The sequence below is a fragment of the Dermacentor andersoni genome, chromosome 1 (genome assembly GCF_023375885.2).
Source record: "Dermacentor andersoni chromosome 1, qqDerAnde1_hic_scaffold, whole genome shotgun sequence".
NCBI lineage: Eukaryota > Metazoa > Arthropoda > Arachnida > Ixodida > Ixodidae > Dermacentor > Dermacentor andersoni.
In genome coordinates this window covers 73,851,073-73,923,161 of record NC_092814.1, presented here as the reverse complement: position 1 = coordinate 73,923,161, position 72,089 = coordinate 73,851,073, and the positions used below count along the sequence as shown (strand labels likewise).

The window sequence follows — 72,089 nt, the reverse complement described above, 5'->3', positions numbered from 1 at the left end:
AATAGCTTATTCAGTGGCGATACCTCGTTTAAATCGACACTTAAGAAGGTAGCGAATTAGTCTGTTAATCATTCCATTAGGGTCATCGCAATGATACACCTTGTTGCTAAAAAGAACACTGTACAATATTGAGCCTGCTGCATTTCCGTACTGCGCCCGGGATGTTTTAAAGGCTTGGCAAAAATTATCTTAAACACGTCGCGCACGATCTTTATCCACTGCGCTTCCAATAGCGCTTAATTCATCAGACTGGATCGCGTATGAGCAATGCTGTAGCGCGTTACCGCACCAGTGTTTCGCATAGATGGCAGCGATGTACTCCACGATTTTATCTTAAAACTCCGAAAACACAGCTAGACAAGAAACCGTGTGCCAGAAACAACTGACACGGATATTTTTGTATGTGTCCCAAAACACTGAACTCAAGTATCTACCATAAATAAAAGAATAAAGAAATACTTACTACGAACGGTTTTGTTTTTGTTTAAAAGCGATAAACAATGAAGGCTTTTTGCTGAGAACAGCATGCAATTAGTCTCCGTCCGCATAGGGCCCGCATCGAAAAATTGAGTCATTGATGGGGGACTCCCTGTGCCTATATCCTACGCACACACACGCGCGCATATATGTATTTATATAAAACAAAGACTTCAGCTTGTCAGCCAGAGTCACACACGACCATGGTCCTCGTGGATAATGTCATCATCATCATCATCATCATCATCATCATCATCATCATCCTGGCTACACCCACTGCAGGGCAAAGGCCTCTCCCGTACTTCTCCAACTACCCCGGTTATGTACTAATTGTGGCCATGTTGCCCCTGCAAACTTCTTAATCTCATCCGCCCACCTAACTTTCTGCCGCCCCCTGCTACGCTTCCCTTCCCTTGGAATCCAATCCGTAACTCTTGATGACCGTCGGTTACCTTCCCTCCTCATTAGATGTCCTGCCCATGCCCATTTCTTTTTCTCGATTTCAACTAAGATGTCATTAACTCGCGTTTGTTCCCTCACCCAATCTGATTTTTTTCTTATCCCTTAACGTTGCACCCATCATTCTTTCCATAGCTCGTTGCGTCGTCCTCAATTTAAGTAGAACCCTTTTCGTAAGCCTCCACGTTTCTGCCCCCTACGTGAGTACTGGTAAGACACAGCTGTTATACACTTTTCTCTTGAGGGATAATGGTAACCTGCTGTTCATGGTCTGAGAAGCCAAATGCACCCCAGCCCATTCTTATTCTTCTGATTATTTCAACCTCATGATCCGGATCCGCGGTCACTACCTGTCCTAAGTAGATGTATTCCCTTACCACTTCCAGTGCCTCGCTACCTATCGTAAACTGCTGTTCTCTTCCGAGACTGTTAAACATCACTTTAGTTTTCTGCAGATTAATTTTTAGACCCACTCTTCTGCTTTGCCTCTCCAGGTCAGTGAGCATGCATTGCAATCGGTCCCCTGAGTTACTAAGCAAGGCAATATCATCAGCGAATCGCAAGTTGCTAAGGTATCCTCCATTAACTCTTATCCCCAATTCTTCCCAATCCAGGTCTCTGAATACCTCCTGTAAATACGATAAGGTGCATTGTTATAATTAAACCGCAGGCGCCACGTAGCACGCGTCCTATAGGCGTTGGCAACTGGTCAATAAAAATTCGTGGGCAATACCTCAAGGCATCAAGGCTGCTAAATTCAAGACCCTTGCTGAGCGAAAACAACTAGTAGAAGCGAGCGGCTCGATTTTTTTTTTTTTTTGGCCACAATTGTACGAAGCCAACAAACCACAGCCATAGTGCGTCGCTTCGTGTGACATTTCTTTCTTTCATTTGGCTTCAATTGCCTGTTTGAAGACGGCAGCGAAATATAAGTATATGTTAGCTTCGAACAGCGCTGGTAAAGTTTCGGATAAAAGTTTCACTTGATGGTAAATTCATGTCCTTCTGTCTTTCATGAAGCCATTATATTCGCGTTTTCATATTAGTAAACCTTCTCCAACTCGCTTAGTTCGCGCTTTTGTTCAAGCGTTTGTAGGACGGGAGCTACGCGTACAAGGTAGACAGACAGACAGACAACGAACTTTATTGAATCCTGAGGAGCTACTTTCGGGACCTCCTAACGGGAGGCCATTGTAGCCGCTGGCCGCGCCCACGTAAAGGACAGAACGCCGTGACGCTCGGCTCTTTCCTGGGCCCTCTGGATAGCCTGGGCTTGCTTTCGGAGTACCGTGCTTCTGATGGCCTCCTCCCATTCGGCTTCGCTGGAGAGGAAGTCGTTAGGCAACGCGGGACATCGCCAGAGGTAGAGAGAATAGTTTATCGCAACTAAATCCGCTACAGTAGCCTATACAGTGTAAGAAAAGAAGAAGACCGAACAATTTCATAACTACTGAATGCGTTTTCGTTTCCAGGTTCGCCCACATTTCTAATGGCGGCATAATTCAGACTGTAGGACGCACACTTGGGAACATAAACTCCGTGCTTAGAAGTTGGCTACAGAGCGATTACAGGTCGCACTTCCATGTAATTACGCGTAAAAGCCGTGCGTTGCTGTTCGCGTTTGAATTTTTGACCACTGTTATTCTGTGCGTCATTATAACAGTGCACTTCCCAAGATGCTAAAGGAGGGTGCGAGGAGAATAAACTTCTTCACGACTGGCCGTATTCCGCAAAACTTCTCAGGTCGTTGCACGTAAGGATGCTGAACAAGAGAGTATTCGTTGGCATATATATATATAAGAAAGACTTATTGAACCCCAATTGGAAGCAAGGTTGTGCACCGGATGCGGTGGGGCTCTGCTAAGCAGCCACTAGCCACGTATAGGGCTGCATGTGAGTCATTGCAGAATGCTATGGTAAAGGATGGGAAGTCAATTTCTTTCTTATTTATTCAAGGACGGCCCCGCATCGCCCTTGGGCGTTACAGCAGGGAAACCTTGACCGAGCGTTCTATTGAAGCTCTGATTTCTACATGGTACGGAAAGACAGGCGAACAGAAAACACCTACGAGAAAAAATAAAAAATAAAATAAAAGGAAAACGTGAAGGACGATAAAAACACAGAACAGCAGACACAGAACTTATGTGCACATGCTCAAGCGATGGCAGCGCCGACCCGCCATCATTGACACGCGTGGGCAGTCGCGCAGGGTAAGTGTTTAGGTATGAGCGATTTCTCTTTATACGAGATTACTGAAGTCTGGCTTACTCACGTGCTACCGCTATTAAAGACACGCCACGCCTCGACAATAAGGCGAGCTTCGTTCTTGTATCTTAAATAACTATACTGTCTGCTAATTTCGAAGTACAGCATGCAATCGCGACAGTGCATCGAAAGGTTAGATGGCGTTCCACCGGTCAAACGATCGTTTATACCCAGTCTCCGACTTATTCAATGGCCTCTCGGCACTACATAATATCGACCGCAGCTGAAAAGGAACTTTCTAAACTATTTACATACGGCATTCTACAGACTTCGTAATACGCTTTGCATATAACACCTGCCAGATATCTTTCGCCTTTCAAGTGCTCCTTCTATCTCTGCAGAGCGGCGCATGTATTTCCTAACATTCCTATCTGTAAACAAAACGTCGACTCCGTATATCGACCACCTACCTTTTTGAGTCTATATCACAGAGTAAGTTAACGTAACGCATACCTATGGCTCTCTTCTTACTTTTTATGCTTTTGCAACCATGTGCGAACTGGAACACGTGATATAACTTCTCTTATTTTTTGTTGTATCCGAGTTTTGTACGGCTGGGTCTTTCCGTGCCGTGAATCCCTACAAACTTGCTCAGCTTCCAGTTGTTCGAAGCTGAATGCTTGTCTCTTTTGCTTGGAAAGATGAACGCGTTCTTGAAGAAACTGCGCCGACGATGAACAGACTGCCATTAAGAGGCGTATTCATTTTTTTATGGCCTGCTTAAATGTCCGTGAATGTTTTTATAAAAACTAGAAGGAGGAGGAATAAACCTCATATAACAAAAAAGAAAAGAACGCTAGCAAGGGTGCGACGTCTGTTCATCTGCGTATGCACAATCCGCTGCCACTATGTACTAAAACGCTTAACTTCTGTTGGCTCTTTCGTTGGTCAATATTCATTTTATGAAATTCATGTACTAAAGGCACGTAAAATAGGATGGTAATAATTTTCTCTCAATTTAAGAAACAACGGAAAGTTTAGGTGGACCCCAGGTGACGAGGACAGCATCGAACATTGTAAGCGCTGCCAGAGATGGGTGGTAAAATTGAGAACAGCGACCGAAGGCTCGTTGTAGGGGCCATCGCATCCTAAATTGATTCACGGTCGAATAAGAAAACGCTTTCTCTCGGCATAGCGCAAACCGCGGTGCGAAGGCAATCTAGACACAGCGAGTACAGCGCATATGACACCTTGAAGCTGTTGTGACTTGCAAGCGCTCCGCAGGCGTGACTTGCCTATTAGTTTTGCTCGTTGATCCTGCAGAAGACAAAAGGCTTCTTCGAGTGGGATATATCCACGGGCCACGGCTTACTTGTGCGCTATAAAAGCGAGTGTTTAGGAGGGGATCTTAACGGTCGCTGCCTCCTTCACGGCTATTGCCGCTCGTGTTTCTGCAGTTTCCAGGGGCCAGAAATGTGTCCTGGCGCCGCCAGCCAAAGCAGTAATGTGGCCTGCTTAGCTGGCACTTATAGGGTGCCAGCGGTCCCCAACTCGAGATCGGTTGGGCTGCCGGGCCGTTTCCGTGGCCAGCGCGCGGAGATGAACGCAATCCCACAAAGTCATAAAGAGTTATGCGCCTCGTATAGACCTAGCGTAAAAGCGGCGAGAGCTAAGTATAAGGTAAAGGGACACGAGGAGGAATATCGGGACAGCGGAAGGCTGTTTCCGCTAGCTACCTCTGGACAACTTTGATAATGCTCGCTGCACACGCTGTCTCACGCGCACTTGGTTGTGTGAAGACTTGAGCGATAATCGGCGTCTTTGCTCTCTTGGGGGGCATTCACGATGCACGGCAGACAAAGATACCTTGAACTCACTTGACAGCATGCTCAGCACCAGCTGCGCAGTTTGGAGCTCGGAGCTGTGGTTTCTGCTATGATTGGTGTGGCGGCGCCTAGTGTGGTGCAATTCTGTTCATGTATAGGCGGTATGCACTGAGCTCGACCCGCGAGGCGGCGACAGTGTCGCTGGGGCAGCCGCGCCATGTTGACGGTGGGGGAGCATCCAAAAAAATGGCAGCGGTCTTACTCGCGCGAACATCTGATCCCCATCTTTTGGCCCGCCGTTCACCTTGTTTTCTTATCCAGTCACTGATATATAAGCAGGACGTTTCAGTATCTCGTGCGCAGTGCTGTTCTACGTCTACGAAAAGGTCTACGTACAATGTTTACGTATCCGGACAGACTACGCTCCGGCGTGGCGGTGCGTCAACTGAGCTTCGGTGTCGCGGTGAACTGTGCTATGTTCAGATGCAGCAGTCACACAAAAAAGAAACTCGGTGGTAGGAATATGTTGTCCAGATTGGGTTCCTCTCGACACGTGGTTACTTCTCAACTGCAACCTCAATGTAAACGAGCACAACAGCTATGTGCGAGCACGCCTCTGCCAGGCCTCCCTTGCAGGCGCAGTGTGCCGCCAGCACCTCGCCGTTTTATTTTGCGAGAAGCCATGGTACGAGTGGCTTTTCATCGAACGACTGTGATTGACAAACCTGGGAGGGCAAAAAAAAAAAAAAAGACTGTTTTCGCAACACCAGAATAATTGACGTAACATAAAAATTACGAAGGCTGTGTAAAATCAGTGTTTAGTTCTCGGGGGGACCGGGGGGAGGGTCTTTTTTTTTTTTTCATTGAAGCAAGTTTAACGCTATCCTTTGAAGACGCAAGTGGACAATGCGGAGTAAATTCCGTAATGAAGGCGATCATGTTACGCGAGCACTTTGACGCGCGGCTGCTGCACCCAGCCGCTCGCCAGATCATTGCGGCCATCGCGGGTTGCGGAGCTCGTTGCATTCGCAGTGTAATCCTTGATGTCTGCGACGTCCACGCGAGCCAGTAGCCCGACATCGCGTCGAAGCTGATGATCTTTGAGTTCGAGCTGGTCGACACAGTCGCACGAGCGCACTTCGTTTTCATAACGCGATTTTTTCTGGTTCACTCAACCCACGCACGTACGTGCGTATTATTAACGATTAGAATTCATCTAATATCTCATTTTCAGTGAAAAAAAAGAAAACGAATCCTATTTAGGTATTTATTCTTTTTGGGCCCACTGCCGCCCGATTCATGGCCAATCCTCCGTAGTGGGTTGTGCTGTAACTACAGGCTCCAAACCAAACCAAACGTGCTTAGGCCCATCGTTGACCTAAGACGTATTACTCGATAGCCAAGTCAGAAAGGCACATTGAAAAGGTCGTTTGACGGCGAATCAGTTATAAGGAATCAGTTCTGCTGCTGTCGGGTGGACGGGAACATTCCCGTTCATTAAGCTTTTTCCATATTGAGGATTTCCGCTCAACTGATCTTACATCGCTGAAATTGACCGATTTTATCACGTGTTTTCTTTTTCTTTCTTTTTAAATTCCGTTGCGCGATGCGAAAGTTCTGAGCGCTTGTTACGCATACGGCCCAGGACCCGTAATTCTAGGAGCAAAGATCACTGGTTATTGACGGACGAAGGATCCAGAGGCAATAGTATCGTCAAGGGCATCTCTCGAAGGTTTGGCGTTTACTTCTGTAATTTATCAAAGCCGACAATTAACCATAGGAAACGCCTGACGAAGTTCCACGGCAGCATAATGGATACAGGGCAGAATACACAGCGCAATAATATTTTATCGAATCCTGCAGCTAGATAGCCCTCGTAAATCCCTGGGCGTCGTAGAAAAACATAAAACGTAGAAATAATTCGTGCCTAGCACCGCGTACAGATATATATAATTGGCCCTCGTACCTTTGTTTCCAAGTTACTTTTTACGGCAGCTAACAAAGTAATCTTTTCTTAGTGCAACTTTTAGGAACATCAAACCGCGATAAGCAACAATTATTTTATTATTGAAAAGCACAGCGGTGAACTTTGGTGCACCAGTGCGGCGGTTTAAGAAAATGGAGGGGGAATGCATCGATTACTTTTGCTCACGGGGCATGCACCGCATTCTTGACACGCGCGAGACCACATAGTTGGTGCATGCATTGGCAGGGCAGCTGCATGCATATCTTTAGTGCTACCTCGCTACCAGGGCGTTCCAGACAGAACGATTTATGAGCGAATACAACATCGCGTGGGCGTTCGATTCTCGTGGAGAAAATAACAGCCGGCAAACGAATGCGACATGGCCAAAAATACGCTGACTCGGTCGACTGCTGCTCCCACAATTGGCTCAGTTGCGACTACGGCAGAAGCGCGAAAATTCAAGATGCGGGACTTACCGCTTCGTGCCGTTTTTCTCCCGTATGCAGACGCACCGACTCATTCTAATGTTTGTGCTCTTGCAGCGCGCGTATACCACAGCGTGCCGCATTGTTCCTGTGGCATTTTTCTGTAACTAGTTTCTGAAATGGAAAAAAATATTTCTCATCCACCCGAGTTTTTCCATTTCATGAACTCTCTTCTACCTTGCGGGCTTCCTCAGAACTCATTTGCCCTAAGTGTAGTTTACTTTGAAATTAAATTGACTCTCTGCACAACATATAATTTAATTTCATTTAAGAAATATATTTTTTCTAAAGACACGTAGGCATTACAAAATATCAGACTTGAATACGTGTCTGTCTTTGCTCACAAGAAAACGCAATAAAAACGACAGAAGCAGTAAAAAAAGCAGAAGGTTATTAACAACAATAGAAGAGAAAAGCACTAGCGTGGTTAGAGCTAATAAAAAATTTCAATATATACAAACGTTGGGTAGCTTTCAAAACACGGGCACGAGTATCATGGGCCGTTCAACAGCAACAATAGCGACTAAAATATACAGTGACTCGCCTGCGATATAAATAACACAGCTATGCTGTTTAAGATAATATTTTAGTTATCACACAATGACTCGGTTCTTGCGTGTGCGAAGGTTATCTTAAGACTATTGCGTGTGAGAAGAAGGAACTGGACATTGCTAATGTTCGACCGCAGATTACGCCATGGCTGAATTCTAAAAGGGGGCTCTAACAAGGCATGCGTTGAGAGTGAGTGGTAATAGTAGGAGTGAAAGGGCATACGCTAGATACCGGGCATGCACGAGATACGGGGCGACGCGATGCAAGTAACGGAAGGCCGAGCGTGTCCTTCATAGTAGCGCAACGCTATAGGTTAAGTCTTGAGTAGTCTGATGCCATAACGGGTGCCACGGTTCTGCATCACTCCGAGGTGGTGGGAGAGGTGCAGTGATGGGTGCTAGATCTATGACGCCTGTTTGAGATGTACTTGAGGTAAGCAAGTTTTGTCATCGCTGAAGAGGTTTTCGTTAGGTTACGTTGCAGCTCCTCCAGCGTTCGCGAAGCTTCCGAGCAGATGGTTTCGATGCGCCTTACTCGCGATAGTGAAAAGGTCATGGGAACTCCACGATATTTGCATGAAGGCGTGCGCTCAACGGGAACTGAGTTGAGGTAATGGATACGGTGTGTTACGGTGTGTAAGCGGGAAAACGTCATGCTTTTAAATTTATCAAGGTTTAACGGCGGGAACGACATATTGCTTGTAATTGTCATCTTCGTTGGTGACGGGACGGTTATTGACGCATTCGAATATAAAAAATGAATTTTTTAAAAACTGAGCAAGATGTGAATAATTTTCTTTTTCAGGGACTTGCCCTTCTCGCCGCACTCCTTGTGCCGCATCTGTTCGGCTCGTTTTTCTCCTTCAGTGTACGCATAAAACCCCGTGCGCACATGCGCAGTGGCTGCCCGATGCCGAGCCGAAGGCGACCGCGGGCCGGAGCACATGTCTCCCGCGTCAGGCGCGCAGGGCCCCGTTACACGTGTTTCGATCGGCATCCCCATTTGTCGTCGCGGTGAGCACCCGACTAACGGGCATTGATAAAGGATCGCCTAAATTTAGCCGTGCCCAGAATGCTCATTAGGCGATGAACTGCGCCAGCAACCCCGCCGGCGTTGAGGCCCAAAATAGACGATCCACCCGAGAGGCCCGAAGCTCGCCCCGTTCAAGATCGGTTTTCTCTCGTGGAGTCAACCGGGAACACAGTACCTTTAGGAGAAAGGAGAGGGCGCGCGATCCACTCTCACGGGACGGCCGCGATAGAGGCTTTGTTAGAGCCAAACGTTGATGACATGTACTCTGAATGCGAACAGATGCGGGTCTTCTTCCTACATCCGTCTATCAATAAACAGACGGAGCGATTTATGATCGGACCGAGGTGGCTTGTCGAAGCAACTAGAAGTCGAGAGCAGACAGTGACGTAGTGCACTTGGAGCTTTCGTGCTAGGCCTATATATAGATGACAAAGATTACCAGAGGTAACAACCGCGGATGGTCACAATTCAAGTGCGTTTTGTGCAGTTAAGAATGGACATAAAACGAAGAGCTAGAGCCCGCGTTAGCCTATCGATCATATATAACATTCTTCAAAATGAGCGTGTTTTTACTGGTTAAGAGACATTGGAAGCTAATCGCTAGTATCACAATGACCGGTCACTCAGGAAGGTGCTTAAAGGTATCGAGAGCAGCGGAGGACTAAATGTTTTCGTTCAAATGCCGTCATAAGGTATCAGGGGCCGAATTCACAAAGCTTTCTGTTCGTAAGAGCTGTTTTTCATTGGCTAATCGCCTTCGTTAAAAATATATCCTGCATCACTATTGCTGGCACGAACGCTTTTTGCGTAAGAACGTTTTGTGAATAGGCCGGAAGTCTACGGTTGCAATTGTACTCTTTTACTCGGTGACGTAGGCGTGTGCTTAACTGCATATGCAGCCTTGAAGTTCAAGTGTTATTTTTAGCGACAGTAGAGTAAAGTACTCTCGGTATGACCATTGTCTAATATCGCTAGAAATGACACGCCATAGCTGTGTCTCTTTCCCTAGGATACTGAAATTCACGACTTGAGCTATAGGATGAGCAATACGGGCAACTGTGTTGCTTTTGTAGTGCAGCATATCAACATTAATTTTATGTAAATACGTTTCTCTTTCACGCCACAAACGTAAAAGGGTAAATGAGCTTGTCTTCAGGGATAATAATACAAAAAGGGGAATAAGTTGCCTCAGCTAAAGTCATAGGAAACCCATTAGCGCTCGAAGCTGTGCAAAAGTGGATCAAAAGAATGTCTATCAGAAATTAAATAATTAAGTAGCGTCGCTATACAAGGTGTCCCACGTAACGTTAGCCAAACTACAAATTTCCAAATGCCACGTAGCTGGACAGAACCAAGGTAACCTTCGCTTGGAGGTACTCATATTATTTGTTTCTCATTCAGCCTAATTGCATAATTAGTCTTAATTAATTAATCAACTTCTCAAATATTGTAAGTTGATCAAAAGTATCAATGAGAAAATTGTAGAGCGACATGAAAAACTCCCGATACAGCCTTCCGTTGCTCATTACGTGCTACATAAGAGTCTTTTTCAGAGCGTGAAAGAAGCCCGCGAATACACGCAAAATTGCCGCGTGACTGGCCGCTCGAGGCACTTTGCTTGTTATCGTGCGCTGCTTTCACGCTCGGAAAAACACTTTTATGTAGCCCGTATCGAGCAACAGACAGCTGCATCGGGAGTTTTTCATGTTACTCTACTATTTTCTCATCGGCACTGTTCATCTATCAAATTAGAGAAGGCGATTAATTAATAAGGACAAATTATGCAATTAGGCAGAATGAAAAAAAAAAAAGACAGTCTGAGTATCTCGAGGTATCTCCACCTTCGTTTTGTCCAGCTACGTGGCATTTGCATATTTTTAAAGTTTGCCCTGAAGTTACGCGGGACACCCTGTATATATATATATATATATATATATATATATATATATATATATATATATATGTATGTATGTATGTTGCTGAAACGTGTGCTTGTTGCGTTGTATCTCGCACTCATAACAAACACGCAGAAGTAGGACAAAGTCAGTGTTTAGAGCCACATCCTTTAGCAGCGCGGACTTAAAAAAAATAATTGGAACTACCACTACATCGATTGGGGGGAGTATTAGCTACTAAGTCACAAACATTAAGCTTTATAGTGACACGGCTAAGGGGGCAGAAAGCAATCGACTGCGAAGTATACTTCACGCTCAGAAATTATGAATTCCAGTTCACGAATTTCAGTGACCTCGCAAATAAAAGCGTGAACATATACGTATGAAACGCACTTGATTAGCGTATTACCTTTCCTTGTTGCGACGGAGGCGGGTCATGCAGCACATTTGCCTACCCATTCGTTGAAGTGGTTGTACCATTGGTGATGCCGATATCGCTTCATGCATGGTGAATATCCCCCTTCATCACTATAACAAGCACGCACCACAAAGGTGTTGACAAAAACTTGACAGCGCCGCCTCCGTTGTGTGCTCTGGCGATATCTACAACCTCTTTGTAGTTATATTTACCTGGCCATGTCCGCGAAAACTGAACTCGACTATGGCTGTTCTAAACTGCGGCTCCTTCTTTTTCATTCGAATAATAATAATAATAATAATAATAATAATAATAATAATAATAATAATAATAATAATAATAATAATAATAATAATAATAATAATAATAATAGTAATAATAATAATAATAATAATAATACGTGTGTTCGGTATGCAGCAATGTAAAGAAAGCTTGTCAGTAAGACACCATCAGATTGAGGCGGAGCATCACAGTGAAAAGCATCAAGGAAGGTTGAATGAACGTGTGCCGAAGGTTCTGGCGGTACAGACGTGAACGTGATCGCGGATAAAGACATAAGTGAGAAGTGAAAAACAGGGTGCAGAGGCAATGGTCACAGAAAAAAAAAAGAAAAGAGCAAGCGAAAGCAACTTGCCAACTTCAATTTACCTGCGAAACGTTACACGCCTAGAGAAGATATATGATGCAGTATACATCAGTAGCAGGGTGTTCAAGGTTAGAATAAAGATTCGCGCTTCACGAGGCACTCAAAGCCTAGAAAAAATAGCAAAAAAATGCAACTGTTGAAAACTATATGGTTAGGGAAAAAGTTTTCCGCAAAGGCACATACAGGCCGCGAGAGTTTAAGCGTTTTTTTTTTTTTTTTTTTTTTTTTTTTTTACAGCTGGCAAAGTTGTATTTCGCGCATGAAATGTACTGGAGGCTGGAAGTCACTGTGCGTGTTCAACAGCAGGTGCTACAAAACTGTCTGTATGTTAATTCACCCACGCAACCAATCTAAACACATTTCTGCCCATTCTCTCAGTGTGTGCGGTGCGTTCTACCTTGTACCTCCAGTTTTCATTGACGTTAGCCGGCCTGCCACTGCGGATTTGGACACATTCTTTCATGTTGACAACCTCATTGAAATGATTGCGTAATAAAACAAGGAGCGTATGTACGTTTTCGAGAAATGAATACTGCGAACGATTGCGCGATGTCGAGCTGAAAGAATTGTTAGTTGTCCAGGTAGCCACGGAATGTCCGTACGCTTTGGTATGGTCTTATTATCAGTGCTTACGTTCGTGTTACAGTGTTGCTCAAAGGTTAGCACCATTCATTTAAAATAGGGAGTTATTACGCTTTCTGCAATAAAGTAATATTTTTATATTGTTTCCTCGGTTAAACCTTTCCTTTTTTTTAATGAAATAGCTGTGAAGGGTTTTTCCAACTACCAAGGTTATGTAAGCATAAAGGTCGATGTAATTCAAGAAATACACATTTATAACTACATATTGCTTCATAAAACTCCGCCAACCGCGTATGTTGTAATGCCAAAGCCTTGACAACTATATTGTGAAATCAACTTTCTTCCTCCCAAAGAGCGTGTACTTAAGTTCTGGTGACACTGTCCGCGACCCGTTCACTTTTTCTCAGATGGTGCGAGCGCTAGCCCTGCTTTTCTGTTGTACTCAGCTAGCAAACTGTTGTAGTACTCAACCGTACTTCTGTTGTACTCAGCTAGCCTCTCAATATTGTGGCTGCTCTGCCTCGTGTTTGTATGAATTCAACCGTACTTGAGTTACAGCAATATCCTCCCATTCTATGGTGCGCTGTCGCTCGTAAAGGGATCAGTGCGCATGAGGAATGGTAATCGATGATAAATAAATTAATTTCGTGGCTATCTTAAGTGCTTTTATTTCCTTTAATTTGTGAAAGTAACTTGACCCACTTCAGCTCCCCGATTGGAGACTATGGGAAGCGTACAAAACTGTATTTCTACCAGAAGATACTTGCTTGCTCGGATTCACTCGTCTCTTTCCGTGCAGCCAGGCTATACATGCTTGTAAACCGCAGCTCTTTGACAAAGTAAAGTGACAGCAGATAATAAGAATAATAATACCTTGATTTAACCTTTAGAAGATTACGGAGATGGCATGACTGGGGCTTCACGTTTATGTGTGTATATGGCAGTTTCAATTTCATTTCAACTGTCACGAGAACCTCCATTTCTGAATGCATATGCGTACATCTCTACTGGTGACGTGGATGGGTTTCCCATACTGGCTGTGTTAGTAAGACAGCAAGACTCAAAGAACGCGAATAGCAAAAAAAAAAAGCAATTTTTTTTCTTAGCAGCTCTTTCTATCACTGTCACTGCTGCGCTTCTTGAGGTACGTTGTGCAACAGTGAGAAAAAATAGAGCAGCAGAAGTTATGAATATAGAAAGGCACCGTACAGCGCCCTACATATTCTCATCACCAACGAACGGCAGCTGTTGCGATACAACCGTATAAGGAAGCTGAAACTCCAAGGTCGTTCTTCGTCTTAGGCATAACGGAAGTTGACCGCTGCAGAACAAACGATTCGGGGGGGAAGTGAAGTATCAATCGCCGCATCTAGAGCGTGCTTTGTTCTCGCTTTGGTGCGTGCTATCGCCTAATGCTTGACACGTGAAAGATCGGGAAATGCGCCGAACATTGCCACGCTCGGGTTCCGGCATACGGGTAAACGCGTCGCCGTTCTTTCTCGCAGGCGTGCAGCGGCCTGCGCCCGTGCCAAAGGGCGCCAAGAGGAAGAAGGAACCGGGAGGCCGGGAGTCCGAGCAGCCGTCGGCGGCGGCGTCACCGACGCCCGCCGTGACCAACCCGGGCGGCAGCCCCGGCATCCCGTCCGGCGCCAGCCCCGGAGCCCAGCAGCCGAACCCGGGGAGCCGGGCCCGGCTCTCGGAGAGCCCCGTCAACGGCGGAGAAAGTGGCGACAAAGCTGCCCGCAAGAAGAAGGCGCGCACCACGTTCACGGGACGACAGATCTTCGAACTCGAGAGGCAATTCGAGATAAAGAAGTACCTGTCGTCCAGCGAGCGCGCGGAGATGGCTAAACTACTAAACGTCACCGAGACGCAGGTGAGTGCAGCTGCAGACTAATGAGTGCCAACACGGAAGTGCGTGACCGGCATTGCCTGCCGCCTCGAGAGTAGTGCACTGCAGTGAAGGTATCGCAAGTGCGGAAGCGTGCCAGAAACCAGTTAAACTGCGATGCATGCACTGAGCTCTGAGGCATTTAGCTCCGCGCGATGAATGTGCGCGCGCAGACTATCCAGGCTAGTCAGCGAGCGTCGCCTAATGGAGGTTTCCCTCTGGTCACGAGATTCCCTAAGTGCGACTCTCTTGATGGCGCGTGCAGATTTGTGGCGTCGAGGCATAGAGCTTTTCTACGTTATCACACTTCGGTGGTTCTGGGGTGGCGCGTTGTATAGGAAGATGAGACCGCGCTGATACGGCCGCCACAGCTAGAGCATGCGTAGCTTCGTTGAAGACGGCTGGCTGAAACGGCGTTCAGCATGGTCGAGACACGTAGGGCGCGTGTTGTAACAACCATAGCATGCAGGAGCGTGCTGTGGTTGCACCAAAATGCCAAGTGCACCGAAATGCCAGGTGCATTCTTCTGCAGCAGTTGATGATAAAAATTCCTTGACGCATGAGCATAGCCGACTTTGAGGGGCGAGGCGCTCCTTTTTATTTCTTCTTAAGAGTACTGCCATGATATTTTCTACTTTTCTCTGGTTAGCGTTAAATGAAGGTCCTAGACCTCTATAGGCAACCAGCGCTGAAGCTTCGCATGCCAACAGTAGCGCCGTAACACACAGCCTAGCGGGCGTCTTTACAATTTTTGGTAGGATATGATTTTGGTAGGATATGCATATTTCGCTGACTAAGTCGCCTGAGCATAGTGGATAGCCCATAGGCAGCACGCTGGTCGAACCATGAGCCGACTACGTCGGCGAGACATACACGCATATACACAAGAGATGTGACGGTCTTTTGACGACCTGAAATCGGTATAACGAAAGTCTAAACCCTTCCTCAAGTACATGTTGCCGCGTTGACTGCTGGGGTTGCCGGCTGCTACAAGAGGAGAGCCATAAAGTTCCACCAATCAATCTTCTGCACTTTCTTGCGTGACGTGCGTGGCAATGTTCTGAATGCGCTGTTTCGTCTTATGGGTCATCGCGTTGCTTTCCGACGGATGCTGGGCTTACTTCGTGAATCGAAGTATGTTCCCCTCTGGCAAGAGAACAAATGGCGAAATTGCTTAATGTCATCGTCAGGCTGTTCTGAAAGTGCTGCTACAGATACGCCTCCGAAAGATTCTAGCACGCCTATTTTCTATAAAAAATATCTACCTACCTTTAGCAAGACCCATGCTGGGCTGTGTTGGACAATGCGACCGAAAGCTTTAGTAATTTTATGGGTCAAATATAAGTTCTTAACGTTGTTATTGTATTATACATATCCGAATTTGGAATGTCATCCCTCATTCGAAAGAAACACCATAGTCTGTGGAGGACATCGCGCTGAAGGACAGCGGATTAGCGTTGAGCTCCCGGGTTGCTTTAATGTGTGCCAAAACACTATCAGCACACGGATGCACAGGCAACCTTAGCTTTCGCTTCAACCGAAATAGCTGCCGCTGCAATGCTAGCCGCTGCAATGGCTCAAGAGCTAGGGCGTCCCGTCGATGGGTGCAAAGTGACAAATTTGATCTCCAGTCATGGTGGAACTTTTTCCATGGTAGCGGAAACTTCGGCCGTGTAGTATGGTTTCAGTGCATGCTAAATAACCTATTCGTCAAAATTTATTCCAAAGCACTTCTTCCTAAACTGTACTTTACAGCACAGAGGTGTCCTCGAGACGTGAAATCTCACAATGCAAACTGGCTTAGGTCATATTGGTTGGAGGGCAGCGCAAAATTCTTCATGCATGAAAAATGTCCAACATCTGTAGCTAAATTATTGGAAAAACTTAGAGCGCTATAAACACACAGGACGTAGAGAAGCAACACACACTACACGCGCTCACTCACAACTTTTCAGGTGTGAGTGAGCGCGTGTGGTATGTTCTTTTTCTGCGTCCTGTATGTTTATAGTGCTTTAAGTTTTTCTAGGAATGCATTTCCAACTAGTACACCGATCTATCTTATTGATCTGTCGCAAAGTTTTTGTACTATCAAATAGTAGCTTCCTTTCTCTAGTACAAAAAAAAAAATTGAATAAAGGTAACTTGTGTTACTCTCTCCGATAGATGCTAGAATATGGCTTGAGCACGGTTATATACGTTATTGTATTATAGAAATGCCAAACTTAAGGTGCCACTCAAAGACGAAGAGTGCTAGCTGTGTCGCACTTCTTTAAGCAACCACAGAACGTTCGATGATTCAGCTTAGCAAGATGTTAAAACATCGTGGTTGCGTGTGTGGAATGTCAGAAGCATGGTTAACAATACGAGCCAAACGGCACGCGACGGTGTTCGCAAGTGACAGAGAGAGAGAAAAAAAAATGGTGCGCCAGCTCTCCCGAGAGGCTGCGGCAGCCGCTGCGGCTCACGTCCTCGCTGCAGGGAAAGGATGCCTGGTAATGGGCAGCCGAGTCCCGTGTCCGACCGGCCTGGATTTGCTGCGGCGCCCCTCGCCGGCAGTGTCCGTCGTCGACAGATCTTGGCTCTGTCAGCCGCCTCCCCCGCCTTCCTCGGCGGCGCGGTAACGACCCGAGGACGCCTAAGTAGCGGAAAGGAAGGGGATGCGCCGGTCCTCTGATTGCCGAGAAATACCTAATGGGAATCGGGAGTCCGGAGCAAATGGCTCGGGGGACCAAGCGGCCGATGGAGACAGAAGGGCCGGCCGGCGCGGGCCGACGCTAAGTGGTACCTCTCGCAGTGGGCGGAATGGCTGGCGCTCGCCAACTGGCGTCGCGAGGTCGCCGCGCGTCTTCGAGCAGGCGCCCAGGGGCCGCATTTAACGAGAGGAACGGACCCGGCCCGAGGAGTTAACTAAGCGGGCTCGCGGCGGCTGCGGGGACACCGTATTATACAGCGCGCGCGCGCTCGGGACGCGGAGCCGCTAAGTGGCCTAATCTGGTGTCGCTTAGCAAGCTCGCCCGTTTCGCACTCGCCCTCTTCTGGTACGTGCTGCGCTGTTTTTGTATCCTGCCGCCCGAACATGCGCCACTATTGTCCGCCCGTTTGTGTTCCGTCGGAAGCGTTTGAGGCCGGCCAGGCTTTCGAGGCGCGTTCTCTTCCTCGATGAGCGCACAGTGTCGCTTCTTGTCGGAGCGCCCGGGGCGGCGCACTGGGGAGCGAACCAACTCGAGAAGATGGCTCTTGTCCGACGGAATGAGTAATGAGCTAATGTGGGATCTGTGAGGCACATTCAGCTAAGTCGGCCCGCATAACGCTCCGTTCTTGTGGCGACGCACTGAAAGAACCGCAAATACGGGTCACGGTATACAGACGCCCTGTAGCGTCTTCTACGAGGATTCATCTGAGTGTTTCATGCGTTTGGTAATAGCACACGATGCAATATGCTCGTTTCCTTATGGGTTCCCTCTTTATAAAGCGGATGAAACTTATTACGAAAATGCATCTAGGCGATTATTATTTTTATTGTTACTGAATCATTGTCTCCCTAGGTAATGGTTGGTATGCGTTTCTCGCCACCTAACGAGGTTTGTTCGCTGCATTAGCTGGAACACTGGCATCTGGCCGCTCCTTTCCGAGGTCCTCTGCAATGGCCCTCCGTGTGTTTAGTACACGTACGGTTAGTGCTACGTTATCAAAAGCAGCTTATGCTGTATATTCCATATTCACTGACAGGAAAATTTAGTCTGATGGGTTCAGTGCTTGAGAAAATAGTCGATCCACGTATGTTAAGAACTTTCTTCGCTAAATCATGAAATCTGCTAACAGTTAGGTTCACTGAAGTGTCATCTTTTGTGATCTGGAACAAGCAAGCAAGAAAACAGACAAACAAACAAACAAACAAACAAACAAACAAACAAACAAACAAACAAAGATAATTAACGGAAGATGCTGCGGCTGTAGCAAAGCAGGCAAGATAAGAATCAATTAATTAAATTCTGGCATTTTACATGCCCGGCACGTCGTAGTGGGAGACCTCTGCTTAATTTTTATCACCTCGGTTTCTTCAACGTGCGCCTAAATACAAGAGCAGCAAAATATAAAGGCAGAATTGATTATTACCTTTAATACCCAGCAAAAGGTAAGTCAAGTAATAAGCCGGCAAATGTTTTGGCAGCTGTTAAGGAGGCATGGAACCATAATATCTGCGATTAAAAAGAAAACGATTACGGAGGTTATGGTAATGTGTCTTGAAGCCCCACGGCGATATCAATGCGCGCGTTGCTTTCTCACCCTAGTCTCCGACGTTACATTCGCGAAACCTGTGTCCGTAATCTGCGTATAGTGTCGGCCGCGTTGTGGCGCGTGTAATAAAGAGCAATAATAAAGCTTATATCGGAGCAGCGCTCAAGCGGCAGAGGACAGGCAGAGTTTTATTGTTTACTCTTCATTATTTCTCTCTCACAGTATCCTCTAGGGACGCGCCACAAATGGCTCGGCAAGAGCGTCCCCGAGTCGAGTCGATCGTATGCGTACACATGCGGCATTTTAAGCCACCGGCGCCAAACCACTTTGAGCGCTGCAGGGACTTCCTGGTGCTGTTTTACTCCGTTATCTTAAGACGCCTCTCACCTGCCGCTTCGCGGACAGGCGATTACACTTGCAAATACCCGCCAGCGGTTAAAGCAAAAACAGAAAGAAGGCCGCCAGGACAGGGGACGCTCCCCGCACTGACCCCCTAATGAGAAATCCCATCACGCATGGAGGCGATGCGTGCGGCGGTGAGTGGGGTCTGCGCTTTTTTTCGCGTTTCTCGACAAGCGTGCGAGCGCACTTGTACGTGTCGGGCAAATCGGGGAGGCATCCTGCTTTGGACTTTGCGGCGAGTTGGTTCCCCGCGACGTCGACGAACGCGGCGCAGAAAAAAGTGCTTTTCTTGCGTGCGCGCGCCAGTTCCATTTAGGAGGCCTTTTTTGTGGACGTTTAAGCAGGCAGTCCCACTTTGGTACTGAGAGAGACAGAGAGAGAGAGAGAGAGAGGGGGGGCGAGGGGGGCGATTTGCATTTTTATATTCTGCCCCGCCGCCGCCGCAGCATTAATTAGTCGGGGCGCGCGCGCTGCTCTATCAACTGCTGCGCGCCGTTCGCAGTTATAGATTGATAGACGACGAGCACGACGCGGCGCCGAGGAGCGAGAGGAAGCGGGAACGAAAACGCGCGCCGCGAGCACTCGAGCAGAGGCGAGAGAAAGGGGCAGGCACCAATAAAAACGCTTCGTTATTTCTGGAACCAATTAATATGCCTTCAGCACTTTGGCTCATTTTGATCGCGCACGGCGCGCCGCGGGAGAGTGCTTTTCCTTCTCGGACCACTTATACAGTTTTTAAAATACTCATTACGCTTTATATTGCTTAGTAAGTCGATCCCTAATGACGTTATGTCCTTAAATGGATAATCGATACCGGCCGCCGCGGTCACGTGGAGGCCGTGCCGGTGCGCAGCTCCCCTCCTGGCTCGCCTCCACGCGGTGTGAGGTAGATACCGCGGCCCAAGATAAATAAGGCGCCGGAGAACAGCAGACCCTCGCGCGCCAACCAATTCGCCGATTATGGTAATGAATGCCGCTCTCGGGCGCGAGCAAATTATATCCGGCGCTGGTGTTTCGGCGCCGGCGCCTGCTGCGTGCCGCCGCAGAGGAAACTCTTCAGCGCCTCTTCAAGCGACCGAAGGAGCCTTACTGCTTCTTGGGCAAGTAACGCATTGGCATCGCTTACTGATGGTGCGAAGTCGTGATCATTTTGTTCTATCTGAAGAAGGTTAGTGTGACGAGATTGAGCTACTGTATATCTGGGCTGCTCCGCGTTTTTGTGTTAGGCCGCGATGAAGAAGGCGTAGATGCGGTATATTCTAAAGAAAAAAAAAAAACGCATTTTGGTAACAACAACGCATTTCAGTTACCGAGTACGTTACGGGGTCTACATACAGTTCTTCCCCACTGATATATGCATATATGCAACAACGTAATTCACTGCAGACGTAATTCACTAGTACAGACACGCCTGAAGGCAAGTACTTCTTGAGCACAGGTATCTTGTTCAAGTGATCATGTGTGCGAACGTGTGCCATATAAGTATGTTTCTACAAAATAATAAGAAAACATGCTTGTTTTTTGCTGTAGTTGTCTCGAGATTCAAACAGCGGCCTGAGTAGCGGCAGCGCATCAGCCGTCAAGATGTTTGCACCATTCGTAACTGAGAGAGAAACAAGCGTTAATGATATGCTGGAGATGTTAGCCTCCAGCGTGTCATTTAATTACAGGGTGCACTCTAAAGACAGTTGCTTCCTTTGGGGTGTATATTTGCCACACAGCAATAATCGTCATCTGTCTTGCTTTCGTTTCGTTTCTTGAAAACGCGGCGCTCGTTACTTTCCTGTCGAGAACGTTCTGTCATGCTGATAACGCGCATGCCGTTCGTGATGGGAAGTACCGGGCTTGCAGCGTTAAAGAAAGTAAATGCGGGCAAGACAGATGACGATTATTGTTGTGTCGCAAATATGCACCCCAAAGGGTGCAACTGTTTTTAGAGTGCACATTCACAGAGTTGGTACGCTGAGGTGGATTCACAGGGAGCTATGACTCCCGCATTCAGCCCGTGTCACGTGGCTTGGTGCTACCGAATCGAGCCAAGCACCACACGGTACGCCACAGACGATATAGCTGCTCGCGACGCGATTTCTTTCCGCTGCGTCCTGGCAGTAATGCAAGAAATTAGTCATATATACGCCGCATTGCATTTGGTCGTGCATGAGGCTGTTTGACCCACGAACTAGTTGACGAAAAGGGTAAAGTTTAATTGCACGTAATCCTGATATCCCTATGCTGTTTGAGTACTTCTGTCGCACTGCGGCTGCCAGAACGTTGAATATACTGACACAGTCACAAATACAGTGGGGTTGGCTATATACGAGGTACGCAAGACGACTCAGATTAATTTTCAATTAGGAACGTGTGTGCATTGTCACTTTGTGCTCGCGATGAAGAACATGACGGGTAAAAGCGCCAAAAACGTAGCTCTTTATTGGACGAACTTGTAGCCAGGAAAACGAGCAACATATATACTTGCCGTGCCTTGAATGCAGTACGTGCGCCGGCTATTTGTACATGACTGTGGACACATTTGTGCATACATTCCAGCGTAATCGCTAGTGCGATTGCGATAGAATGTACGCCACCATTCGCGTTGAGCACGCACTATGATTAAATAAGACTCTGTCACTGCTGACTAAAATTAAAATTTTCGCCGTACGGCTTTCTTTAACGTGCACCTAAATTTAAGTACACGACCGTTCTTGCATTTTACTCCCCTCAAAACACCTATGGGGTCTGGCCGTCAGAGGTCTGACAACGGAATAACCTATACATATAGGTCATAAAATCGCAAGTTGCGCCGTGTTTTCTACTCTTTCTTTTTTTAGGTGAACAGCTTAGCTAACGTTAGCCGGGGCACCCTATATACTGTAAAATGGAAAGCGCAAAAGGACGCGGACAAAAGAAAAGAAGTGGACCGGACATGCCCTAACTGACGACTGAAGTTCTCATTCAATACACAATTCTGAACTTATGGTTACAGCGCAAACACCTCAGACGAACCACAAAAGGAAGACACGACACATATCAGAATTATGTACCAACTAGGCCCAAATGAAGTTTTACTGAAATTTCATTCAATACAGCTGCTTATACACAATATACTAAGAAAATGGAGGAAAAAAAAAGCCAGCAAGGACAAAACAAGAAGAAGTAAACCTTGATCACAAAATTAAGCAGGCCTTTGACTGCACGTGATCCTTAATGTGCTACGAACAGGCAGTTAGGAATTGAGCTAGGAAAGTGGGCCGGTCGTGCTCGTTGTTTCGTTTGTCCCGTCCATTGATCTGTCAGGATTTGCTTCGGGCACGCCACGTCGTGACGGGAAAAGAAAAATAGTGGTACGCGACCCTAATCATTGACTTAGGTTTCTCTTAGTGGCACTCGCAACTCGGCGTTGGTGTTCTTTAGGTTAACTTTAGGCGAACGCAACGCACGAACCGAAGTCGGGGCCATCTGTTTTCCATTAATTAGCCGGTTAAATATCGTGCCACCTTCTTGTGTGTGACGACATTAGTGACGTCATTACTTCCGCTTTGTACATCCTGGTTTCCAGGAATTTCGCCAAAGTCGCGCTTACGTGGCTGCCGGATCTCTAAAGTCGACTATTCTGTGCTTTCGTGTGCGGTAATCAGTGATTCCTAATTAATTATAATTAGCGCAGACACTTCAGTAACTCAACTTGTAACTAAACTTATGCTCTGATATCATATCTATAAGGAAACCCATGAATTTTGTACTGTACTATATTTTTGTTGTTTATATTGAATTTCCTCCCCGGTCGTCTCGGAAGGCGAACCGGAAGCGCTGCGCAAGAAACAAAGAGTGCCACTCAATGCTCGCGCCACTAAAAAAGCCGTCCGAACCAACCATCCTGCGCTTTCAATCCGAGCATTCTATAACCACTACACCGCGGCCGCCGCCAAGTGCAAGCAAACAGATATATTTGCCTTGGGGCGACCGGCCGTGCACAGCGTTGATTGAAAAGCGGTGCCTGCGTGCGACGCTCGCGCGCTGTTCTATTCGTTCGCTCCGCCGACGTTCGCTTTCTGCTGCTCGTGCGATTTCTGCGATATCCGCGTGTTCTGCGATATCTAAGTGGCGAAAATGTTTTCGCCATGTGAGAGACAGTGCCAAAAAGAGTAAGAGAGAAAGCGAAAAAGAAAAAAAAAATCATTACTTGACAAAAAAAAAAGTACGCTTGCCCGACACTTGAACCCAGGACCGCGTCTCTTGCTTTTCTCGACTGCTGACCGGTTGATGCTCCGATCGACTTTAAATAAAAGTGCGTTTGGAATGTGCACGTTACCCACGGGTCTCACTGGTTGAATCTATTCGCATTCGATTAGGATATGCTGAGTGGCCTCCAGATTTTTGCTGCAGCATACATACGCCTCATCTTCTTCTGAATATTTGCTCCGGTGTGTTTTTGTTCTTAGGTAACCAGCTATAGCCCCAAATAGCTTGGTTTGGTTTGTTTTGGTGCCTACGGATATGGCTCAACTCGTTACGGGGGATCGGCCATGAATTCGGCGGCAGTAGGTAAGGGAAGAATACTTAAGCAGAATTTTGTAATTTAGAAATGATACTAAAGGAATACTAATCGTTGTTATCAATTTTCAGGATGTACTATTTTAAAGTTTGGAGTTAATATTCTTGTGTTCATATTAAGGAAAGTAAAACAATGAAATTAACATGGCAGTCTCTTTGCTTCACTAACAAAATTAAATATGGCATCAGATACGTTCCTATTGCAGTGTCCTAGAGCCGACGCCCAAAGAGACAGTATCACAGGGAGCGTAATGGCCGATCAAATTTGGCAAAGGGGACCTTCTGGAAGTCGTTTTCTGTGCACGTCGAACCTACAACACTATATAGAGAAATGTTCGTAAGTTTCAGGTTCGTTGCAATAAAAACATTCAGGGGGACATGCCAAACCAGACCTGTGGGAATAAAAATTAAGCATTGGTATTCGGCAACGCATTCTCGTGAATGAAACTTCAAATTTTCTTGTTGAACACCACTTGCTGTGCCAAGGGAATCTAAGGTGCTGAAAATCGGTGTTATTTAATATACGTGATTTATCATGTTCGTCTTGAACGCAAAATTTTCTCAATCTTGCAGCCGTGATCTATGCTGAAGGTTTCAGGATCCTCAGTACCGGGTCTCTGATTAGAGATGCCGCCGTTAGTGCGTCTGCTGACTCGTTTAAATTGAGTCCCATGTGTTCTGGTACCCATACCGAACGGATGAGGCGTAAATTTTGGGGGATAGATGAATAAAATGTTCGAAGAATGGTAAATGAATTTGACACTGTTAGTGCAGAACAAAAGGATATGGAGTCGGTTTTGATTACGGCTGAATAAATAGATGAGGGAAGTTTTCGTAGAGCAAGAATGATAGCCAATATCTTTGCCTGAAATATTGATGTAAAGTTGGGCAGTCGAAGAGAGAAAGACCAATTTAATGATGGGGAAAAAATGCCCACTCCTGCCTTCTCTTCAGTGACAGAAGCATCTGTGGCTATTACTGTACTTATAGGGAGGTTCTCAAGGTGGTCATATAACAAACTTTTTAGGTATCTAATAGGCAGAAGCTTAGCGTTATTAGGAAATATGTAATCGAATTCAACACTTACTATCGCAGTAGATAAATTTGGGAAAATCACATCACGGACTGATCCTTACTATGCTTCGAATCAGTTCTCCACCAAAATTACTTGGGGACGATGCAGTCGAGACCACTGATTCGCAAAGAATGCAGTCGGATCTCGAATCAACACATAGGAGGAGCGTCTCTGGGGAGAAGCATAGATATTAGAAGCATATCAGTAATGTCTGGACTGTCAGTACCCGAAATCGAGTTTGAAGAGAAAGAAGGCAGATGAGTTTCATGATAAAGAATATTAATCGCTACAAATTTTGGAAGGCCAAGACAGACGTAATGATTCGCGTTATAGAAGAACGAGAGGGCGTAATTTATAAGCAGGACCTCGAGGAAATAATAGGCAACCAAACTCTAAAATGGGGCCGACATACATACAATAAATCATCAGCAGAGTCTTCCTGCGCATTCCAAGATGACTGTTGCTGACTCTTCGTAATGAACCAATAGCCCGTGCTCCTTTAGATGCGATGTATTCTATGTATGTCCGCCAATTAAGCTTTTCTATATAAATCATTCCCAGATATTTTATTGATTGTACCTGTGGAATTATCTCCTGATTATACGTCAGTGGTATCCGGACTGGTAAAGTTAAGGGGAAAACTATGATGGCAGTTTTGTTGACATTTAGCGACATTTGTATTGCTTTCAGCCGCATTTCAATCTGATTCAAATATCACTGCAATGCTTTATAAAGGCTATGTATATCGTTTGACACCGATCAAAATACGATATCATCAGCGTATACGTATACTTGCACATCACGGTGTGTAGGAGTGTGACTTAGTAAAATATTTAAAAAAAGTGGGGGAGAGTACTGCGCCTTGAGGAACACCCCTTGTCTGTTTGTGACATTGAGAATAAACACCGTTTCGATAGCAATAAAATGTACGTCCGCTCAGGAAATTATGAATCCATGCACTTATATACTGTGGGAGATTCACACTTTCAAGTCTGTCGATCAAGATAGTGTACTCGACACTGTCATACGCCTTCGCAATGTCTAATGTCACTAAGGCCGCGTACTGGTTGTTGCGGCGAGCGAGTTGAATTAGACTCTCCAAGTCAACTTGAGCACACCAAATTGAGCACCCAGGCCTGAATCCTATTTGAGAGTCATCTAATATTTGGTTGTCGCCTATCCACCTTTCAATATGACCGTATGACCCTCTCGATTAACTTTACAAGATTTTGGAGTCAGAGAAATAGGCATAATGTTATCTAGTGTGCATCCATCGCCCTGCTTTTTAAGTAGCGGAATTACTTTGGCAACTTTCCAATCTGGATAAATCCATGCATTCTGAATTGAAAAATTTATGAATGTAAGCAAATCCTGGGGAAACAATTCCAATACTATTTTTATCATTGCTGTAGTTATGCCATCAGGACCTGGAGCTGAAGCTGGTAGTGACTTTACCACTTGCACTAATTCTCCTAATGTGACTTCTGTGAATTTATCATCATGTTCAGGTGCCGGCATATGATAGTGCAGAAGTCACGTAAATCGACTCTCTAAGCCTTCTGCGATTTCCTCCAGTGACTGCACCAATTCCGCGGAAGTTAAACTAACAGATTCTACATTTGTTCGTGCTGAAACAATATCTTTAGACCGTAGAAACCAAAATAAGGCTTTTTCATTACTAGACTGTGATAGATAACTGTAATGTTTGGCGTTATAATTTTCTTTCGTTTTGTCAACTGTCTGCCTGAATGTAGCTGAAACATATTTATAGTCATTCCAATTACGTGGACACCGGTTATACAGTAACTCTTTCCACACTGCTTTTCGTCTTCTACATTCGCGTTCACAGTCAGGATTCCACCAGGGGGAATAAGTACCACCTTTGGTTGACTGCATACTGAATCTAGATTTTTTATAACTGTCATTTATCACGTGACACAATTTAACTGTCTTTGTCACTTGGTCCTCCCTGTTTATTTAAATCTGATCGCAGTGAATCTTGAAATTTGCTATAGTTAATATAGGTGCGGACGTGCTTATTGACCAAATTCATTTGGCCCGCAATTTCAAAAATATTGGAAAATAGTCGCTGTTTGTGGCCGAGGTGATAGCAGATCAGGATAAAATGACACAACCAGAACTGGAAAAAGTCAGGTCTAGCGCCGAACGCGATTTCCCGGATACATAAGTTGGGGTTCTCGAATCTACACAGTTAGGGTAATTTGATGAAGTCAAATCTAACAATCGTTTGCCACAAGAATCGGACCGATAGCCCTATGATACATGGGGAGAATTGAAATCACCAGCCATGATTTTATCCTTTCTGCATGCTGCGATCGCGGCATCAAGAGAAGCTGTATTCATAACTCTTGTAGGAAAATAAACATTGACTATCGTAAATGGGACGCCACCAGGCAGCATTACGTCCGATGCTGGTACCTCACGTTCTGCAGAGACTGATTGGTGACTAATCCGAGCTCTATGATAAATTTTCGATGAGATGAAAAATGCTAAAGCCCCTCTACGAGAAGAGGGACCCAGGCGAAAGCTACGATGATTCTTTAAATGAAATCTCTTTTCTGTAGATAACCATGTTTCTTGCAAAATAATCAAATCGGGAGAAAGTTGTCCACAGAGATATAACAAATCAGTGGCTGCAGCAAAAATGGAACGACAGTTCCACTTCAGCACTTTTAAGGTCCCTATGTTGACGACATACCGGCAGTGTTACCTGTCGTCTGTAAAATGCTATCTTTTAGGAAATCATCCTTTGATAGGGTGTCATTTTGACTCTTTTTAGCTTTCAGTTTATGAAGGATAGTAATTATAGCGTAGTTTGTATATATATGCAAAATTATTGTTCAGTCCTTAAAGCTCAGAAAATTACCGCGACTCATGCTATGGATCATGCACTCACTTGGCACGCCTGCCCTGCTGTAATAGCGGGGTTGCTCGGCTGATGCTCGGAGCGAGTGTACGCGCATGCGCATAGCTGAATTGAAAAAGGAAAGGTCCACTTCCGTGCACGTCAGTAGGCGGACAAAAATACGGAGGCTCATTCTGTGGAAAATTATGAGCGTCCGTTACCGGCTTCAGCGTGTCAGCACGACCAACTCGCAAACTTTCTTTCGTTTCACCGATGTTTGACAAGATGATACCGAAGTCGCGAACACTAGAAATGCAATGCTACTTAAAAAGAGTGGCGGACATTTTTTTCCGAACTTTTCAACCAAGGTTCTTGAAATGCTCGACTTCTGCTTGATCAGTTTCTGCTATTCGGCTTTCACTGCTAGAAGAAACCCGTGGATGCCTCGGAATAGTGCATGGTGGCATCACGCCGAAGGAATGCGGCGCGGCACAGCTGACGAATGAGCGTTATGTGACTCTTTGGAAACGCAGTGCACAAGGTCGCAGTGAATAGAGAGAGAGAGAGAGAGAAAGAGAGAGAGAGAGCAAGGAGAGGAAAGGCAGGGAGGTCAACCAGACGAGCGCCCGGTTTGCTACCCTACATTGGGGGTAACGGAAAGGGGAAATGCAAAGCGGAAAAGAGGGAGAGAGCAAACACTGAGTGCACGTGGAATGATGCACAGGGACACTATAAGTGGTCTCTTAAGCCGGTTTACTTCAAATAGTGTAATAGTGCACGAATCGCTTTTTGTGCCAGTGAATATAGCTAGGAGCAATGCGAATGCGCTGGTTTCTGACCAATTTAATGCTGTACCCATGCGTACAACTATGTGAGAAAGATGCGGAAACCTTAGTTACAAAATATTTTAGCTACGCATGCGTGAGCCGAATGTCGGTAGCTCTAGCGATCAGCATTCGGTAGTAAAATACACTTTAAATGAATAATTTGCATGACTACGACGTCCAGACTGTACATTTAACGACGCTGTGTGTATGTACACCAACGGCTATCGGCACTCCTATTCCTTCTTCCGCGCAAATTCTTTGTAGAAACCTATAGATTTCTTTCTGGCTAGGCTGATTTGACAGCGTGCAAATTGGTCAGTAGAGAAACGTCACAGGCCTTAGAACGTAAAACTACTCCAATATGTTTTTATTCCAATCGCATAAGGCCAAATTTACGTAACCGGCGACGCAAGCATTGTGCGGTGACCCGTATATAGCGTTGTTACAAGAGCACAATCAAACTCTTTGCTCGTTTATAGGTCACTGTCGTTTGCTTTCAAAGCGAATAGTATTGCCTACCTTGACTGGCTCTCTTATCTAATTCGCTGATGAGAGGCGAGAAGTATGCAGAGGTGGAGAGGCTTTCGGTGGGGCCGAGCTAGCACAGTGAAAGTGGATAACCGGATGAGCAGGGCGGTGCTGGCAACTGCGATTGATCCGCTTCTGCATGCTTGGGCTGCGGTGGCGGGTCGTAAATCGCGGCGGCGTGCGACAGCAGGTTAAAAATACCGCAAAGACTACTCCTCAGCGAAGAATTGACAGAGCGCGATGTCGTATAGGGCCGAGAGGTATACGAGTAGCCAGTGCCAGCGTCATCGACGGGCAGCTATCTTCAATTCCTTTCGAGCGGAAGAGTGTCCGGCTATACTGAAACAAAAAAGCCCTTTTGTTCGGCATATCAATGCAACTTTAATGCGTACACGGTACTTCGACGTGGTGACTTTTCGCGGTTTTGTGATGTCGCGTGATAGACAGGCAAGTGGTCGCAGCTTGTAAAAAAGAATTTGATCAATGGCGGTGGGCTGATGGCGGAAAAGGCGTAGGATCGGAAACAAATAGTTTCCTTTGTTCGGTTTAATCATGCATAATCAGTGAGCACACGTGATATTAGATGGGGCGTTCTCGCGGTTTTCCTGATGTCGCCTGACAAACAGGCTAAGTGGAGCTGGCCCAAAAAATCATGGAGGGCTTATTTCAGAAATGAAGCAGGAGCAGTTTAGAATAGCTTTACGTTATAGCGTTCCAGAGTTCAACAGTAAGGACAACGTCGTAGATTCGGCTGTGTTCCAGTATTAGACAAATATTCAATATAAAATTGTTAAATCTAAATATCACATGTTCGAATCAAAATATTCGGTGGAGGTTGTTGTGTTTCTACAGACGGCGTTATACTATAGTAGTCAAAGGCGGGCTAGAGAAAGAAAGAACTCAGTGGAGGCTTGAATGAACAAGGAACTGCACCAGAGAGTCAAAGACACTTAAACATACCAGTCACTCTCAGCAAACGTAGCAGTGGCTTCAACGGTTTGGGAGCTGACGCGTAAAGATGTCGGTGTTCAAGTTTGTCCCATAAGTATATCCGATATGATGTAGCCGCAGATGCAGTAATGCTCCCTAGAACCATGGAATATTGTATCTAGCATTGTTACGATGATCTTACAAGTAGAGTTATCGCGGCCCTCTTGACATATAGGAAACACAAGACCAAACGGCCGGAACAAATAAAACCAATACAAATAAACAAATGAAAACATAACCAATCAAAGAACAAAGAACAAATAAAGAAACATAACCCACGATTCGAACCTGCAAGTTGCTCAGCCGAAATCAGATGCGTAATTCGTTTCTGCGTAGGCCGCTGTCGATGCAGAAGCAATATATGTGATCACCTTATTATCACGTTTACTTAAAATCGAAGAAAAAGAAATCAAAATTACGAAAACCTCTTATTAATTACAATAGCTAGGCTGTTCGGCCAAGTCAGCGTGCAGGCGGCGTGCCCAGTCGTGTCAGTTTATCAGCGATGTAAAGCTGCACAAGCCACGAGTTTCATACAGGCGGCAGTCACTGGGCTCTCTGCACACTCGCAAAATCCCTGCTGGCGACTCAGAGCGGCAGCGCGATGCGCGGAGCTGCTCGAGACCTCCCTCCCTTCACCCGTTCTGTGAGTCTGCAAAAGAACTCGCGCAGCATGCGCTGAACCGCCGAAAGCGGCTCGGCCCGCAGGCCTTGTGTTGACGCCAGCGAGTCTCTGGGGGGGCGGAAGACTTCATCTTTATGCAAGAGCTTGTCGACCGATATCTGCCTGGAGAACGGTACGTCGCCTACTTGTATAAACAAGCGCATCGCGTTCGTGCCGCCGGGACCGAGGATGAAGGCAAGCAGAAAAAGAACGGCGAACCATTTGCCGGGCGGCCGAGTGCGCGCTCCTCCGTCTTTTGCCTCGCGACCCTTCGCCATCTGGAAGCCCTTTAGCGAGAGAGAGAGTGTGTGTGTCGGCGCAACGGGCTTTCCAAGCGCTGCCCCTTCATCGGTATTGATCATGATCACCTCGCCACCGAGCGCGCGCGGCTTACAGCGCACCCCCCCACACCCGCGTCATTGCCTGCTGACGAGTCCCCTCTCATGGGGACGACGACTCAGGACGCTTCGAGCTTTGGCCGCTTTTGCTGGCTAGTGCAGTGATCTCGGTGCCAGGGTGTGATGACAGGCGGACTGCCGATTCGGCTGGTATAAGTGGAAAAGTTCGGCGAGGTCAAGAAAATACATTCCTAAAGTGTAGCGCACGAGACACTGTGATAGGTAATATTCAGTCCACATTATTTGCTGTCCAGCCTGTGTCGTGCACTTACATGGAACAGATTACAATTAACAGTCCTTAGTTCGCCGGACTGGATTGCCACTAACAGCTCAGAGAGAGAGAGCGAGAGATAAAAAGGAAGGCAGGGATGGTAACCCTGCGCTGGGGAAGGGAGAAGGGGAATAGAAAGTAGGGAGACAAAGAGAGAGAATGGGGTAGAGAGACGTCCACGAACAGCACTACATGTCAAAGGCGCTCGCACAAGCCAGACGTTCTCAGAAAGCACAAAAGTGCCTTCATTGGCTTCTGAGCCAATGATCTGTGGGGACGATGTTCTGGTATTGTCTGTTCACTCAGAACACGATCATCCAGTTTCTTCAATGCGTTGGGCATACATTGTCTTCAAACTGAGCATAGCGGCACAATAGGTGGTCACTGTTCTCCTCACAGCCGCAGACATCTCATGAAGGACTGTCAGCCAATCCAATTACTGCTGAATAAGCTTTCGTGAAGGCAACTCCCAACCACAACCGACACAAAAGAGACGCTTCGCGTCGGTGCAGTCCGGCCGGAGGTCCGAGTTGCAGCGATGGTTTGAGACTGTGCAGTCTGGTGCATCTTGTATGTGAAGGGTTTCGCTCAGCTGACGAAATTGTGCGTGCTAGAACGCGAAGCTGTCTCGAAACGTTTGTCCTTGAGAGAGGAATATGGACGCAGCAGTCTTCTTGGTTCGACGTCCGAGCTGCCTTATCTGCCTCATCATTTTCTATGGTATCGGAATGGCCTGGTAGCCACTGAAAAAGTGATATCATGACCTTTCTCTCAAGTGGTGGAAGGGTTCCACGATTTCGCACGTCAGTTGATCGTGAGTTCCATGTCGTAGAGAGAGAGAGAGAGAGAGAGAGAGAGAGAGAGAGAGGGGAAGAAGGAAAGGCAGGGAGGTTAACCAGACTGAGTCCAGTTTGCTACCCTACACGTGGGGGAGGGGATAAATGACTGTATACATTGTAAGGCCAGCCCTTGAATCACAAGGACTGCCCGTTTTTCAGCATTCTGTGTTGATCACATGAAGCGCACCGCGGAGAGCCGCGAGCTCTGCAGCTGTAGACGTATTGATATGGGGTCTTGAACCGCTGGGTTATTCCCATTGTTCGTGTAACTACAGCGCCACCGCAACTGATTGATGTAGTTGAGCAATCAGCGTACTTGATTGTGAACTGTTCAAATGCCAGAAAAAAAATACAATGTAATTCGACGTGATAAATCTGAGTGATGTGGAGGTGGAGTGTTAATTGCGGTTAGTGATCGAATTGATTGTTACCTCGTTCCAATTATAACAGATTCAGAGATTGTATGCTGCTGTATTGCCACAACATTTAAGAAATTAGTTGTTGCTGTGTGTTACCGACCACCTACTGCTTATCGACGGAAAATAAGCGCACAGGAAGACACTCGCGAACAGCCGAGAAAAACACAGGACAGGCGCTACAGAATTGCTTAAAAAATTGCTGCTTAAAAAAAAATTTTGTAACAGTTTATTTGACTGTTTTAACCAGGCTGCTGTAAAACTCCGAGATGTGCCAATCTTACTAGTGGGAGATTTTAATTTCCCTAATATTTTGTGGCGCCTACTATGTCCTTACATTGCACTGGCATCTTCAGAATCTGACTGCTTCTTGAATTTTTTGCGCCGATTTCGGAATTTCCCCAGTTAGTAAAGTTCCCAATTCGAGTTACCGCTACATCATCCTCACTCCTTGATCTTATTCTAACGGGCGTCCCAGGTCTAAGTGATCACAACATTATTCAATTTCATGGTCGTTCGAAATGCCACGTTCACATAATAACTGTAACTATGTTATGGATTACAACAGAGGAGACTTTTTATCTATTACCAACGAGCTGTCCTCATTCTTAAAAGAATTTCTTCCCAATTATCTTGGCCGTGCGGTTCAAAGCAATTGGTTTTCATTTAAAAACAAGTTTCACGAGCTAACTCACAGGTTTATCCCCTTAAGGAAGGTTTTCTCGAACAGCACCACACCCTGGTACAATAAGTATCTTAACAGACTGGCAAATTGCAAGAAAAGATTGTATCGCGCTGCTAGGGCACATCAGACCGCTTCACGTTGGACTGCTTACAAGACAGCGAATGCTGATTACCGGAGCAGTTTAAAATCATGCAATCTCTGCTTCTTTAACAACTCTTCTAGCAATGCTGGAAAGTAACCCTAAACGGTTCTGGAACCCTGTCAGGAGTAACCATTGTAGGAAAATATCATTAATGAACGCACAAAGACAAGTTTTTCAGGAAGAACAGAGCACATCATTATTGAATGAATGTTTTAGTAAAGCAGTCACGGCAGCGACCAACAGTACTAATTTACCTTTCTTTTCTACTACATAACTTTCCCTTGATGGATCCAATCTGTATGAGTGCGAATGGAATTCGGTCTATCCAAAAAAAAAAAAAAAAATGAGAAATTCCTCTCCATGTGGCAGTGATGACATTAATGCTGAGTTGTCAGGATGGCTCCCTTCCGGATGACTGGCTGAAAGGAAAAGTTATTCCTGTTCACAAATCCGCCTCAACATCTGATCCAAATAATTATCGCCCCATTTCTCTCACATCCGTACCATTCAAAATTATGGAGCATGTTATTTATTCACATCCGATAACTTTCCTTGAATGCAACAATTTCTTCACGCCCGCACAGCATGGATTCCGTAAGTTCTTTTCATGTGAAACCCAGTCACCAGTGTCCACTAACGATCGTAACGTGGCTCTTGGTTCTGGGTCAGTAACTGATTATTTGGATCTTTCTCGATTTTGCTAAAGCCTTTGATCAAATCACTCACTCTCACAAATTAAGCTTGCTAAACGCTGATAGAAACGTGCTTAGTTGGATTGACGCCTTCCTTACTGACCGTACTCAGTTTGTGTCTGCGAATGGCTTTGACTCTCCTGCAGCGCAGGTACACTCAGGTGTCCCACAAGGTTCAGTTCTTGGTCGCCTACTATTTATAATTTACACTAATGATCTACCTGCTAGTATTTCATCTAAAATATGTCTTTTCTCATATAGCTACCGGAAGATGACGTCCGATAACGACAGCGCACAACTGCAAACTGATCTTGATAACAGGTATAACTGGTGCCAAACATGGAACATGAAACTGAACACGTCAAAATGTAAAATAATGCGCGTATCATGTCTTTCACCACCTAACGCACACTACGCCATTGGTAACACGGTTCTCGATATTGTGAAGTCATACAAATATTTAGGAGTACATCTTACTTCGGATTTAACGTGAAAATTACGTGCACATTCAGTCATCGCGAAAGCTAACCGCAGTTTTGGTTACGCCCGACGAAAATTTTTACCTTGCTCCACTAGAATAAAAAAAAAAGAAGAGACTACTCTACACCACTCACATCCGGCCTCACTTAGAAGATGCCTCGTCCGTATGGAAGCCTTGCGAAACAAATCTTGTCAACGAAATTGATGCCCTTCAAAATCGCTCAACTAGATTCATTTATCGTAACAATAATCTCACAGCGAATTTAATGCTCATTAAATCTTCAATTGCTTATTAACCACCGGAAGATATCACGTCTCATTCTGTTCCATGATAGATACTACCACAACTAAACTCTTTGCTCTCTCTTTACCACTCCTCCTACATTCATATCACGTCGTCTGGATCATGCACATAAAGTTTTTGTTCCCCACTGTAAAACTATTACTTTTTCGAACTCATTTAACCTTAAAACTTGTAGAGAATGAAATCAGCTACCTCATAAAATTGTCAGTATGATAGATCAGTGCTACTTTAAAGATACCATAACTAACCTACTTGCGCTTGAATTAGATATCTAACTTTATGCATGTATCACAGTTGTTTTGTTTGTGTTATACTTGTGTTATAACAACTTCATTACTGTTGTTTTAAGCGTTACTTCTATTATTATTGCCACTTTAGACATAGCACAATTGACATTATTGCACCTGAATTATATAGCCAACCATACGTTTGTGTTAGTATTTTCAATTCATTTGTGTTATATTTGTGTTATTCCTGTACATATTACTGTAGTTATGATTTCTTTAAAATTAAGTCATGTGGCTTTACGTGCCAAAACCACGATCTGATTATGAGGCACGCCGTAGTGGGCGACGAAGGAAATTTGGACCACCTGGGGTTCTTTAACGTGCACCTAAATCTAGGTACACGAGTGTTTTCGCTTCTCGCCCCCATCGAAACGCGGCCGTCGTGACTGGGATTCGATCCCGCGACCTCGTTCTGAGCTGCCGAACACCATAGCCACTAAGCAACCACGGCGGGTTATGATTCCTTCGTATTGTTATTGTGTTCATGTTATACGTATACATTAACATTGTCTAGATCTCGTTGTGTGGCTGACGTGACCGCCCCCCTCTGTAATGTCGAAAGGCCCTGAGGGTAAAAATAAATAAATAAATAAATAAATAAATAAATAAATTGAGAAGAGGTTTATTGGCGGCTCGTAAGGCAAAAGCGCAGCGACCGGGAACGGCGAGACAGCCCGAAGCACTGTCCAAAAAAGGCGACAGTAATCAACAGCGCGAGCGGAGCCGAGCCGCGCGTTGGCGATGTGTCTGTGCCGCGCGGCGCGTCTTCTTCTTCACAATCTCCCCCCCCGGACAAAAAGAGCCATCCTGGCGCCTTAAGAATCGGGAGGCAGAGGGTCGTGGTAGGGCTTCAGACGCGAGACGTGGACAATGTCACGTCCACGCCGGCGCAAGTCTTCAGGTGGTGACAGTGGCTCAACTAGAAAATTCACCGGAGATGTTTGCTCCAAGACTCGGTAAGGCCCTTCGAATTTCGGGACGAGTTTCGAGGAAAGCCCCGGAGCCTGGAAAGGCACAGACAACCACACAAGAACGCCTGGAGCGTAGGTGGTGTTCGGAAGCGTGTCGGTGCGGTTTTCTTTCTGGCGCTGCTGTTGCTCGGCCGTAAAGGAGCGCGCTAGCTGGCGGCATTCTTCGGCCTGTCGGGCGATGTCGGACACAGGTAGACACTCGGAGGCGTCAGAACGGTATGGAAGGAGCGTGTCGATGGTATGCGTAGGCTGGCGGCCATACAGGAGGAAGAAAGGTGAAAATCCCGTAGTGGCCTGGATCGCGGTGTTGTACGCGAACGTGATGAATGGAAGGATGCGGTCCCAGTTACCATGATCAGATGCCACGTACATCGACAGCATGTCACCAAGTGTGCGGTTAAATCGCTCTGTGAGTCCGTTAGTCTGGGGGTGGTATGCTGTGCTTGTCCGATGAATAATGCGGCATTCCGAGAGCAAACTTTCGACGACTTCGGAGAGGAAGGCGCGACCTCGATCACTGAGGAGTTCTCGAGGTGCGCCGTGTCGAAGCACGAAGCGATGTAGAACGAAAAAGGCTACATCCCGTGCCGTAGCACTTGGTAAAGCAGCAGTTTCGGCGTAGCGTGTCAAGTGGTCGACAGCAACTACGATCCACCGATTGCCGTCTGGCGTCATAGGCAGCGGGCCGTATAGGTCGATGCCGACGCGATCGAAGGGTGTGGCAGGGCACGGGAGCGGCTGCAAGGCACCAGACGGGCGTAAAGGCGGCGATTTGCGGCGTTGACAGTCAAGACAGCACCGAACAAACTTTTGTACAAAATTGTACATGCCGCGCCAGTAGTAGCGGTGGCGAATTCGTTCGTACGTCTTGAAGACTCCGGCGTGGCCACACTGTGGATCGTTGTGGAAAGCGGCACATATTTGTGACCTTAAGCTGCGGGGAATCACCAGAAGCCACCGACGGCCTTCAGGAGAGTAATTGCGTCGGTGGAGCAGCTGGTCACGAATGGCAAAATGAACTGCTTGGCGTCGGAGGGTTCGGGATACAGGCATGGTCGATGATCCAGAAAGATAGTCGAAAAGAGAAGCGATCCACGGGTCACGACGTTGTGCGGTGGCAAAGGAGTCCATGTCGAGAGATGAGATGGAGTGTGCGGAAGTTGTTCCGCAGGCCGAGTCTGGAGGTAAAGGTGAACGAGACAGAGCGTCGGCGTCGGAGTGTGTTCGCCCACTGCGGTATACGACGCGAATATCGTACTCCTGGATGCGTAATGCCCAACGGGCTAGGCGGCCAGTGGGATCTTTCAAGTTGGCAAGCCAACAAAGCGCGTGGTGATCTGTGACCAAGTCGAATGGGCGCCCGTACAGGTATGGTCGGAACTTGCCAAGTGCCCATACTAAGGCCAAGCACTCTTTTTCGGTCACGCTGTAATTGGCCTCAGGCTTCGTCAGCGTGCGACTCGCATAGGCGACTACGTATTCGGGGTAGCCTGGCTTTCGTTGGGCGAGGACGGCGCCGAGACCGACCCCGCTGGCATCTGTGTGTACCTCAGTTGCAGCCGACGGGTCGAAATGGCGAAGAATAGGTGGGGAGGTGAGAAGACGACGCAGCGTAGCGAAGGCGGAGTCACATGCAGGGGACCAGGAGGAGAGGGTGGTGTCACCGCGCAGAAGCTGAGTCAATGGCGCCATGATCGATGCGAAATTCCGAACAAAGCGCCGGAAATATGAGCATAGGCCCACAAAGCTCCGAAGTTCTTTGATGGTCTGAGGCTTCGGAAACTCAGCGACTGCTCGAAGTTTTGCAGGATCGGGTAGAACGCCGTGCTTGGACACAACGTGGCCTAAAATGGTGAGCTCTCGCGCGGCGAAGCGGCACTTCTTGAGGTTGAGTTGGAGGCCAGCGTTCGTTAGACAGGTCAAAACAAGTCTGAGGCGGAGCAGGTGAGTCGGAAAATCAGGCGAGAAAACCACGACATCGTCGAGGTAACACAGACATATGGACCACTTGAGGCCACGCAGCGTGTTGTCCATGAGTCGTTCAAAGGTGGCAGGGGCGTTACAAAGCCCAAACGGCATTACGTTAAATTCATATAAGCCGTCAGGCGTAATGAATGCGGTTTTCTGGCGATCGGCTGCAGCCATCGGTACCTGCCAGTACCCCGAACGCAAGTCAAGGGACGAGAAGAATTCTGCTCCCTGAAGACTGTCGAGGGCGTCGTCGATGCGCGGCAAAGGATAGACGTCTTTGCGCGTTACCTTATTTAGCCGACGGTAGTCGACGCAAAAGCGAATAGACCCGTCCTTCTTGCGAACGAGAACGACAGGCGACGCCCAGGGACTGTGCGAAGGTTGAATAACGTCACGGCGCAGCATATCTTCGACTTGGGTGGTAATGACACGACGCTCTTCGGCCGAGACGCGGTAGGGTCGTTGACGTAACGGCTGATGTGAACCGGTGTCAATGTAGTGCTGCACTTCCGACGTGCGGCCCAGGTGAGGTTGTGAAACGTCGAATGAACTTCTAAAGTGGTGCAGGAGATCAAGAAGGTTGGCGCGTTCGGCAGGTGTGAGGGTATCGGCGATGGCACTCGAGAATGCATCCTTGGACGTCTCTTCAAGCGCGGAAATCGAAGACGACTGGCCGGAGTCGACATCAAAAGAGTCTCCGGGGACGTCAACCAAAGACGAAGAGTCGAGGAGTTCCACGATGCCAAGGCATTCACCAACGAGCAATGTAATCGGCGCACAGAGGGGATTGCAGAAGTATATATTGCTACAGCCGCCAGCCATGTCAAGTGTTGCGAAGGGTAGTCGGAGAGATTTACGGCTCATGAAGACGTCGGAAGGTGTGAAGAGGACCGTTGCATCAGTGATGGCATCGCAAGAGACGGGTACGAGAGCGAAGGAGCCAGGTGGAATATCTGTGTCCTCGCGCACGGTAAGTTTAGAAGGGCGGTCACAATCTTCGTGCGAGGGTGCGTCACAAGGAAAAAATTCAACTTCGGCGCGTGCGCAGTCGATCACGGCTTTATGACGGGATAAGAAGTCCCATCCGAGGATGACGTCATGCGAGCAGGTGGGAAGAACAATGCACTCGACTATGTAAACAATGCCGTGAATAAGCACACGTACAGTACAGGCTGCGTGCGGAGTGACGTGCTGAGCGCTTGCCGTACGAAGCGACAGTCCAGAAAGCGGCGTGGTCACCTTGCGCAGCGAACGGCACAGTTTGGCGGCTATCACAGAAACGGCTGCGCCGGTATCCACAAGAGCGAATGCAGGAACACCTTCTACACTAATTTCGACCACGTTAGCAGGACAGGCGCGAGGACTTGGACAGTTCGAATGGGGCGCAGTTCTTGCCTCGTGAACTGCGACGTTCAGTTTTCCTGGTCAGGTGGTGCGGGTCGCCGACGCATTGGGGAGAGCGAGCGTCGGCGAGGGGATGGCGAGCGACGCGAAGGAAATTCTGGAAGGTCAGCACGAGCATACGGTTGGTGGGAAGGAGTGGCGTATTGGCGAAAGGGCTGGCTGCCGTACTGGAAGGGCCGAGAGGCGTCGCCGAACGCTTGAGGCCGACGTCGGCAATATCGGGCGACGTGTCCAGGAGTACTGCAAGAATAGCAGATGGGACGATTATCAGGCGTCCTCCAAGGATTAGCTCTCGGTGCGGTCCAAGATGCAGCATGCGCTTCCGGTGGCACCGGTTGGGAATGGGTCGCGAAAGACGCAGGCGGAGGCCTGCGTACTGCCTGCGCGTACGTAAGAGGCGCAGCCACAGGCAGGACTGGCTGCGCATAGGTGCGAGGAGTCGCGACAGGCTGCACTGCCAGAGCAGAGTTGAGATTCGTGGCTGCAGGCGGCTGATGGTGTGCGGAAGGGACAACTTGAGCGACCTCTTCGGAGATGAGAGTGCGGAGCGTGTTTGGAAGACTGGAGGTGGGCTCCTGAGTGAAGGGGACTAAAGAAAGTTGGCGGGCAACTTCCTCACGCACGAAGTCCTTGACCCGTTGAAGTAATGAGCATGGGTCGTACATGCTGTCAAGGCTTGCCACCAAGTCGTCGCTGCCCAGAGCACGCCGAGTCGAAGCGCGTTGCTTGCGTAACTCATCATAACTTTGGCATAGGCTGACGACTTCGGACACAGTGCGCGGATTCCTGGCTAGAAGCATCTGGAAAGCGCCGTCATCGATGCCCTTCAGTATATGGTGAATTCGCTCAGCTTCGGGCATTGCCGCGTTGACTCGTTTACACAGGTCCACGACGTCTTCAATGTAGCTCGTGAATGTTTCTGCCGTCTGCTGTGCTCGGGCGCGCAAGCGTTGTTCAGCGCGCAGTTTGCGAACAGCGGGTCGGCCGAACACTTCTGTGAAGGTTGTCTTAAAGATTGACCATGTGGGTAAGTCACTTTCGTGGTTGTGAAACCAGAGTTGGGCAACACCAGCCAGATAAAAGATGACGTGGGTTAACTTCGCTGGATCATCCCACTTGTTGTGCGCGCTCACCCGTTCATATGAAGCCAGCCAGTCTTCTACATCTTCGTCGTCTGCACCGCTGAAGATCTTGGGGTCGCGTTGTCGTGCAACGCCGGTGCAAGTGACGGACTGTGGCGTCGGCGCCGTTTGGGATGAGCTGTCGGTCATGGCGGGCGATAGCGTTCTTGATCGCAGCTCCAGGGTTACAAGCGACGGGGTTTGAGTCCCAGCACCTCCACCAATTGAGAAGAGGTTTATTGGCGGCTCGTAAGGCAAAAGCGCAGCGACCGGGAACGGCGAGACAGCCCGAAGCACTGTCCAAAAAAGGCGACAGTAATCAACAGCGCGAGCGGAGCCGAGCCGCGCGTTGGCGATGTGTCTGTGCCGCGCGGCGCGTCTTCTTCTTCACAAAATAAATAAATAAATATGGCAAATTTCCTTCAGTAATTTTTTTTTCACATCATTCACATGAGGGGTCCAGGAGAGATTTCTGTCAATAACCACCCCCAAAACTCTGCGACTTGTGCTATACGAGGTCAGCTGTCCGTCCACGGATACCCCGTATGCAGACATTAGTTTCCTGGCAAATGCCAGCACTGCACACTTTTCACATGATATTTGAAGTCCTTGTTCCCGAAGGTAGTACGATATTAAAGTGCCTGCTATCTGAGGCGGCATGCGAAGCTGACGTCGCGTCACACCGGACGTCCAAATACAGATGTCGTCGGCATAGATGGAAAGCCGAAAGGTGCACGGAAGGATGTCGGCGAGTCTAATGAGTGTTAGATTGAATAGCATTGGGTTCAGTACTCCGCCCTGAGGGACCCCACCGTTACTGTAATGCTTGGACGCTGGGCCATCCTCGGTAAGTATGTAAAAGGATCTCCTATGTAGGTGGCTAGTAACCCAAAATTAGCTCTTGCCGCCAAGTCCTACTGCCTATAACGTGCTGAAGATGGCTTCGTGTGTTACGTTACCATATGCTCCTTTAACCATCAGAAACAGGGCAGCAGGTAATCGTTTGCAGGACTTCTGATGCTCATAATTTAGCAAGGTAAGGTTGTAGGCCAGTTGGTGAGACATTGTGAATAAAACCGCTACAAACACAGGACGGAGGGAGACGACAACACAGGGCGGTACTTGCAACTGAATTTTTATTGAAAAACAGCGTGGCTTTCATAAAACATGAAAGATGAAAGATAAAAATTTTTGAAGATAGCAGAATCTTCGAGAAGCTTCTGCTATCTTCAAACGTAGCTGGACAGAACCAAGGTAATGTTGTCGGCCGTCGCTTGGAAGTGCTCAGATATCTTTTTTGCATTCCGGCTAAATACATACTTAGTCGTAATTAATTAACCAACTTCGCAAATATTATAATGACATGGAAAGTGTCAATGAGTGTCTAATTATAACAATTGAGAAATTGATTAGTTAAATAGAACAAATTATGCAATTAGGCGGAAAGCAAAACATAATCTGAGCATCTACAAGCGATGGCAAACAACATTACCTTGGTTCCGTCCAGCTACGTGGCATTTGCATATTTTTAAATCTTGGTGCATGATAGTTGGGACACCCTGTTGAGACATACCCCCCCCCCCCCCCCTCCCCCCGTTTTTTATTCATCCTCGAGATAAAAACAAACGGCTAATTTTAAGGAAGGAGAACCAAATCAGCGCACGAGCGTTGCTGGGATGCATAGCGTAAGTCCCGTATTCATCAGCTGGAATAATATTTCGCTATTGCTCACTCGTTCGGTGCGGTGCTTCTCGGGGACAGTTCGAGCAAGCCTTTTCTAAAAACTCGCACTGGGCTCACTAATGCCTAATGGGTCATCGCAGAATAAATTTCCTATCCGGCGCTACTATGGGCCGGTTTCCGAGCTGGATAGATACTCAGGGCCAGCGCGCCAAGGGAGGGTTGGGGATGGAGGTCTTATTCCCTGTCCCGCAAGCTTAGGGGCATTTCGGGCTGCCGGAAACACGGGGCCGCCTAATAACGAGGCACGTCGGCGGGGCGGGGAGGGGGGGGGGGGGGGGCGGCGAGGAAGGAGCGTGCCCGCAAGAGCGAAAGGACGGGGCCTCACTAATTAATGCCGGCCAGCATCGAATTCCGCTCGGCCGTATGCCTCGCGAGCCCCATCTATCTATCAGCGCCCCTCCGGGATGAAGCGCTCAGATCGGCCGAAAGCGGCGCCCTGCTGCAGCTCTAATCAAGGAGCGCTGTGTTGCACGCTTCTTCTCCTCCCCCGTCCTCCCTTTCCGCCTCGCGACAGCGCGCCAAGAACCGAACCGCTTCTTAAAAGCAAGGCAGGGTCGGTGGGGGCGGGGGTGTCTGAGCGGCCTTTCTGGACTCCTCCTTGCGGCGCTTCCATCTTGGGCGCCACCAGAAAGCTTCGCCGTCACGTGCAGATTGGCTGCTGGCACTTGGAGAGGCTGTTTGAGCCCATCGCACGGCCCGCGTCGTTTTACACACGTGCACGCTCTCTGGAGAATACGGGTGGTTCCTCTCGAAGAGTTTCGCTTTTTTTCCTCTTCTGGTGTCTTTCGCAGAGCTCTTCTTTTACTTTATATATAATTGAACCAGTTATTCTAAAAGTGTGCGTTCTCTCGCGAGTGAGGTAGAAAAAAAGAATGATAATGACAATGATAAGTTTGAAACTATATTTCGACATGCATTTCTGTCACGCGTTTCGCACACTTGCCCTCGGAATGGTTCCATTACATATTCATCGCCGCGACAACTCATTTGCTTCGACGTACTTCTGCAACGCGAAAGCCGCTTGTGTATCGAGGCTTAGATGATCGTAGTACATCAGAGAAGCACCAGGTTGAAAAACCAATCCAGAGCCCTTCCGTCACCAGGCCGTCTCTCATGGCCGACTGTTGTAGTGTAGCGTAGAACGTTGTCGCTAGTTGTTCCTAGTTATAGTTATGACATAGTTATGAAACGTGCAAGTGCCTAAATGTTTAATTCGAGTAACTAAAGTTCAAATAAATGAAATCAGGAAAATGTCTCTCTGTGTGGTCGTTTGTTTGCGCAGTTATAAAACAGTCGTTCGTACCGTTCTGGCTTCTCAGGGTTGGGCTCATCACCGTACAGGGAGTCTTCGATACCACGCAAAAAAAAAGAAAAAAAAAACTTTGTAGCGTAGAATGCAGAACGCCGGAGAGATCAGGAGAGCACACTGGAGAACCGTAGACATTTTCCTGGTTTTATTTATTTGAACTTTAATTACTCGAATTAAACATTTAGGCACTTGCACGTTTCATAACTATGACATCTCAGCAGCACTCACTGTGACCTGGCCTCTTGGTGTCTCCGGCGCCAACTTGCCCTGGGCGACAACATTCTAAGCTACAAAGTGGTGGAGGTTGCGCGGTATCGAAGACTCCCTGTACAGTGATGAACCGAACCCTGAGAAGCCGGAACGGTACGAACGACGCTGCGACAATGGCCCACCTTCCAACTGCTGCGACATCAAGACCCTTCATCGGACCCCCACTCTTCAAAGGTACCCCGCACCTCCACCGCTTTGTAGCGTAGAATGTTGTCGCAGAGGGGAAGTTCGCGCCGGAGACACCAAGAGACCATGTCGCAGTGAGTGCAGCTGAGATGTCATAGTTATGAAACGTGCAAGTGCCCTAAATGTTTAATTCGAGTAATTAAAGTTCAAATAAATCAAATCAGGAAAATGTCTACGGTTCTCCATTGTGCTCGCCTCATCTCTCCGGCGCGGAACAAGTAGCGACAACATTCTACGCTACGGTATGTAGTGAAGCGACACTACGTAAAATCCCATTGTCATTGTCTAGTAACACTACATAGATAGCAGCATGTGTGTGTGTGTGTGTCGTGCGCTTGTGTCTGTGTGCGTTTGTGTTTGTTGTGTGTGTGCGTGCACGTGCAAGCAAAACAGCCCTTCGCTCGTTGTGTTCGTGTGCATCCGCAGTTCACGTGACCTGCCGGTGCTATTTTTGGTTAGCTTAAACTCCACGCGTAGAACAGAAATATCGGTTTAACAAGCAAGTACATATCCCATTGCGTTTGCGGTTTTTCTCGAGCGTGCGTGACGCGCGTACCGTCGCTGATTTCGACAGGGGTATTCGTCACCGTGCTAAAGTGGTGCTAATAGTTTGCAAGGAGTAAACAGAAGTTGCTGCGTCTTCGCCAATCGAACACTTCCACGATACGCCGGTGCCTCCGCTGTCTCTAGCTTGCTGCTCCCGCAGCGGCTGTCGGGTCTGTGCGACTCGAAGTGCGCACTCCACTTCGGCAGTCCACCTGAGCGTGAGCTGCTGCAACTTAGACCTAACCAATATCGTTTCCAGGTGGGACGTTTGTCGCAGCACCGTGTCTCCGGAACTGTGTTTCAACCGCTTTCTTTGTGTTTCGGTCTCGCCGCGCTGAAAACTGAGACTGTAAAGAAATTTGCCGCGTGAAATCCGGTGGGCCAAAAAAAAGTGCTTTCGAGAAATGGCAGTGGTTCGAGAGCGTTAAAGAATGAGCAAAAGATTTCCAGGCACGTTCTACCGCTCCCCCCCCCCCCCCCTTTTCTGCGTGGCATCAGTTTTCTTTTTTTTTCTTCGTTTTCTTTCTTCTTTTTTCTTCGTTTTTTTTTCTTCTTTTTTCCCCGGCTCTTGTACTGCGCGCACTTCCAAACCGCCCTCCACACTTTTCGTGCTGTTTCCTTCCCCCGTGCCCCTTTTACTTATTCGTTATTGTTGCAATGAAAACTGTGCTTGCGAATGGTCCAGCTACTGCCACAAACCGACCGGTGTCTCAATATTTGTCCGCCTTTTTTTTTTTTTTTTTTGTCTCCTACCCCTATCCTCCTGCTTCTTCTTCGCCCTCTTACGTCAATGCGGCTTCTCGTGAAAATTTACATATATATTAGCTGTATAGCTCAGCGCGGGGCGCACAGCAACAGCAGTCGCAAATGCTGCTCCGCCGCGCGCGCCTGGACGTCGCGCAACGCACACAGCACAGGCAGCGCGCCGGAGGTGCCTTGTTCGAAAACTCCAGAAAAAGTAATTGTGCGAACAGAATGTACGAAACAGGGGGGCTCGGGGCGAACAGCGGGTAAACAAGCGGGGCCGCCCTCCCCCACCCCCCTCTCTCAAGCGCCCCGGCCTCTCACCGCGATGCGGCAACGCTCGGCGGTGTGTGTCCCGCTTGCTCGGCGTTTTGCCGGGCGCTCCTCGCCACTTTGTGGCCTCCGCTCTGAAGCCCCCCCATAGCTGTCGCCGCGTGGCCGCATTAAGCCCGGTTTCGCCGCCGCTCTCGAAGGAACGGCACGCCGAAACCGAGCAACCCGTCGATCGCTTTGCTGTTCTCTTTTCTTCTTCCTCTGCCTGAGGGATGGCCCGAACGGTATTAAAAGGAACTGATGGTCGAGAAAGGGCCATTTGGCTCCCCCTCCCACCTCCCTGCCATAGAGAAGCGCGCACGATGAACTTCGCTCTGTTGCTGCGTCCCGACGTCTAAGTGCGTTTGTGGAATATTTGCTGGAACCCTGTGGGGGCCGAGCGGCGCGGATCGTTTTCTTGATTCGGGTGCGGAGCATGTGTTGGTCTGTGGAAGCGTCGAATAGCCTTCGAGCCGGGTTGTTGTCTCTTCTATTCCTCTCTTTGGATCGAAAGGCTGCGCGGCGTTCTGCGGGCTCTACCTGAACCCGTAATGCGTGGAACTGATACCGGGACATTCATAGCAGCGAATGAAGGCCGTTCGCTCTCTTTTTCTGCACGTAGTACAGCGGCTAGCGTTTGCTGTTCTTCATACGTGCATAGTTTATTTATTTATGGTTTTCTTTTTTCCGCTCGCAAGTACGTGCCACTGTTTGCCCCCACTAATGTGTCCGTTTGTTCATCTTTTCTGCGTATGGAATGGCCGGCAGCATGCTGTTTCCATCTCCATCTGGACCTGCATTTAAACCACTGTTTTATTGTTGAGGGCCTCGATGTGGCAAATGTTCTATTAGTTCCATAGCTTTTACCATTCCTTTTATTTATTTATTTATTTATTTATTTATTTATTTATTTATTTATCTATACAATACTGCCGGCCTTCGTCAGGCCCAGGCAGGAGGGCAAGTACACGATTAAGTGAATCAGGAAAAATATTTAGTACACAAAAATCACATAAAAAATCACCACAGACAGTTATCACAGCTCTATAAAATAATGAGAGTCGTGTCCTTATATTTAAGTGCACGTTAAGAACCCCAGGTGGTTGAAATTAATCCGGAGTTCCCCAATACGGTGTACCTCACAAGCAGGTCGTGGTTTTGGCACGTAAGATACCACGCTATAAATAACTTCACTTCACTTTATTACCTTAAAAACCCCATTGAAGGGGTATTACATAAGGGGTGGTTAATAATATAAACATTAGAAACAGGCCTTCATTTTGAGATATGGGTGACAGCAGCTTCGGTAAAGGCAGATGGGCTTGTGATGGCTGCGATGGCGTGTGGAAGGCCGTTCCAGTCCCTTGACGCTCGAATAAAAAATGATGCTTGAAAATTGGTGGTCCGGGCACGTGCGCGTGCAACTTGAAGCGGATGACCGGTGCGATGAGATATTTATGAAGGGGGCGTGATGTACGGTGGGTGATTTAGGGAGCTGAGAAAAAATGAACGGAAGAGAGAGAGGGTGGCTTTATTAAGCCGTCGGTATTATTGCACTGACAAATAGATTACATATCTCGACAATTAGCATTTACTCGGGTGTTGCGCGCATTGTCGCTCGACACTTTCTTGTTCCGGCTGTCCCCTCCATGTTTATTTTTGTTGTCTGTTTGGTCGTTAGCCGTGTACGAGCTGCCTTTTATCCTCGTTATTTTCTTTCTGTTTTGTTTATCAAAACAATTTCCATTTATTCTCCTGATAGATTGCACTTCACTATACCGGCCTTGTTGGTCGGCTGTTCTTCTTTATACATTTTTTTTTTCGATGTAGGCAGCTCATAGTACTGCGACGTTGCCTTATCATCCGTGCTTCTGTGGTCCTTGAATTGAATTCTATGATTCTGCGTGCTAGAACGACGATTTGATTATCGGGCACGCCGTAGTTGCGGGCGCCGGAATAATTTTGACCACCAGGAGATCTTCAACGTGACCCCAATGCACGGGACAAGGGCGTTTGTGCATTTCGCCCCGTCGAAATGCGGCTGCCGAGGCCGGGATTTGATCCCGCGACCTCGTGCTTAGCAGCGCAACACGATAGCCTCTAAGACACCGTGACGGGTCTGTGGCTTTGCAGCCAGCGCTGTTTTTCAGAATGTTGACGCTCAACCAACTACCCCAACATCGCACTCTTGGGACTAGTGGTTCTAGATGAAACTCTTGCTCGACTAATACGCCCATATTTAGCGTTATGCTGTGATTTACTTCCTTAGTTCGAACGCAAGTAGCTACTTGTCCTTGGTCCTTGGATTTAATTATTGAACGGCTGCTTATGAATCAGAGCATTTCAACTGAGTAGATAATGCTGCGCGAATTTGTAACTCTGCAGATTAGCTGTTCTCTCTCTCAATGGGGATAACCAAAAAACCAGCGGTTCTTCTTTATATATATATATATATATATATATATATATATATATATATATATATATATATATATATATATATATATATATATATATATATATATATATATATATATGCTTCAGGTGGCATCGTTCGAACACGCGTCTGACTACTTTGACATTGCTTGTAAAACAAAGCCAAATAGAGGACCGATCAGCCTCGCCTCTGGCATGCTAAGTTTTTCCATGTTCCCGAACTTCAAGATTGCTTATTGAGGCTTTAAGAGTGAGCGCTCATGTAAGACAATACTATCTCAACTTGGGACCTCAATGTGCTAGTACTACAGCTGAAATTCGCAACACACTATACGCCCGAAACTCTTCAATGTTCACTGTGACCCACATCGAACGGTATACCGTCCGCTGCGCAGTTATCTCTTGCGCGTACGTCGATCGGCGCTCGCCGGTGAAAGTATTTCTGAATAGCGTGCGCAAACATAGTGTCGGATATGACAAATTGTTGTTGCTCGTTAGCAAATTTTAGCTGAGCGTGTGCGTATGCTGCCGTGCTGCCAAGGCGGCTCACGGTATTTATTTAGCACTTGCTCTTATCCCTGCAGGATTAGCAAGCAAGAACTGCAAGGCATGTTGATTCTGGACGTTTGAATAGAACAGAGGAGAGAGAAATAAAACTCGTCCCTGTTCGTAGGGTAGTGCAGAAGCGTAAGGAGCACTTGACTTTTGGTAGTAATGCGAATATTGAACCACTCTTGCCTTTAACGTTCGATTCAAACCATATTTATCGCAGTTTTCTTTTTTTTTCTTTATCTACGCATACGCTGAATCGGAAAGTGTCGTATGGCGCTTTGCTGGCGCACGTCATGGCTGCTTTGTCCAATAAGTTGGCATCACATAGCTGGTCTGCGCAGTAAAAAGCTCGCGGCACGCGATCCCCGTCTTGTTTAGTTTTCTTTACTCACTCTCATCCGCAGCAGTAGCGAATTTGACAAACTGATCGATGTCTTCAAGCTATTTAAAAAAATTATAGTTGCGGGCGCCATTTAGTAGCTTCCTTGCCTGATCGCAAAGCAAGCGCTTTACGCCTGTTTCCTTGAGCTCTTGGTTGCTCTTGCACGACGTTTTCTGCGATCTGTGCTTATGTCAATGATTTATTGTGAGTAGTGAAAGTCTCTACCGGCGTTGTATATAGTTTGAACACATGGCTATTTGCTTTAGACAAGCGCCATTTCTTTTTCCTGGGACAATATGCTACTACTACAACAACTAATAATAATAATAATAATAATAATAATAATAATAATAATAATAATAATAATAATAATAATAATAATAAAGTTTAAGCATTTCGGACTTCTACACCGCCGAACTAATTACGCGTTGGGTTCGCGATAGCGTTCGGTTTAAGGCCTTAAGTACGGCATACGCGGTACTGAAGCTTTTTAAGCTCTCTTCAAAGAGCGCTATAATGCGGGCACTTCTAAGGGCCAGATGTCGGATTCCCACGAAAGCGCTCGAGCCTTAATAACGGAGACAGTGCGCGTATTAGGCGTCGCTAAAGTACCCGCTGTGTCGTATTTTACTCGTACACACTGCGGCCCGTAAAGTGGCAAGTTGCTGGTGTTTTTAACGCGAAGACTCTTTAGGAGGACATATTTAGCGAACGCGAGAACGGGAAAGTGGAAAAGGTGGGCGGGAGGGATGCTAACGTAAACGAGATATCCGTGGGCACCGAGAAAGGTGCGTAAGGCAGAGGACACGGACACTTCGGTATGGGGCAACATGTTTTTGCTCTTTCGTTAAAGGTGTGGAGGCGGCTGAAAGAGATGGAAAGTAAGTCAACGGTTGTATTACAGTAACGATTTCATTCTGCTGTAAATGCGCCGTGGGTGTTGAAGCGTTAAGTCGGCAAGACATAGTCACAGGTAGTTCACCTTACAGCGCACAGATATTTTATTTATTTATTTCTTCTTTTTTTTTTCGAACTGTGTGAAGCGAATGCAGAATACTCCACGTTACTACGAACGTGACAGTTCTTGTGGAGGAGCCGAACTTTCAAAAGAAATTGTTACAATGAGACAAATGTTACATTAGGAAGAACATATTGCATCGGTCTATGTTAACAATCAACGTGTGGCTGGCTTTGTGCAGCATGGAAATATTAGGTTGTCAGTTATTTCCATGTGTAGGCAATAATTGTCAACCTCAAATTCCTAGTCTGTCTGTCTGTCTGTCTGTCTGCCTGTCTGTCTTTCTTTCTTTCTTTATGTCGTTTTTTGTTTCTTCCTTTCTTTCTTTCTTATGTGGTCAGTTCTTATCACCACACGCTTACTGTCCTTTTTCTAACCCCGGTGCTGCACAAAGCACGATGTCGATGGTCTCCGCTTGCGGAGATTTTGTCAGAAACTTTGGCGTCCGCAGATACGCAGTCTCTACAGTGGCTAGAGCGTATAGACGGCACTTAATCCGCACTCCCATCTCCCCGTTTCCCCTCGTCGGGGCACGCGAACTAAATCGGCGATGGGCGCTCCGGCTATGCGGGGAGTATATAGCTGTACACGTCGTTTGAGCTCATCTCCCACAATCGCACGCGGCGCAGGTTCTGGCGCCGCTGTCGTCGCCCAGCCAATGGCGGATGTGCGCGTAACGCAAGTGGCCGGCTCGCGACCTGTTTACCGCGGCGTCGGAGCGGCGGCGCTGCCTCGTGCAATCTGTCTCCGCTCCCCCCTTTCAATCGATACGGCCGCCGAGCGCGTATCCGCACACGCGCGTGCGAAGCCTGTGTTAATTACGACTTAATTGCCGGGAAGCGCTTCCGGGGAAAACTTTGGCGTCCGCCACTTAAAGTTGAATTACCGACCGTGCTGCGCGCGCTCGCAGGGATAATGCGGGCTCCGGGGGGGAGGGCGGGTTGGCGCCCCCAGCTCGGCGACAGATGGCCCTAGCGTCCAGACCGCCGCCGATATGAGACGCGCGTCAGCCGCGGAGGAAAGGAAGGGGCCGCGACCGACTGGTTGGAATCGATCAACTCGCAAATTGGGAGCTTTGTCGCCCGGCGCGGCACGTGACAGTTCTATCTGGCGGGAAAGGGCCGCGGAGCGCGAGGGAAGTGGAGGCCAGCTCATCGATGAAATGCGGCGGCTGATTAAGCGCTCACCACCGGCCAGCCGTGCTCTGTGTGCGTGCTCCCTGCTTTGCTGTTGCCCGTTCGACGCCGCTCGAAAGTTGGCCAGGGCGCGCGCGCGTGACTACGTCTCGCCGCCGACCTGTCACGCCGCTTTGAACAAGTTCATTACGCGGCGCTCTGCTGGAGGGCGCGCTCTGCTGCGTCGTGTTGGCTTCTTTCTCGTCCCTGGTGTTGGGTGCGTTTTGTTTATCGCTCGGCGCGATTGGCACAAAAGCACCGGCCGCCCGTTTCCTTGTGAAATTTAAGCCGCCATCAACTCTAAGGAACATGGCCTGTTCGCTCGTTTTGATGCGCTGGAAGCACCCTTCTTATGTACTGCGTACGATAGGTCGGGAGTCATATCGAACAGAATGACAGCACGCTCCGCCCAGTCGTGCAGAAGCGTCAGTACTGAAAGCGGCGAACCTTTCATCGACCGTTTCTTCTGAAGAATCAGCATATGTCCGGTTGGGTCGTCTGCAGTACTTGCTTGCATATAATATATGGTAACATATGGGGCATGGCGGGTTTCAGTTCAGGTGACCGACACCATCAACCTGTTGAAGTCGCTGCTCCAATAAAGGAACATAAGACGCACACAGCGGGCTCGGTATCTACGATAAGTTAGTGCGTGGGCAAGAATTACTTACTTTGATTTTGAATAAATGTAGTGTAGAGGTGGGCGAACATAAACTTTTGCAAATACGAATCGAATAGACTCGACCCTTCAGGGACCTCAAGGCTCGGCCGAATTATGCGAAATGGTCAATTAACAAGCGGTATATATATATATATATATATATATATATATATATATATATTGACGTAGTCTGTAATGTCTTGTTTCTTGCGAAGAGCGCCCGCCATGTTTAAACACAGCGTGACACGACACAAAACAACCGGCGACGGATTGCTTCATGGGCGGGAGGTGCGTCGACTACTAAAGGATAAAAATAAATTTAGATATGAATCAGTTTGACGCATGGAGAGGCAGTAACGTCGTCTGTTTAGTTTCTTGTGTTTTCAAGTTTAAAAAAACCGCTGCGCGCCGGTGCAGGTCGATGGGAATCGAATTCGAGTTTGAACTAAACGAGACTTTCTACCACAGCATGACGATGCGGACAAAGCGTCGCCACAAATAAATGTCTTTCTTCTACTTCTTCTTCTTCCATAGCCATGCATTGCTTGTCGTCGGTGCATTTCAGCGCGTTTGAAGTAAGTGACAAGTGAAATTAATCGATGTTGACTTAAGGGGAGGGAACTGTACGAATAGTAAGTATGTAATATCGAATCGAATATTCAAGCACAGACGCATATATATTTACAGACGCAATCTTTATTTTGGTATATTTATGCACCACCCTTCCACTGACTAGTGCAAGAAAAGGTCAGCTAACTATCAGGGACAAAAAATCGGTTTTAGACATAAGAGCCCTAGCTGTCATTAAAAAACAACTGCGCAAGTAGCCTCTGAACAACTTTAGAGCCTGATTACAAACAAGCTTTCCAAGAAAGAATGGCTGCTGTATAACTACAGCTTTCCAAATATACTAAATAAATAGTTGCCGATGATGATGAAAAACTTTATTTATCCCTCTTTAAAGGGAAGGGGGCAATGGAATAGAGGGTGGGGGGAGGAACTACTTGAAGTAGGCCTCCTTTATCCTCTCAGCCCACTCCAGGATGGCCTCCTGAAGTTCGGGCCTGGAGCTGCGCAAGGCAGCCTCCCACTGCTCCTCACTAGATATTAGTTGTTGCCGAAAGAAATATCAGAAGTTGTGAAAAAAGAGAGAGCGAGGTTGAAGGGCTTGTTGCCGTAGACACACCTAAAAGGGTCAGTTGCAAGGAAAACGTCACAGGCTGTAACGTAAAAGATAGTACTGCTACATGACTAGGCTGCCAATAACACTAGATCATACTATAAGCAAAAGTCAGAGGTTGTCATGTACGTTTGCACACCGAAACCGGAAACAAAGTTTGCATTACTGATTTGTTTCGGCATTGCTCCAAGGGATTTTCTCGTTGTTCACTGTTGATGGTCTGCGATACTTTGTTTAGCAGACGGAGAACAGCAGACAGACCTTAACATTCGGTTGTTGCAAAATAAATAGGTTATTTTCGAATTTTCGAAAATACCGAATAGTTGCTTTTCGAATGGGAATACGAGTAGTTTGCGTGCAGTATTAGATTCGTATTCGAACATTCTTCCACCCCTATTGTAATACTGTTATATTCACTGTTTCGGGTGTTTTCGATTTCCCAAAGTTCTCGATTTAATGATTTAAGTCTATGGTCCTGTCGACTTTGTTAAATTGAGGTTCAACTATGCCTAATTTTGAAGAACGCGGCGTGCTGATACACTTATGTCTCGCACTTTGCTCGCGCTCGATTATTTCAGTGCTGACAGACTTAACCAGGATAGGAACTGTGATAGGAAGTATTCGAAGCGCAATGGCTGCTGCACATTACAGTGGGCGCACTCTGCTTATGCACTCTTCCTTTTTCTCTTAAGTTTATTTTTTCTCCTTTCTTTAAAGTTTATTTTCACACCGACTGCTTCTGAACGTGCCCGTTTACAGCCCGCCTAGGAGGACGCGCAATTTGCATAGTTTCTGTAATGTGCGCTTGTTGACAAGCAAATTGCGCGCTCCCTCGCAGCACTTGCTGGAGAAAATGCTGCGCGTGCCAGGCGAAAGCCATCCGCGTCTTCGGAGAATCCAGAAGCGACAGGCGTGGCATGCGAAAGCCGGCGTCGCTGTGCACCGAGTGAGAAGAGCCCGTCAGCAGCGCGTCCACCGCCGAGACAGGCTGCACACATTGCGTGCCGCGACCGTGCGACGGCACCCCCGGGCACCGGGACGAAATTCCGCTCCGGCGCCCGGGCACGCCTCGGCCGCGCGCGCTGTCCTCGGCGACGTCCGGGCGCGGCCGTTTAACGGCGCGGATCGATCGCTTAATCAATCGCGGTCCCAAATAGAGTTCTCATAATGGCACCACCGCGAAGCCGGCCGAGCGAAAGAGGAAACAGCAATCGTTCGGCTGGCGCGTCGTCCCACGCTTTGAACGAGCGCCGCTGCGCTGCTGTTGGCGAGACTGCGCGCGCTCAGATGCGATTGTCATAATGAAAATTGCGAGTTTCATTTCTCCGCGACCGGGGCGGGCGAGGAGGACAGCGAAGAGCGGTGTCTGAGCCTGCCGTTATCTCCATTGCGCGCCGCAGGCATTGTGCGGTGGCCGCTGAGCGCGGAAGCCTGTGTCACGGCTGTGTCTCGTTGGCGGCCGGCGACACGCACTCGGGGGGGCTTTGTGGGGGGCTTCGGAGGAGGCGCAGGCGAGATGAACGATCCGGCATCGAGCGGTGGCGGCCGCGCGAGTGGGTGTCTCGGCGATTGCTTCCTGGATGCGGCGCGCTCGAGAATGGGGGGCCTTTATCGATTATCGACAGGTTGCCGAGAGGAAGGCAGTGGGGGAGAGAACCGGGGCGTCGGGATAAATCTCATCATCGCCGAAGCACGAAATTGCTCGGATGACACCGGCTGTTTAGCGCTGGGCCCGCATTAAATGGCGCCGCACGATCTCTGTTACGCCGCCTCGCACGGAAGACTCCCCGCTACCCTCTTGTAACCCGGGCCACTGCTGTTCCATTTTTTCTTTCTGTTCTTTACCTGGATTGTTCGAAAAGAAGGATAGGCCGGTGCCGATGTAAGGGGAGAAATCTAAAAGCAAGTCTGTCTTGAGCTTCGAAACTGCCACATGTATGTAACTGCCTGAGCAGCACTTTGGTTCCTCTTTTTTGTTACGAGAAAGATACGAGGCCTTAATATCAAGTTTCTGTTTTCACCGCTCTTTCTTCGTACATCACGTACAAGTTCAGATCATTTAATAGGCTGAAAGCAACAAAACTATTCCATTTGGTGATAAAAAGACCCTACAAAAGTATTATTTGCTCGTTTTCTTTAAGCCACTCTTTTTGTACGATGATGTTGTTCTACGTAAAGGTTTACTTTTATCCCGATACACATGTTCCTTAACACATGAACTGCGAAAATAAACGCACGCTACACAAGCAGGCATGGGAAGAGTAAGTTTTGTAAGATGTATTTCGCACGTGCATGGTGCATGCTAAGGATCGTCGTCCATGGAAAGTATTGCGTTGATCCTGTCCATGTATTTTTTATGTAGTTTGCCTTTATTTGGGCAGTTGATCGTGTTAATGTAAACTCACCAAGTAGGCCAGAAAAAACAAAACAAAGAAACGTCCTTTACAAGCACGCGTCCTCTTCTGTATTCTTTCCACTTGGGTAAGCGGTATGCACACGTGCATGCTGGGCTTGAAAGAACGGGAGCCTCGTTCTTTTTTTTTTCTTCGCTCGTCATAAAGCGCCCCAACGTCAGAGGAAATCTCGTCGGCCGCACGGGAGAAAAGCAGCGCGCCTTGGCGTCCGAGCAAAGCGCGGCGCAAGCCGATGACACGCGCCGCTGTCGGCAAGACGGTCACGATGGGCGCTGCGCAGCGCGCGCAGCGGCGCGCTTGTCAGCGTCGTCCCTTTGAAGCGGTCTCCGTGTAATTGTCATCCCGCGTCGGGCGCCGCGACAATGCGGAAGCGGCGACCGGAGAGTGGGTCGCGAGCGCGCAGGAGTGGCGCTGCGCCGGCTCCCCCGTTCGCCGCTAGTGGCCCACACACAAAAGCGCCAGAGCGGCGGCGCATCGATCGCGCCGCGGCCGCGTCAAGGGAAGCCGTCCGCTCCAGAAGCGGCGAGCGCGCGCTACGACGACGACGAGCAGCGCAGAGAAGACCCCCCCCCCCCCCCCCCCCCCCCCTGCGGATATTGTCTCCCCAGCGCGCTCGCGCGCCGCACGCCTCCTCCCGCGGCATATCTCAACCTGATCGAGTCTAATGGTTTCCTGCGAGCCTGCGTTTCTTCTTGGCGCGCGGGCGACATGACAAATGAATCTGCTCCCAGCGGCCTTCCTCCCAGCCGCCCCTTAACCGAGCGCCTTCGTCCTTTTTTTTTTTTTTCCGGGTCCGCTCTCTACTCTTTATGAGGCCCTTTATTGAGGATACTGGTCCTGCCGGCAGCGCGGGAGAAAAGGGAGCGCAGGGATAGCAATTACGGCCGACGAGCCCTCGAGGAAGAAATAAGAAGCGCTGGAAATTGGGTGAGATTCGCGGTGAAACAGTCTCCTTCCTTCCCTCCCGTCTTGTGCCGCGCCAAGGATCCTTTCCTTTTTTTATTGCCTCTCAGCCTTTTTCGTGCCTCTGCTGCCTTTGCAGCGCTCTGTCTTTCTTGTCGGCTTGTCTACACAAGCGCCGCGAGCTGCGCTGGCGATGAAGACGTCGATAAAGACGTCTTATGTCGCACCTCAGACGGAGCCGAAAATGGCGCTTTTCCGGTCTGTTTACCCCTTCTGTGTTCTTTGCGCGTGGCTTGCCTTGACTATTATGCGTGTACAAGGCGCGCGGTCACGCGTCATTTGTCGTGTCACCTCGCATTAATCTGAAGCGCCTATGAGCCTCCTGGTACACCGGTGTCTGAGTGAGACAGCGTTCCCTGCGTTTTTCCCTTTACAATTGTTCCCACGGCGCTGTTAACGAGACCGCACCGTCATGTTCGCTCGTCGCAACACTGACGCACCGGGCGACGTGTCCCTCTGGGGGCGGTCAGAGAAAACTTAAGTGTTGTTTTTGGTCGTAAAACTGCTAATCGTCACCGCTTGTCCTTGTATCTCTCTTTTGGTACCTTGTCTCTGTATACGGTTTGTTTTACATGAAGCGTTCTGCCCCGCAAGAACTACGAAGAAGTGAAATGCCATATATGTATGTACTCATATATCTGTGTTATAGATAAAAAAAAAGGAAATCATTTGGACAGCATCAAATTACCTAGTCTGTAATGTACCCGTATTCTAACCATTTGTTAATGATAATTTATTTCCATATGGACCTACAAGATAGTTATTTCTTATGTGTGCTCTTGCTGTTTCGTTTCATATTTTCAGTGTTTACTCATTGGCTTGCGGGAGGCTTTGATACTTGGTTTTGTTTCAACCCGAATATTTATATGTATTATAATAGTCTCATGTCTATACTATAATACTCTCAGTCTCTTTGGCTATATTTTTTCACGCAGCTTTAATGTCACTTAGGGCATCATCAGTGTCTCTAATTCCTTTAGCCTGTCTCCCCAGCAACAGAAAGACAGCCGGTTTTTACACTTGCAAACTTCCCTCTCTTTAATACTCTTTTTGCTCTCCTTCTCTAAGATATATTGCTCCATTACACACCATGACGAATGCGTAATGTTTTGAAGAAAAAAGTAAACAGTCTCATTCTGCGCCTTTGAAATTTTGAACGAATAGACGTGGTGCAATATCCCGCAAGCCGACTTCTTTATGTCGCTCAAGTGCAGCAACCAGTAATATCGATAGAGCGATGGAGCAATGCAGATGGTACTTATGCATCGGCAGAACGTTGCAAGCAGCACGAGCTTGTACACATTCGTCGTGCCTTGCAAATAATATAAGTATCAACATGCATCTGGAGGCTTTGTAGAAGGGTTTTTAGCTGGGCTTGTTGGCGCATATTAACTATAACTGCGCTCGTGTTTGTTTCCTTTCTTGTCCCGTCGTCGCACAGTTCACCCTACGGCTTTGTAGCCATGCAGTGAAGGCTACCCAGAATAATGCATCCCTATAATCATATTACGCCCGAGGCTATCTGTCGCATAATATCCTAATTTATCCCAAACGTTGATGTCCCTCTTGAAGATATTTAAGGACAGAAATGTCGTCTCGGCATGTCCTTTACATCATAAGCCTGCCCCATTTGGTTGTGCCCCGTGCGCTTGCAACGCCTGTCACGTAGTTCATGAAATGGGAGCAAAACCTTCTGTAACTTATTATTTCTCTGTTTTCTTTTCGCCTTTTTCTTTCTTCTAATGACTCTACTATGACTTGTCCGTCGTGTGTAGCTCCGAGCGGGCAGAGCTTGCAGCTGCAGCTTCGAGCTGCACAGCTCCCTTAGGCCGGACTAAGCAGCAACCCACGAAGCGACAGCGAACCATGAAGAACGCACCGAGGCCAAAGAAGCGCGATTGTTCACTTTCTGCCGACATATATTTCTCATAGATGCGCATGAGATCGTTTATCGCAGCACCTACCGAAACTAAAGCCAGGTGCTTTTCGCACATCGCAGAGTGGGAATCAACATATGAAGGGCATCGTCTTTGAAACGAGAAGAAAGCGGGTTAACCGAGGGGCCCAATTTTTATTAATCATATCGTAAGAAGCCAACAAACAGTGACACCAAGGACAACATAGGCGAAATTACTTGTACTTACTAATTGAAAATAAAGAAATAATAAATTAAGGGAATTTAAAGTGGATGAAAAAACAACTTGCCGCAGGTGGGGAACAATCCCACGTCTTCGCATTACGCGTGCGATTCTCTAACCAGTTGAGCTACCGCGGCGCCGTTTTCCCATCCACTTTCCGGGGTATTTATGTGTTGGTACTATAACTAGCCCTGGGGGGAGTGTTAGCCAGCGCCACCACTCACAAACCGCCGCCAAGATTCACTGTAATAAGTGCAATTGATTGCCCAATTTATTTTATTTTATTTATCGTTAGAAAAGTTTTTCAGTGGGCCAGGAACTTCGGTTGGCGTCGGGGATGTCGCGTCGGGGAGGTCACGTCGCAGTTGCTGGAACTGGCTTATCGCGTTACCAACGACTTTTTTTACTCACGCGAGTATAGTTTACTTACTTAAATGCCTTGTAGAGCATACTGAAGATATTCAGTTAAATAGTCTACTCAATTTCATTGTTTCTGTAGCTGTTGCTTGAGGCTCTCAGGCTTTGAGACATCCGAGAGTGTCAAGTTTTTGAGAAGGTGCAATGTTCCCTGAGGCGAACTGAGAACCGTTATTGACTGCGTGTCGCACGCATATCTTAGAGCTTGATTTTCGTTGAACGAAGTAAAATGCCTCCAGCTGTCTATTTTATCTTTGTGTGACCACGGCTTTTGAAGTTATCCGTATCCGATGTTGGCCTCCTGTAATATTCATATATGATGCGTAGTTTAAAATGAAATGGGCAAAGCTCGCTCAGAAACTTAAGGCCTTGATTTCTGTATAATGAAACCACAAGTGCCAACTAAATGTCGCCAAGAATTACAAAAAAAAAATAATAATCGAAGGCTTCACGGGCGAACGCCCATCAGTGTATGTTGATGGGCGTTGTTGATGCTAGTCATGCGTATTTTTTATTTTTTCTAAAATAATTATGCATTACGTTTAATTAGTTTGCTTTTAATTAACTTGCCTTATCGATTAGGCGCCAATTCAAATGTTTTGGAGGATGTCGAGGAGGGATCGATGACAATGTACATGAAGTAACCTACGTCCTGCGTGGTCTTTCTTTTTTTCGACGATGCAAGAACCCCCCCCACCCTGAAATATTACAAATGCCGCATCACTATGGATCCGCGCGCCTGCGATAGGAAGCCATCTCGAGTGTACACCATGTCATCTAGTACGCTGTGCATATCTCGCTCGTTAAAGGCCAGGGCTTCGCGCTTGATACGGACAGAATATGCGCGCCGAAAGCTGATAACGCCTCGGGGAAAGAGCGCGACCGCTCCTTCCCATTGCGATAAGCTAGGGCCGAGGTTTGAGAGCGCTACAATCCCCGACGCGCGGACGCATTGTCACGTGGTATTTTCTAAAATTTTGCGGGCTTTCCTTCCTTCCCCCAGGACCACATAGGGCTTAGGCTGATTTAGAAGCTCTTCTCTATCATCTCTCAACAAGCACCGCAACATTTGAAATGGCGCATTATTGATTACGGAAGGTGATTAAAAGCGACGTAATTAAACATAATCAAATACTTATTTTTGCTAAATGAAAAAAAAAGTATTTACGATTAGCCCAACGCCCATCAACATACAGTGATCGCCGTTCGCGTAAAAGCCTTCGTTATATTTTAATTCTTGGCGACATTTAGTTGGGACAGACGGTATGTTGACACTTTCGCTTACGTCTTACGGAAATCAAGGCGAATATGTCACTAGTAAAACAGATTTTTTTTTTTTTTCTGACGGGAAAACGGAGATTGGCGAACGCCACTGTTTGATCCTTTGGCATAGACGTGCATTGCGGCATGAGCGTTCTGTGCAGAACTCAATGTGAAAGTTTGATCGGCTGGCTCTGTTCTGATTGGCGCAGGTGAAGATCTGGTTCCAAAACCGGCGCACGAAGTGGAAGAAGCAGGATGGCATTTCCAACGCCGAGGCGGCCGAGCTGAAGATCGGCGAGAAGGCGGCCAAAGCTAAGGGCACCGCAGCCGCGGCCAAGGTCTCCTCCAGTGAGCAGCCACTGGGCCTGACCAAGGCAGCCGGCGGTGCCAGTAGCCCGCTGCTTCCAGCTGCCGGCAGCAACAGCTCGTCTGCGCTTAGCGTCAACCATCACAGCTTCTCTGGAACCAACTCCGCCAAGCCGTCTCCGTGCGGCGTGAGTGATCTCAGCAACCTTTCTTCTTCGGGCGACCGAACCGACGACAGCTCGCAGCACTACCCGCACTCGTCCGACTTGGACAAGATGGAGAACGGCACCGCGGCCCTCAGCTCGGACGGCGCGGACGCCGCGTGCAGGGACTCCTCGCCCAGTCTGGGCTCCGAGCAGCGGCCGTTCCGGGAAGCCGAGCTGACGTCCCGAACCGGAGCGGCGGCCGCCGCCAAGCAGCATGGCGACAGCTTCGGGATCGTCCCCAGCCCCAGGTCGTCGGCAGTGTTGGTTTGTGACGAGACGGACAAGTTCCAGGACAGCGGGCAGGTGGAACAGTGACCCGCGAGCCGAGACTAGGGCTTGCGCGGGGTGCTCGCTCTGGCAGCAGCTACACGATTGCCTTCTCCGCCCGTGGTGCACGCGCTCGCTTGGGTCTCCGCCTGGTTTGCGACCTCCGACAAACGGCGGGGCGGCGCTTCACGTGGCGCTGAGCTGCTGGCCACGTCTTCCCCGAAAATGTCGCGTTGCCGACCCTTGGACCGTTTGAAAGGGTGCCGTGAGGTCGGGGAAAGCGCCTTCTGAGGCCCTGTAAGGATGGAAGACCCCTGTACGGGCCGGAACCGTTGCAATCTCAGACGGGAGTCGAGATGATGACGCTTTCAACAGTGATCGCGAACTGCCCTGGCGCATTTTTCTTTCCTCTTTGAAGGCTGTACAAGGACCATGTGCAAGAGTGTGCCATTAACCATCATGTTTCACCAGCTCAGCTATTTATTTTTCGACAGGTCACCGCGAGAGCAAATTATCCAGTTGATAATTTTGTTCGAAAGCACCGCTCAGACCACCGATTAACGCAACGAGTAAATTGACAATGTCGCAATATATATATGATCGCAGTGAGTTGAGAAATAGTTGTTGGCAACGAACTATTGGCAAACAGTTGTCAAATAGAAACTGCTTGCGATTTAGCGCAGTTGGAAAATGGAAAGTGCGTGAAGGTTAGCCTACCATGCTAAACAGTGAAAGCTTCTAAGGCACTCACACTAATCTAACCTGCCTTCCTTGACCGGCGTATTATGTGCTTTTTCGCAATGCTCGATATTTCAACGTCAAACACTCCATAGAAAATTCAATTGGGCAAGAAGCATTCACCATGGAGAAACAAAATGCGACATGGTTTCTCGCACCACCTTCCTAATTCTTCAATGTGAATACGGTTTTTTGTGAAAAAACCCCATTCATCTTATAACGCTCTCTTGACACAAGATGTTGCCTTGTTTCGCTCATACTTTAATCAGTACTTCCTGATGTCAATGGAACGACGTGACAATATTCAATCAAGCTGTGTAGCCATGTATGCGCCCACTCACCTGACACCCGATAATTTCAGCGCACTGGTTCTGACAGTAATCATTAAGGCAAAACCTCACAACATGGGTTAATCAACATCTCACGTGAACGTGCCTAAGACACACACACACAGCTCTTTTATGAGTATATTGTCTTCTCTCCGCATTGCCACTAGCTTACTTCCCTGAGCGCAGCGCTAATGCTAATTGGAACAGTGCTTAAAATTTGATCAGGAGTAACGTGGCTCTTAGGGCTTCTTGCATTCACTCCTCTTATTGTTAAGGATGTGCAACGCTGATGGAAAAGCGAGGGAGGCAAGCTCATGAATCATATGCTGCATTTTCAGCATTGTGTACACTTTAGGGCATGTATGCAATGATTCTGACAAAAAACAACACAAAAATAAAGAATACACGATATTTAACTCCATTACCGTCAGTTAATACGCAATAACCAGCTTGTGTGCACTGAGGGGATTTATGTACTTATTACTTCAAAAAAAACGACAGTCCTTGTCCAAGATCTCTGTCTCCGTCGGGTGTTCATTACTGCGACTAAATGCTCGTGCATTTGTACACCGTTGCCCGCATGTGGCATGTTAACGTTCATGCCATGCCCTCCATTGATATATATTTTGTCACACAGCACATTCTTTTGAATAGTGCCACAAAGGACGAAGAAATGAGGCACAGGACAGAGCGCTGACTTACAACCAAATGATTAAATAATTTGGTTGTAAGTCAGCACTCTGTCCTGTGATTTTTTTCTTCGCACTGCTTCACATTGTTCAAAAATCAGCTCTGTGACCAGATGTACTAACCAAACCAAATGAACACGCTGCTGATATATATTTGTTTATTCAAAAATGCTAGTATAACTTTCTTCATCGTGTATTAAATGTGTATTAAGCGTCAGGGTCCTATAGTTCGTAGTGCCCAATTATTCTTAAGGTTCAAAATTAGTGTAAGGCAGCGGACTCGATTTCTTACAGCTTTTTTAGACCGTTCGTAATGGTCTGAGAAAATCGAGGTAGTACCTTTGGCTCACGCGTATCTATACTTACGGACTTTACTAAGATATGAGCGAAACAATGCAAACTTCTTGTTTCCCTAACTCCCCAGTAATGGCGGCATCGTTAAATTCCTGCAGCTTAAAATAACGACCGGACAGTGACAGGCCCAGCTTGGTAGAATATGTTGAGAATCAGAATCAGAACTTCAACAATACGTTAGGGGTTCTTCAGGCGAAACGCTGCTGCAAACAGCTCGGAGGTGCTTGAAGGCCCTGCATGAGAGCACGACAGCCAGTGCAATTGAAGGGAAACAGTTCTACGTCACGCAAGTGTACATCGGTACATCTTGTGAGCAAATGGTTACGCTGAAATCGAGCACGACGGGGAACAGGTCATGCACGACATGCTAAAGCATCCAGTATTGTGCGCAGGACTTCAACGGCTACTAGGCTTACTCAAGTCGTCTTGCACTTGTCACATTGTTCACCGAGAGCTTTATAAGACGGATGATGTCTAATGAACACGAAGCTCTGAGGTGGTGGCAAGCGTATGTTCCTCCAGACAGAATTTTATTGATTTTCCCTTGGTGCCAGAAGTAGGGCAAGCGCCGAAATCGTCAGCAGTTAAAAGCGTTGTTCTTTTATGACAGGACTTCCGTTAGTCATGCGCACACAGAAACGCTTTATCAGCACAGCTGAAAGCACGCTTTCGTCAACCTTGTACAGCGTATGCGTGGAGGTCACTTATGTTTCACCGTATTGAGCGGTGGTGTCATCAATCATTGCATGTTTGTGTAAAGTGTGTTGCTTTTCCGCATTCAGAAGTGTAAACTAAGAGAGCTACAGACGGTGCGTTTCCTCCCTTGTTCTAAATGGTTATGGATGTACTCGGAAATCCATTCTTCCTATATCAAGCCAACGGGAATACGTAAAACAAATTAACGCGCTCAGTTTCCATCGCGTCGCTATTCATTATGCGCGGTTAACAGTTCCTTTAGTGCTCCGTCTAATTTGTCGATACACAGAGCCTCTAGTGCTAATCTTGCTTTACTGCTCACAAATTGCAAATATCCGCGGTGCAGCAAAGTAGTTGCTTTGCGGTGCGGCCGTCTGAGGCCTTCTATGCCATGCCACTCGGTAAGAGAAACCTGATAGGCGAAGTGCTTAAACCTTCGGTTAGTTTTTTGGCACGTATGGTATCTGCAATCAAAATAATTTGCAAACCAAGCGAGTAAGATGGGGAAAAAAGCGGTAGAAGTCACAAGAGAATGTTTTCTTCGTTTCGAGACCTTTCGGCAGAGCTGCGCACTTTACATACAAAGGAGGCATTGTTGAAACTTGTATGGTAATTACATTTCCTCATGTCTCCTTGCCTTTGATTGCGAGGCAAGGCGCCTGGAGTTTCACAGGGTATTTACACACGACTCATACCAGCCGCAGTACAGGTGTTTACGAATAATGGAATTTGTGCATTAAAAACAACTACACGCTTCAAGCTCCTGGACAAAACAGGCTTGTGGCGAGTTGCACTGAACGAAGGCAGGAGAAAGGCTCTAGCCTCCCGACCGTCTTGATATCCACTGTCACATAACGTTACTTTTGTTCTAGTTTTCCGTTTCTTTAGGAACTGCTTCTCGCACTTCTTTAAAGCGCTTTTATGCAGGAAAATTTGCCATTTCTATTGACAACGAGCAATTACTTTGAGGAGTGTAGCCGGTTCATGTTCTTCCTTTGACATCAATTTTCTGTCAGCTCGTAGTGGTGAAACATTTCGCACTACACTTGTTGAGTTAATTGCACGACGTGCCAGAATATAGCTTTACACTGAATGTAGAAGGGAAAATACAAATTTGAAGTTGTATCTGGAAATACTCATAGTATTGGCTGAATCCTGATATAGCGGCCTTTGAGTTACGAAGTCTCTTGAAGCTGACTTTTTTGCGTCGTGTGTCGGTGTTTGAGTCAGCGTTGTCCGTATAATACCACTAGTTCTTATGTCTCGTCATAATGTCGTTCATAACGGGTGACTATAGTGTTAGCCATTTTGCATGATGCACTATATTTGTGCTGCCAGGCTGATGCAGTTCGAAATACTTTCAACTAAAGAGAGGAGTGGATGTTGTTGAGGCGACATTACTGGGTCAGGCCATGACATTAGCCATTGATCGCATTTTTTTTCTTTCTAACGAAGGTCGTCCTTGCCATATACTGCATTCTTGAATGTGTGTCGAGAATGTTCATCGCCTATTTATTTGCAGATATAACAGATATATAAATATGTAAATAAGTAACATACGATGCGCAGGAAGAAGCATCGCGATGAGTGTTGTTAGTCGAGCTTATTTTTTTACTACTGATGTGTAGCGAGAGGAATTATGGTCCGCAGCGGGTAGCAACGCACTTGGCTCGTCGGGTGCAGTACGTATATGATTCGGTTCGCGAACACACTAAATAGCCCCACGAATATTTGAACCCTGCTGTACGACAAGGGGAGGGAAAGGGAGCAGAAAGGTGGTGGCTCTTGGCTACTTCTCAAAATGGAGGATTCTGTATTTAAAAAAAAAGGGGGGAAAAGAAAAAAAAGAAGGCTCACGACGAATTGTTTACGTGCATTCCCAACAAGGGCAAATGGCGACAAGTTTCCGCGCAATGAGCTTGGCCTACCTCATCGCAATCGTGGCCATTGCACTCATCGGCACGCCATTGTTAATGCGATTGCTTCTAAAAAAATTGAAGACGCCTTTTTTTTTTTTGCGAGCACACTAAAAATTGCGGGATGGAACGTACCACCGCCAGCCCGGAGCAAACCCAACCAAGCAGCCTGTATTACTTGTCAGTATCCTCAACGCTTTGAAAATGCTGGTGTTAAAATTGTAAGTCACTGCCAGTTATTGAAACAGTCATGGAGGCAGTGATAGCGATAGCGAAAATGCCCATCCACCTGAAGTAGCACGAAGCTACTAATCAATGCCATACGGATTCCTTAGAAAGAAAGCTTCGCAGATGGTACTGCAAGAGTCAGTGAATCTACAAATTGAAATGCGGCGACATTTATAAGGAACTAATTTCTGCAGGATTTCTGCAGTATTCAGTGGTTAATTAACGAGTCAATAGTCATTTGCACCCGTCAGTAACATTTCTTGTAGACTGATATATCTCACATAAAATTTAAAAAAAGACCAGATAGAAGAATACAGCATATGTATTTAATCCAGCTATTATGTGTTTTAATTACAAGGGCAAACAAAATTTACTCGTACGGTGCTACAACAATAACAGTTTGTAGCATTCGGATTTCTTGCCTGAAGATCGCATATCGAAGCAAATACGGTTATCGTGGCAAATACTGAATGAAGGTAGTCGCTTACTGATCGGTGCTTACCAGCATCGAACCTCCGTAGGACAGAGAACCTGTCCAGGTTTTTGCTTTGTTGCCGTTATCTGTTCGGTGCATGTCTGGTGCACCTGCATAGTGGCGTGTTTGCATCGTCATGCATGTATCGCGAAATATTTCAACGCGCATAGCAAGCGCTTCAGCGCCTTCCCGGTGAAAACCTTTTCTGCTGCGTCATGCCGTCGGACATCAAATCACATACCCGGAAAACACAATATGGACTAGACAGAAGGTACATATTGCACATAGCCAATCTTAGGAAAATTGACTCCTATGAGGTAGTCAATAGATGCTTTGTAGAAATCAACGGATTCACATTTTATTATTTGTGTGTTTGGTTATTGGTTTTATCCTGTCATGTCAGGTCATTCATGTGTTACAACGTATCACTTTTAATTGTCATCAAGAGAAAGTTAAGAATTGTGTTAGGAGAAACTCGGTGATTTGATTTTCATGCTTCTGGTAGATACTCAAGCGTGCTTTTCTGTTTGATCTCGGTGATAGACTTTGTGATTTGGTTGTGCCAAATCCGGTTGTACACTTTTTGAATTGTGCAATATATAATATTGTTTTCTTTTATTCCCAATAGCGTTTTGCTCATGCCTTATACAACATGCCCATGCCTTCTGTGCTCGAAGAGAGAGCGCATAATTCGCAGGCATGGACATTCTAGGCGAAGCCTGTTTTATTGTCCCCCCTTCAACTGCCTGTTGAAGTTAATGTGGTCGTGATGCGAAACATTGCACAGAGCTCGTTGAACTACATTTATGTTTTGCAGTGATGCTGCGCGGTCTTCCTACCTTGAAGCTGTATGTCAGAAGTATCAGAAAGCCTCTTGCTAACAGAAAGGACAGCCACACAATGCGAGTATGGTGTGCGAGCAGTTTGAGCCCCTCTGAACGCCCAGAGCACGTGTGCTGTCAAGGACGAGAAAGCAGCGTGCCCTGTCAAACCCTTCCCACTCTGTCGAAACGCGGATTAAAGTGCGTGACAGCTCTCATATTACCAGCAAGCAACCAACACACGGAAGAAGGTATTGCGGCCGTCCCGACTTACAATCAAGACCGAAGGGCAGGCGATTTAAAAAACGCCCGAAAAGGCAGCACATGCAGTCCAGTTTGATGAACTCAGCCAGCTCTGCCATAATTCAATGTGACAGTTGATACCCAATTACGAGTTCTCGGTTTATTCATCTGCGTCTCAAAGGGCAAACGTTTCTTCTCATCTTGTCACTACTACTAGTAAGTTTCGTTACTTTTCGCTTTACCTGTTCGCTATATCATAATGTTGATGGTAGAGTTACATTGCTGTCAGAACTGAATGGAATCAGCTCTTGCCACCCCTACTATTTTTTTTGTTTAACTTTGACCTGCTGCGTAACGGCACTGACTGTAAATGCAGCTGCATATGGAAAACTGATACGTTGGTGAAGACACTAAGGCAATATGGTAGCGAAGCCACAGATGTGCACGGGAAAGACGGATGAATTCAATACACTGTCAGCACACACATATATACAGGAAGAAAAAGAAAACAATACATTTTAGGTAAATGGTGACCAAGTCAAAAAACTAACCGATATGAATCGCAGTGCTTGGCTTTGAATGAAAGTGCACGCTTCTCTATTTAAAAAGCTGTTCTTTTCTTCTTTTTTTTTTCTCATGTGAAAAAATATGCCCTTGCGTGTGCTTTCTCAGCAAGCACCATATTTGTTTGCTATTACTCACGGGCAAGTGTTACCCGTATTTGCTCCACTGAGTGGCGCTAACATTCTCCTTTGTACTCTGAATCTCGCGGGTATTGTCCGTCGCGTCGGGTGCTAAACTGACTGCGTGCAAATGAGCGCAATTGCGCCCTTGTGGGAATGGGCGAAACTGTTTTGAACCCGCAGAATATTCGCAGCAAAGCTACTACGGAGTTCTAGTCATTGTGAGACACGCCTTCGGCGTTCTTTTACGCCAAAGAAGAAGCCATTGTGTCCTGAGCGCTACCTCTGCTTAACGGAACGGCATCGAGTTTAGCGAGTCCAGCAAAGCATTCGCTGTAGTGTTCTACTTGTGCAATGATCCTGTGTCTTTGCATGCAGTCCATATTTCATAGTCTACGTCCTGCAGATTGCTACTCTGGAGTAGTTTTGGCTACGCTGGAAGTCCATTTAGACTTGTGAACACCGCGTCAACGTTGTTCCACACAGCACTTTAGTGTTGTTTCTTTTTTTTTCTTGTATAATTGTGCCATTTTCATGGTGAGAATTACGAAGCAGAGCGACGCGAGTGGCTTCTGCTGTCTCCGTGCGCAAAATGTGCGGAGATTTGTAAGTAGAGTGTGAATGCCTAGATATAAAACTGCTGTTGAAATGAACAAAGTCTCCTCTGGACTCAATTTCTTTCCTTCGAGGATCGCGTACAGACAAAACGCGCGAAATATCGGTAATCAAGCTTGGGGCACGACAGAAGTAAATAATTTTTATATTTTGTTACTTCGAGTTATTATGAATCACCTTCCTTACTTTAGGAAAAACTTGCGAATGCGTAAGCACGAGTCTTTTTGTAGCAAAGCTGCACTTACTTGAAGCACAAAGGCGATCGTTTCATCACTTGTTACATGCGACATCGTTGTCATGTTAGCGAAGCACTTTCCTCTGTAATTAAAATGAGGAATAAAGGAACACAGTCAAAGCTGAAGAACCTTCAAAGATTCGAGTGTCGTCGAATTGAGGAAAAAGCTTTTCGGTTGTTGCACACAAATTTACGCATCATGGCAACATCACGAATGTAAATATCTTCTAATTTTCACAAAGAAAACGGAGGCACCCAAACAAATGTGTATGTATGCACAACGTCACTTGTATTGATTACGCTTTGTACGCTCCACGACCTGCTTTTTGGTGCACATTCGCAATAGCGCTAGCCGAGTCAAAGACACATCTATAAAAATGCAGATGAAGTTCGCCGTCGTGCAGAGTTCTTGCTCGAGCGCTATACTCATTCAAAATCTGAGAGACAGAGACTAAGAGGCTCGAATAATTTCTATGTCAAATAGTTTTTCTTCTTGTTTTGTATATTTGAGGTAGCCACCGCGGTGGTTCAGTGGCTATGGTGTTGAGCTGCTGAGCACAAGGTCGCTGGTTCGATCCCGGCAGCGCCGGCTGTATCCCGATGAGGTCGCAAAGAAGAAACGCTCTGCTACTGTGCATTGTGCCTACGTCAAAGAATTCCAGGTGGTCAAAACCAGTCCTGAATCTCCCCCACTTCGGCATTCCTCATAATCAGATCGTGGTTTTGGCACATTTCATTTATATTCGAGGCAATTGTGTAGATACATTTCAGTGGTAAACCTAGGCGAGATATGCCTTATCCCAAGGCAAACTAATGGCTTGTATAAAGACACAACCGGAAAGCCGAAGCTAAGTAATATTTTCGCTATTAGTTTAACGCGTTCATTATCATAAACCTGAAAAGAAACTCCTTGTCACTTTGCTTCCTTCACCGTCACCTTCAGCGCAGAATAGCAAATCAGCATCGACCTCGTTAACTTCCTTGCCCTCCTTCTCAATTTTCGTATGGTGCCAACAAGGGCAAATGTATGATGCAAAAGTCTGACTTATTTATTCTGTTAATTAGTTCGTTATTAGTTAATTAGTTACTGTTAGTTAGTTAGCTAGTTAGTTTAACGTCCCAAAAGAGCACAAGAGCTGCGAGGAATTATTGTACTTTGCTGGTCTAGTTGCTAGTTGGTGCGCATCGACTAAATGACCCCAAGTGTAAGACAGGGACGACAGCTGTGTTTTTCCTTTTCTGTGTTCCTGTCTTGTTGGGCCAACCATGGGGTGGCTACGATGCAGCCTTATTGCAGAGTTCCGCATTCATTCTGACCAGCTGAGTTTCTTTAACGTGCAGGCAAAGGTCGGTAGACGAGCGTTTTTGAATTCCGCCGCCATCGGAATGCCGCTGCAGCGACCGCAAGTCGGAAGCCGCGACTTCGCGCTCAGCGTCGGAACGGTATGGACATTGAGCCAAGTCTGCAGGTTCGCCGATCCAGTGAAAGCAAGACCTAGTCCACAGCTAACTACTATAATTTGGGTGATCTTACGAGAACCTGCGCATGGTACAACATGAAACGGTTAGTGTCGGGACAGTTCGCGAGGATTTCAAGAAAACTACAAGAAAAATGCAGCAGGTCCAACGAGTTGGAATCTATATATAGCGAACCTTTGTTTGAGTGCATAAAGAATCGAAACACGAGCTTGAGTTTATTGAATGCTCGCACGAAGTGACACGGAAGGCTTTATTCAAGCATTGTAGAGAGTGTAATGCAATGCCGCTGCCCCAGATGCACGGAGGCGAACGCCATCTGGTGCTGGTGCAAAGAACCCAGCGGCGATGTCGCGCGCATCCTCCGCTGTGATTGGCTGGCCTCATCGGCTAGGGAACAGCCACACCGCAGTACCCACGGACACGAAAACCCAGCGAAGTTAGCAAAGAAAAGCTTTGCTTTTAATAAATAAACTTTTTCGATGGTAATAATTGGAAATGAAAGTACTGCTGTGAAATAATAATGAAAGTGCTGCTGTACGTGAGACTCTTTAATTCAAAGGTAAGTGGGAACGTTGACTTATGAAAACAGTTGTATCGCGCTATTTCTTTGTTTTTTTCCTCTGTGTGACACCCAACCACCGCATCTCTTTCAGACGAGATATACCTATACGCCAAGAAAATGTTTGAGAGTCTTGGTAGGGTGTTTAGCCGGTGTCGTACTTTTGCGAAAAAAGCTAGACAAATCGGCTTGTCTGTCCTATCACGTGCTTTTGTACTAGCTTTATGCGGAATACAATGACAATGGGTCATCCCACGCCAACAGCGTAGCTGCACTCAAGCACTGTCGGAGCTAGCTAAAGAAGAAAAAAAGCGCGAAGGAAGTGCAAAGAAAAATTGTGTTCCGAACTGGAGCAGTAACAAATTGCACAACGACCAAACTTTCGGCTTATAGAAACGAGTGCTGTTTTGACGTCACTTCCCGCATAATAAGTAAAAGAAGGGCAAAGTAAAATAAAACCGAACATTTGCGGGGAAAAGAGCGACAGCCCCGTCGCCCATTTCGAAATTTAGGCGGGGCGGGCAGCTTGCTCAGTCATCTGGCACGCGGACCACAGCGTCGCGGCCGTTTCCTCTGCGGGCACGCGAGCGCCCGGAGCGGTGACTGGCCGCGCCTCGGCGACAGCGCGCGGGCGCAATGCGCGTGACCGTGCCGGCGATCGACAAGTGGCAACTCGGGCCTCGTCTTCGTCGGTGAACGGAGAGGGAGTGACGCGAGCTGGGCGCAGGGCGACCAGACACGCGCGCCGGAGGAGCCGGCGTGGCGAAGCCCTCGTCGGTGCGCGTCGCCGTCACGAACGCCGGCAGCCACGGCCGCCTGGCGCTGACAGCACGGATGCGGCCCCCCTTGGCGCGCCGGCCCCGCAGGGAAGGCCTCAGCGCGCGGGCCGCCCTTTCCATGTTCGGTCCTCTGCCTCCTGCGGTGGCGGCAGCAAAAGCAGCAGCGAGTCAGCGAGCACGACACAAACAGCCACCAGGAACCGCG

General features: G+C 47.4%; 1 protein-coding gene across 1 annotated transcript; it reads left to right on the top strand.

The window, feature by feature from the left end:
* Nucleotides 1-13,981: 13,981 nt before the first annotated feature.
* On the top strand, nt 13,982-68,874 carry LOC126545964 (uncharacterized). The gene is made up of 2 exons (XM_050194012.3): nt 13,982-14,419; nt 60,476-68,874. The coding sequence occupies exons 1-2, from the start codon at nt 13,982-13,984 to the stop codon at nt 61,091-61,093; spliced, it is 1,056 nt and encodes a 351-aa protein (XP_050049969.2). The 3' UTR covers nt 61,094-68,874.
* Nucleotides 68,875-72,089: the final 3,215 nt, after the last annotated feature.

Excerpts from the sequence above, each read along its gene's own strand:
- LOC126545964 (XM_050194012.3), top strand. The coding sequence starts at position 13,982 with ATGCGCCGAACATTGCCACGCTCGGGTTCCGGCATACGGGTAAACGCG. Across the intron at positions 14,420-60,475 it reads TAAACGTCACCGAGACGCAG|GTGAAGATCTGGTTCCAAAA; the intron begins GTGAGTGCAGCT and ends TGATTGGCGCAG.